This window comes from Manihot esculenta, chromosome 17, assembly GCF_001659605.2.
Source record: "Manihot esculenta cultivar AM560-2 chromosome 17, M.esculenta_v8, whole genome shotgun sequence".
Lineage (NCBI taxonomy): Eukaryota > Viridiplantae > Streptophyta > Magnoliopsida > Malpighiales > Euphorbiaceae > Manihot > Manihot esculenta.
This window is the reverse complement of record NC_035177.2, coordinates 9,306,489-9,378,577: the sequence shown is the minus strand read 5'-3', so window position 1 is coordinate 9,378,577 and position 72,089 is coordinate 9,306,489. Positions and strand designations below refer to the sequence as shown.

The 72,089-nt window shown below is 39.0% G+C and overlaps 2 protein-coding genes across 2 annotated transcripts in view; one reads left to right on the top strand and one right to left on the bottom strand.

Moving 5' to 3' along the window:
* Positions 1-36,327: 36,327 nt before the first annotated feature.
* LOC110605473 lies at positions 36,328-37,518 on the bottom strand. The gene has a single exon (XM_043952404.1). The coding sequence runs from the start codon at positions 37,516-37,518 to the stop codon at positions 36,328-36,330; it is 1,191 nt and encodes a 396-aa protein (XP_043808339.1).
* A 25,185-nt stretch (positions 37,519-62,703) lies between these two features.
* Positions 62,704-72,089, top strand: part of LOC110605311 (uncharacterized protein At1g32220, chloroplastic) — a 16,139-nt gene continuing 6,753 nt past the window's right edge. Inside the window, exons 1-5 of the mRNA XM_021743783.2 lie at positions 62,704-62,916; positions 63,244-63,346; positions 63,432-63,520; positions 63,705-63,760; positions 65,227-65,373. Coding sequence (XP_021599475.1) covers positions 62,813-62,916; positions 63,244-63,346; positions 63,432-63,520; positions 63,705-63,760; positions 65,227-65,373 — 499 coding nt within the window. The 5' untranslated portion in view covers positions 62,704-62,812. The remainder of the gene's footprint in view (positions 62,917-63,243; positions 63,347-63,431; positions 63,521-63,704; positions 63,761-65,226; positions 65,374-72,089) is intronic.

Genomic DNA, 72,089 nt, shown 5'->3' with positions numbered 1-72,089 from the left:
AACTAAAGAGGAAATCAATATGAGAAAAGTCTAGTTGAAGATATGGATCCACTTTGGTTGTTTGGGTTGATAATTGAAACTTAGGTTTTCTTAATTCATTCAATAGATTAGTTATGGGGGTGGAAAACGCTTCTCACCACCATGTCTCTCCTTATGATTAAATCAATTAGGGAACGTCCTCTAATCAATTACTAATTAACAAATTGCCAAGGAACGTCCTTGGGCCTTCGGCATCAAAACAATTGTCAATTGCATAAAGAATAAGAGAGATCCAATCCTAGCTACTCAAGCGCATGAGATGTTGCTAGATCAGGCAATTCCTTAGTTTTTACACCAAGTGTTCTTAGGTCATAATATTTCCAGCAATTACGGACTAACAAATATCCCAACTAACAATCAATTAACTTTGCAATCAAGAATCAAGTGGCCAATTTGATCAAAACAACAAAGCAATCTTAGAATTAAGCACAATTGCATGAGTATTGAATAAATCAAAAGCAAACACTTTATGTTCAGATCTCACAACCCTTTAAACAACCTTAGTTTCAACCAAACTTCAACTAGAATTAGGGTTTCAGCCACTCATGGCTGAACCAAAACAGAAAAATAGAAGAAAAGAAGAAAGATGAAGAACCAAAGGGGAGAGGCCTTGGAGATGGGGCTGCTGAACCTTGGAGGAGTGGAGGTGTATGGAATCTAAATCTGCCTCTTCTTGTCTTCTTGAAGCCTTTAAATTTGTCTTGAGAGGCTGCCTAGGGTTTCATGCATCTTTTGGAGATTGCCCAAAGTGCCCTTGTGTCTTCTATGTGCATGTGTGGAGTTGCAAGGCCCTTTTGGTCTTTTAATTGTTGCCCAAGTGTGTCCAAGAAGATTCATGCACTAAAGAGGAAGGTGGAGCCTTGATTTGAATTTTGAATGTGCATGGCACTAAGTGCGAAACATGTGATCTTCAAGATTTGGCTTCTTGAATAAGGAGGAGGCTGTTCGGGGGCACTTTCGGCCGCCTAAGATGAGTTTCGGAGGCTGGACTTTCGGATCTGGACGTAAGTTTCGGCGGCCGAAGGTGCCGCCGAAGGTGGGTGACTTTCGCCTCTGGACTGGACTTTCGGCTTCTGAAAGTGCTTCCGAAAGTGGGTGCCAGCAATCATCTTTTTCAGCCGGTTTTGTGGTGCCAGCAATCATGTTCTGAGATCGGTCACCTACCTCACTGGGGTCTTCTTCTCCTCAGCCGGTTTTGTGGTGCCAGCGGGTCATATTCTAAGATCGGTCACCTATCTCATTGAGGGCTTCAACTTTCTAGCCTGTTTTATGGTGTCGACGGTGATGTTCCAAGACCGGTCACTACCTCACTGAGGGCTTCATCTTCCCAACTAGTTTTATGGTGTCAGCAGTCATGTTCCAAGACTGGTCACCTACCTCACTAAAGTCTTTTTTTTTAGTACATTTACCCTAGGTCATCATCTTGGACCTTTTTGCATGTCATTTTATTTATTAATAAAAGAGATTTAATTATCATTATTATTTGTTTGCATGCTACATAATAATGATTAACATCCCTAGTTACTTATTATTATGGTGATAATAATAAAATATGACTAGTATGATTATTGATTGATAATCATGAGATGATTATGTATATGTTGATATAAATCAATAATCATAGATACTTGTTAGAGAACAAAGTATTGGATGGACCCACATTGAGATCACAACATGGTTATTGTCATAAGTGAATCTCAAGATAGTTATGTTTTAATCCTTTGACTTGAGATTGTCATAGTTTCTAACATAAGGACTGTTGTGTTTTGACACAACCAAACATTTTATTTAATCGGATAATCATAAAGGTTATGATTGAATATAATAGAAATTATGTAGAGGATATTGAACAATCAAGATAGAATTTATCCCAGAGAGAGATATTTTTGGGCCCGTCGATAAGTGAGACTGGGAAATACATGGTCATGCTCAAATGAATTGATAATGTGATCAATATCATTTGGTTTTATCAGTCTACTTAGAGATCGAGAGATCATAAGTTTGAACATTATAAATTTGACATTGACCATGACTTATGTTCAAACTAGATATCGTGTGATAAAGGGATTAATACATGTTCTGTTTATTACGCTTTATTGGACTATCGATCCTCATATTAATTGGGTAGTCATAATGTCTTGCTAGAGGCCGCTTATGATTTATGGGCCTTGTGGGACTGGACCTATTGCCAATTAATGTGAGCCTATTGGGTCACACACAAAAGAACGTCATTGATGTGTTATGTTATATTAATAGGCTAAGAGGCCGCTTATGATTTATGGGCCTTGTGGGACTGAGCCTATTGCCAATTAATGTGAGCCTATTGGGTCACACACAAAAGAACATCATTGATGTGCTATGTTATATTAATAGGCTAAGAGCCCGTTAGTATAATTAAGAATAATAAAGATGTTATTATAAGATAATAATATTAAAAAGATCTGCAGTCTATCTGTAACTGTTATAAATAAAGGATTTTTCATTTTGTTTTGAAAAGTACTTATCACATAGATATATTAGTATTTGCGATATTGTGATAGTTGGTTATAAACACAACTGTTTTACGAAAAGAAGTGTGGGGAAATGAAAAGACTGAGAAAAATGAATAAAAGACCTTCTTTGAATTACGAGAGCAAGATTTTTTAGTGATCATTTTTTCTGAATTGCAGATTGGGGAGCACATAGCTAATTCATCTGTTGAGAAAGCTAGCGCTCCAGACAAAAAACATTCATGTGGATACCATTGAGGGTGTTCGTTTTAGAAGCAGTACCATCAGTCCGGAACAGTCTCTTTTCGTCAAGTCTAAAAGGTTAATCTCTTATCCTTCCTTTCGAATTAAACGAAGTACTCGGATCCTGAAAGGGGAACAAAGATTTTTCTTTTCTGCTCTGTAATTTTGGATTGCAGTAATCTCTGAGTTTCCTTACATTCTTCTCCTTAGCCGATTTTGTAGTGCCGGCGGTCATGTTCCAAAACTGGTCACCTATCTTGCCGAGGGCTTCATCTTCCCAGCCGATTTTGTGGTGCTGGCGGTCATATTCTGAGACTGGTCACCTACCTCACTAAAGGCTTCATCTTCCTAGCCAGTTTTGTGGTACCAGCGGTCATGTTCCAAGATCGGTCACCTATCTCACTAGGGTCTTCTTCTCCTCAGCTGGTTTTGTGGTGTTGGCGGTCATGTTTTGATATTGGTCACCTACCTGACCGATGACTTTATTTCTTTTTAAGATTTTTCAGCAAAGTAAAAGGTTGTATAGGGTATATTACAAGTGAATGCAAATATTAATTTTGACCAACCCTATCTTTTTATGCCATTCAAAGATTTCACTAAATAATAATTCACACGTGTGATTTATTTTACAGTTTTTTCTTAACAATATACATAAACAAATAATCCTTTTCTTAATGTTTCCCGTGTTAAAATTAATGCCTTTAAACTACTTCAGTATACTATCGTGTTTAGTCTCATACACACAAGGCTTTCATTTATGATCTTAATTTTATAACTAATTATGATAATGAAAATACTTTGAGTTAAAGAAGTGATCGTGCAACTTAGTTATGACGTCTTTCTTCCATGATTTGTGAATCACCCCTGTGTTACTCTTTCTCTTTATGTCAACATCTTTCTCTATCCGACTTTCACCGTGTGGTTTTTTGATGTAGGTAATAATTCTCGGGTCTTTCACCGTCTCGTGGCACCACAGAGCTAGAGAATGAGAACTACGGTTCTTCCCAAGCAAAGCTCAGATTGTTTGGGATGTCTCTGGTTTAATTTTTCACCAGGATTGGTCATGTGGATCTCAGTGGATGTAATGAGGATGAGAACTCCGGTGATGAGAATATCTCCTTCGTTCCCATGGATAGGGCCAATTGATGATCTAAGATCCAGAAGAAGATAAGGTTTTGGTATGTATGAGTGAGTTTTGTCCCCTTGTTTCACCCTTTTTCTTCTCTATATCCCCTCTCTTTTGTCTTCTAGTGATGTGTCATTATCAAGCAGGGCCGTACGTACGGACGTCCCCTTTCTTCCATTGTCAGGCGACTATTTAATTCATTTCCAGTGCCTGTATAGGCCTGGTCCTGGATGTGTAGGGATCTACAGCCCTACTGACCCATCAAATTGGATAAGCTGAATTTTGACTTCTTGGACCTTGACCGTGTTAGGTCAAACCTATTAGTCCGAGGCACAAACCACACCTGGAAAAGTAAACCGGTGTGTTGAATTGTCATGAGATTCTGACTCGACCCTCTCTTATGGGCTCAGTAAAGACCAGGATGTCTGAGATCCAAATATTATCATGATTTAAATAGAATGAATTAATAATTTGTATTTAGTGTAGTAAAAAAAATAATAGTGATTAAGTGCGATAGAAATTCATAATTAATAATTTAATATAGTGATTGAATATTTTTTGTGATTTTGGATAAAATAAATTTAGTGACTTGGGTGAATATTTATACCCATTGCAAAATCGATTCCAATACTATGAGCAACTAGTTTTTTTTTTTTAATAAATTATTAGTTTTAAAATATAAAATAAATAATATCTTTTATTTTTTATTTTTATAAAATATTATTCAATTAATAAAATAATCATATAATATTATAATCAACAGAAGACATTAAAAAAAATTATGATATAAACTTAATAAATAAGAAAATCTCGTGGAACACGATATAATTGTAAAAATTATTTTTAATATCTAAACATAAAAAGTGGAGTTGTTCATTACAGTTGTTCTGGTATTGTGAGATTTCACAATTATTCAACAAAATTGATGAGTGATATCCGAAATTATAAAGGAATATACATTATGAAGAAAAATCACATTATATATATATATATACACACGTGAAAAGAGGAGGACTATAAAAATCACTTAAAATATCTTTAAATCTTTTACTTATTTACAAATATATTTGAATTTAAAAATGGATAATAATATTATTATTTAAATTAATTTTAAGAGTTAATTAAATAAATTTTAAAATATATAAAATTATTAACATTTGAAAACTTTAAATTGAATAATTTTTTTTGTATTTGAATTTAAAATCTATTTTATTTTTATTAAAATTTATTGTTACATCTATTAAAATTATATTATTAGTCGTAAAAGAGTTTACATAGAGATTTGTATAATAAATTAATAAAAAAATTTTAAAATTATATGACTTTTAAATATAAATGATATAATACAATAATCGTCAAAAATAAGTTATAAACAATTATTATAAGATAGGGTCACGTGATAAGAGTCTGATAAGCCGATACGCGGTCTCACCAGTTAACGAAAGACTCGAATATCATAACATCTTATTCTTTATCAAGACTCACCTTCCCCTAAAAAGGATGAGTTTTCACATAAAGTTACCGTTAGCAAGTATAATCCAATATATTCTCATCACGCCTATAATCATGAGATCTTTAATCAATTAGTCGGTAGGTTCCCTTATCAATTAGCTGACACCCGTCAGATTTTAGAAATACTATAGTTAACTCAATCTTCTTATAGTAGAAAAACTAATGATTACAGAAACAAAGATACACAATTCCTACACAACTACTCTTGAATTCTAAACAATTCCTTGCATTTGCTTTTTTATTCAGTTTACTGACTTGAGTATCGGAGTGACTACCGTAGGTGCCAACAACTTAATGTTCTCTTTCTTGTAGATTGACCAATCGCAATACAGCTTTATTTCGACCACATCATTTGGTTCTGCTCTGAGAATTCAATTGAATTCTCTCTATTCATTTGGATTAAAATCAGTCTTTTATCCCCTTTCTCTTAAAAAGAAAATTTTCCTTTCTTTCTCTCGGAATTGTCAGCAAATTCACGAGTTGTTGCTAAGGTTGCTACCAATAAGGGCGTTATCATTTCTTTCGCTCCTGGCAGCAGACAAAACACACTCTTTATGATCAATGAAGCAGATTTTAATAATCTGAACAATGAGCAAATGCTCCAATACATTAAAAGGTTGCAGGCTATTCTTGAGCAATACAAAGAGGATGCATCTTTCATGCCTCCCAGAGGAAGGGAGGAAGGTCCATTGATACCCAAGGACCTGGACAGAGGCAATCCAGATGCGGTCCAAAGGGAAGGCCAAATTTGAAGAAGAAGAGTCATCAAACAATGCTCCGAAGGACGCCGACTAGAAATTGATATAGGTTGTTCAAAGGTACTAGAAAGAGCATGAGGAGGACTATGGCTTGGATGATGTCTCGCCCCTATCAGAAGAGATCTTAGCAAAAACTTTTCCAACCAAGTTTAAGTTGCTAAGGTTAGGCAAATATGATGAAATAGCATATCCAAAAGTCATTTGGCGATCTTTAGGATGACCATGCAACTTTAGGATGTCAACGACTTCGTGTTGTATCGAGTGTTTTTATCAACACTCATAGGTTTGGCTCATAAATAGTACTAACATTTGAGCCCAAGTATAATTCAAAAATTTACACAATTCGCTATGTTATTTAAATCCAGGTTTATTACTTGTATAACTCCTAAAAAGCTCTCCTATGACTTGCGGATGATTCGGCAAGGAGAGGGCGAGTTTTTAAGGAGTTTTATCTTACGATTTAATGCAAAAGCAATACATATAGAGGAATTAAATCATGAGATAGCATGTGAAGCACTGAAGAAAGGGACACGCAATGTCATGTTCATAGATTCCCTAATCAAGAACCAAGCCGCTACGTACTAGCAACTAATAGATAAAGCCTAGAAATATATCAGGTTAGATGACGAAGTCTAAGCATTGAGAGAGAAAAAAAAGGACGAGTCAAAAGCAAAATCGAAAGCCAAAAAGGCGAGGATATGAAGGAGACTACAAAAGTTACCCAGTCTCTCAAATGAGGGATGACTAAAGAGGTCAGGTAGCCTCTCAAGCTCAACCTCGAGAGAGCCAAAAGGTGAGATAGGACCAAGTACTGTCACTTTCATGAAGACCACATATATACAACGGAAGAGTGTCGGCAACTAAAAGATGAGATCGAGAGGTTAATAAGGGATGACACACTTTAAAAGTTTGCCAAAAAGAATAGAGAAGAGAGGAGGTTCGAACCTGACGTAACAACTCCTAAAACTACCCCATACAATGAACTGGTAGGGGTTATATATGTAATTGCAAGAGGACCTAGCAATGACAAAGGGAAAAATAAAAGCATTGCAGAGGACATCCTATCAGTTGAGCAGGAACCATAGGCCAAACAGGAAATAAGGTTCAGACCTGCAGACAAGGCGATAGGATTTTTTCAAAATGACTTGCTAGTCATCAACATACATCTAAAGAAGTATGAGGTGAGGCGAGTCTTGGTGGATACAGGTAGTTCTGTCAATCTCTTCACCTTGAATGTCTTTAATAAATTACGCTTGGATAAAAATAACCTTGCTAAAATCTCCTATCCGTTAGTAGGATTAGGAGATAAGACCATGGCAGTACTTGGCACTATCAACCTCCCCCTTATACTAGGTGATGAGAAGTATAAGCGGGAGCTGTATGCAGAGCTTGTAGTGGTAGATATCCCATTTGTTGCATACAATATAATACTTGATCACTCAGTTCTAAATTGTCACAATATACTTATTAACATGGGTGTTATGTGTCTTTAGTTACCAGCTCCAGAAGGGTTAGCTGTAGTCTAAGGTAATCAAAAGTCGACCCAAGAATGTTAATACACTCTACAAAAAGATTCGACAAAGCAACGATGCCCATCAACTTGCTAAAGAAGCCTAATTTCTATATAAAATTAGAGCCAGCAAACCCAGTAGAAGAAGTCTAGTTAGATAAGGATCAAAAGGTACTATTTGATACTGCATTAACTGGTGAAATAAAGAATCGTTTAACAGAATTACTAAAATACAGAGTGACCACTTTTGCTTGGTCTCTAGAAGATGTGACAGGAGTAGACCCAACTCTTATCACCCATAAGCTGTTTATTGACAAAATAATAAAACCAGTGCAACAAAAGAAGAGAAAGTTTGCACCTAAGAGGCAGCAGGTGATTAAGGAGAAGACTAATAAGTTGTTAAGTGCAAGACTAATAAAGGAGGTCCAGTATCCTATATGGCTCAAGAATCGTTTAACAGAATTACTAAAATACAGAGTGACCACTTTTGCTTGGTCTCTAAAAGATGTGACAGGAGTAGACTCAACTCTTATCACCCATAAGTTTTTTATTGACAAAATAATAAAACCATTGCAGCAAAAGAAGAGAAAGTTTGCACCTTAGAGGCAGCAGGTGATTAAGGAGAAGACTAATAAGTTGTTAAGTGCAGGACTAATAAAGGAGGTTTAGTATCCTACATGGCTCACCAATGTAGTACTAGTAAACAAGGCCAATGAAAAATGGAGGATGTGCATAGATTTTACTGACTTAAACAAATCATTTTCGAAGGACCATTACCCACTCCCATCAATTGACAAGTTAGTGGACTCGACCTCGGGTCATGCAGTGGTTTCCTTTCTTGATGCTATTTTAGGCTACCACAAGATCATGATGGACACCGAAGATGTAGAAAAGATTGCGTTCATTACCGATGTAGGAGTTTTCTACTACAAAGTGATGTCGTTTGTACTAAAGAACACAGGGGTGACTTACTAAAGGCTAGCGTTAGGCATCTTCAAAGACATGGTAAGGTTAACAATGGAGGTGTATGTGAATGACATGGTGGTAAAAATCTAATCCTTAGAAGATCATCCAGATGATATTCAGAAATTTTTTGACGTACTAGATAAGGCAGTTATGAAACTAAATCTTAAAAAATGCACCTTCAAGGTAAAAGCTGGGAAGTTTTTAGGGTATGATAGAGCATATTTTAGACCAATTTATCATGACATTATTGATGTTAATTTACACTTTTTTTATCTAATTTTGTGATTTTGATTTTATTTTGCAGAAAATGGTGTAAAGAGACAATTTGGTGAAAATGCCCCTAAAACTGCCTAAAATGGAGCAAAGGAGAGCAAGCATGCCAAGTACAACTTGAAAGGAGCCAAATAAGGAAAGTATTTTCAAATTCAAATTTCAAATCCTTAAGAGAATTCAAAATTCAAAATCAAGATTCAGCTCATTAAGGAAAGTGCTAAATAAGGAAAGTTGCAAACAAGGAAAGTGCAGAGCAATTTGAAATTCAAGATCTTCAAGAATCCTTTTCCTTATTGAAGAAGCCAAATCTTTAGAAGGTGCACATTCAAATTTGAAATTCAAATTCAGCTTGCCAAAGAAGCCAAAGTCTTGCACATTCAAAATTCAAAAGAGAGGCTCCACCTCATCAATGCAAGATATGGGCGGCATGGGCAGCACTTGAGCAGCCAAGAATTCAACTTGGGCAGCAAGTAAGGACCTAGGACAACACTTTCAACTATAAAAAGACATATAAGGAGCCTTCCCATGCTTTTTCTACACCCCCTTGGACACACCTATGGGATTGCAAGTGGCTACATCTCTTCTTCATCTCTTTCTTTATTTTTGGTTTTTGTTTCAGCCATGAGTGGCTGAAACCTTTATTTCTAGTTGAAGATTGGTTGATACTTTAGTTGTAGATTGGTTGATACTTTAGTTGTTTTATGGATTGGGAGATCTGAACACACATTGTTTTACTTTTGTTTATTCAATATTTATGCAATTTCATGCTTGATTCCATTATTGCTTTGTTATTTTGATCAATATGGCCAATTGATTCTTGATTGCAAAGTGATATATTGTTAGTTTGAATAGTTTTAAGTCCGTAATTGCTTGGATTGTTCAAACACAAGAACGCTTGGTGTAAAAACTAAGGAAATTACATGATCTAGCGATATCACCATGCGTTTGGATAGCTAGAATTAAGTCTCTCTATTTCTTAATGCAATTGACAGTTGTTTTGATGCCTAAGGCCCAAGGACGTTCCTTGGCAACTTGTTGATTAGTAATTAATTAGAGGACGTTCCCTAATTGGTTTATGCTTAAGGAGAGACATGGTGGTGAGAAGCGTCTTCTATCTCCATAACTAATTTATTGAATCAATCAAAAGAATCTAAGTATCGATGATCAATCCCAACAACTGAAGTGGATCCAATTCTTCAACTAGATCTTTTCTCTTTGAATCCCTTTATTTTATTGTTTGCTTTACTTTATTGCTTTCAGTAGTAGTTTAATTGCATCAATCTCAAAACCCCCCCTTTTACTTTACTTGCAGTTTATTTTATTTCGCTTTCAGTTTATTCCGCTTTCAGTTTATTCGCTTTCAGTTTATTTCTTGGTCTTGATAAGGAAGATAGATAAGTTTTCAATTCCTTGTGGATTCGATTCTTTCACCACTATCTACAGTTGTAAGATTGTTGATAATCAGAAAGGTTATTTTTTACCGGCTTCAATAACCGCGAGTCAGGGTATATAGTCTCAAAAAGAGGCATAGATGAAAACCCTGAAAAAATTAGTGCCATCTAAAATATAGAGGCACCTAAAACTATTAATGAAATACAGAAGTTGAATGAGTGGGTCACAACCCTTAGCCAGTTTATATTATACTCGGCCAGAAGGTGTCTCCCGTTCTTTAAAGCCTTAAAAGGCATAAATAAGTTTGTTTGGGAGGAAGAGTGTATAGAAGCATTTAAAAGTTTAAAAACCTTTTTACCATCTCTCTCTTTTCCAAGCTTGCCCATCAAAGGCAAGATTTTGTTTCTATACTCGTTTGTGACGTAGGAAACAGTAAGCTCAGTACTCATTCGTGAGAACAAAGGAGAGCAAAGCGCAGTCTATTATGCCAGCCAAGTCTTAAAGGGAGCAAAAATGAACTATCTTCCTCTAGAAAAGTTCGCATTGGCAGTCTTAATGTTTGCCACAAAGTTACGTCCATACTTCGAGTCACACACTATAGAATTTATGACAGATTATTCTTTGTGAAAGATTTTACATAAGCTAGACCTTTTAAGGTGGCTGTCCATCTGGGCAGTAGTATTGTCAACCTTTGATATCAGGTATATCCCAAGAAAGGCCATGAAAACCCAGGCAGTATCTGATTTTATTACAAAAATGACTTTGCCGTTAGAATCTTCAAAATTTCTTGAATCAACCATCGAGGAGTGAAGGCTTAGACAAATGGAGCTTATGGTGCTGAAGCTTCTGGAATTGGAATCCTTTTGCAGAGTCAAACCGAGATAAAGCTTCACTACGCGACAAAACTGGCTTTTAGCACTACCAAAATTGTAGCCGAGTACGAGGCTGTGATAATGGCCATAATGATCATCAAGGAAATAGATATACAGAAATCTACTATTTTTAGTGACTCACAGTTGGTTGTTAATCAGTTTCAGGGACAGTTTGAAATTCGAGAACCGAACCTCATTAAATTTGAGGAAAAGGTTCTTTCCTTGATGGAGAGGATCAAAGACAGACATGGCAACCGCGAGCTACACCAGGTGGCTAGAGGCGATAACAAAGAGGCCAATTTTCTGGAAAAAATGGCGGTAGCAGGTGACACTACAAAAATTTACCAGATTAGTAACGGAAATTTCCGTTACTAATTATTAAAAATCTGTTAGTAAAACTATTTTGTAACGGATTAGTAACGGAAAATTTCCGTTACAGTGAACCTCGTTGCTAATGCATTAGTAACGGATTTACCAATCCGTTACTAATTTAGTAACGGAAACTCTGTTACTAAATTTGATTTCCTTTTAATTGGTTTTAGTAACGGATTCCGTTAGTAACGGATTTTTCTGTTACAGAAATCCGTTACTAATTATGAAAAATCAGTAACGGATTTTATGTTACTAATCCGTTACTATTCATAAAATTATAATAAAATATATAAAATTATATATTCCAACTAGACAATTTAACCTGTAAATACACTCAATTATTACAAGTCATCTCAATAACAAATGTAAAAACCAAATGTCATACATATCATGAATAAGCTCAAATCCAATATCATATATTATGTAAATCAAATCAAACATATATCCAAAAATTAAGTTGTGCAATTTTAAACTAAAAAATTAACAAATTATTTATTATCCTAGTACATATAAGTAATGAAAAAAACTACAAATGTGTAGTGTTCTTGTCCTCGTCCTCATCATTAGCTTCATCTGGTTGATTAGGAGGCTGTGCAGAAGTTTCCTCACCAGGAGCTGATGGCTGGCTGCTTTGTCTTTGAGTCACGAGCTACATAAGTAAATCCTTCACCTGTGAGAGCTCAGAGGAAATCCGCACGTTTTGCTCACGCAATAAATGTTCATTATCCTCACGCTCCTGTAGCTTACGTCTGAGATCCGCCATTTCATCTTGAAGATCCTGATTTTGTTGAGCTGATGTGAAGGCTGTACTAGCAGAATACTTGTTTGGGAAGAAAACTGAAGCCTGTGATCTAAGACCGTACACTCTTCTTTTTTTCTCTCCACCTACTGCCTCAAAGTATAACTGAGCCTCATCAATGCGAGATGCTGTAGTACTGTCATTATCTGTCTGTGATGCTTGCTCTTTCAAAGTTAGAAAGCGGTCCTTAAAAAAAAAACCCATGTGATATAGAAATATAAACTATAAATCAAATAATTTACTATAAATTTATTTAATTTCTCACATGAATCGATTTTGAGCGTGCATCAACAAACTCTGAGGTACCCTTCTTCTTATGAGTAGCCTCAAATAACTCATGAGGTAAAGGATCTTTGCCTAGCCTTTCACGCTGCAAGTTAAATATAAACAGTAATAACATGTTTGAATATAAATTCACAACAAATTGCATAAAATTTAAAGCATTTGAAAATTTTAACTGAATATTGAATACTACATACCATCTGTTGTTGATGCCTATACTGAGATATGGATCCTCCATAATGTCTTGATGGGCCAGCGCCTTGTCCACCTGTTTCACTCTTTCTGTTATTTGAGAATTTTTTGCATTTGTTTTGATACTCAGTTGCTCCCCAAGCGGATTGCCATGCATCCATTACTCCTTCCGTCAGTGATAGCCTCTTCTCCTTCCCATTCCTTATGCTACACATAAGGCTACGATAGCGCTCAGCAGCTTTCTTTCTCCAACTATCTTCATAAGTTGTTCTATTGCCTCCTTCCATAAGAAGTGTTTCTGTAATTACTCACATTTAGCTACAAATAATGCACAGTAAAAATAATCACATGTATTGTAAAATTTGTATTACCTTAAATTCTTGCCAATAGAATTCTTTAACCTCTTCTGGTATTTTTTTCCAACAAAAGCCATTTGCTACTAACTTTTCCTTGAAGATCAAGGTAATCCGCCTAGCAATCGGATCAGAAGGCTGCATGCTGTAAAAGAATAATTGACAAAAAAATTATTTTGAAATAAGCATAAAAATTAAATGCATAGTTAAAAATACTTATAAATTTTACTCACACTGAGTTTACTAAGGAAATATGTGGACTGAGCCCTGTAGGTCCACAACTACCAGAAGTAGATGCAGATGCAGATGCAGATGTAACCGTAGATGCAATAGGTGGCAAACCTATGGGAGCTGAGGCAGTAGCAGATGTGTGCACTAAAGCAGGAGTGGATGATGCAGCACCCGGTGTGGATCTCTCACCCTGGTCTGGTCTAGGAATCAAAGCAGTGTGTTGTACCAAATCTTGATTGACATTTTCTGATTCAATTGTGTGGATACTACCCCTGCCATGGTCTCCTCGACCCCATGATGAAGAACCACGTCCTCGTCCTCTCATCCTGTACAACATCATCATCATCATCTGTTTCTGTTGCTATTATAGTTTCATCTTCATCATTTTTTTCACCATCATCAATTTCAATAACATCCCCAGTTGGATCATTTAATTGTTGTGTTGAATCATCAATTTCTCTAATTATGGCAGTGTGTTCCATTTCATCTTGTTGAAATGGTTCATCAGCAGGTTGTGTATTTTCTTGTGTTGGAAGTTGAATTACAGAACGTGCTTTGACTTTTATAGCAGCCCACCATTCAATTTTATCTCGCTTTAGGCTAGGATACGGAGTATATATCACTTGTATTGCTTGTACTCCCAGCACAAAAGGCTCATATCTATTAAAAGATCGTTTATGATTTACATCGACAAGTTTATATTTACTATGGATCTTTGTGCCTACATTTGGAGTGGGGTCAAACCAATTGCATTTGAAAAGTACAACTCGCTTGATTGGAAGACCTGGATACTCCAAACGTATAACTTCAAGCAATTGTCCATAGTAATCGCTTTCTTCGCTGCTGTAATTTGACCCCTTAATACACACCCCACACAGTATGACTTCGATTGAAACTTATATCCATTCACCATATATCCATTGTATGATGTCACACTTCGTAATGGACCCATTGTAAGCGATATGATAAACTTGTTGGATATGTTACTGCACGAATCATGAGCAAAATTGTTGAACCATATAGAGAATTCACTCTCCAATTTGATGTAAATCTGAGAATCATTGACCAACGGATCATTTGAGCGCAATTGATCAATGTAAATGCTGGAAAACCCTCAACTCCATTAGAAAAAGTAATTTAAGAACATAATATATAAATTATTTATTTATGATAACTTACTCAATATAGGGTTTCACTTTTGGACAATTTAATAATATGTACACGTATGCTGCTTTATACTCATCCTCCATAAGATATCTGGTTGTCCCTTTTCCTATTGGTCGACAGGACTGCATGAAGATTGATAGATTGCCTTCATAATTTTCAGTACTATATGAAATATCAATATTCCTTGGCACTTTTCGATGTCTAGTTTGGACATACGACTCAAAGTAATGTGCACAAAATGAAGTTGCTTCTTCTACTAAGTACGCATTACATATTGATCCCTCGACTCTAGCTTTATTTCTGACATTATTTTTAAGCCGTCGCAGATATCTATAAAATATATGACCAACATTAGTAAACATTATTAAATAACTTAATTAAAGTGAAGTTAAAAGAACTTACCGTTCAAAAGGATACATCCATCGATATTACACTGGACCTGCCAGCCATGCTTTATATGCTAGATGGACAGGGAGGTGTTTCATACAATCAAAGAAGCTTGGAGGGAAAACACGCTCAAGCTTGCATATGATTAAAGGAATTTCACCATGCAACCGCAACATATCACTCTCACTTATAGCGGTAGATGTTAATTCCTTAAAAAAATTACTCAACTCTGTTAAGGGCTGCCACACATTTGACGGAAGCAACTCACGAAATGCAATTGGCATAATCCGCTGCATGAATACATGACAATCATGACTCTTCATTCCAAACATCTTCAGCTTCTTCATATCAATACATCGCTCCATATTAGAAATATATCCATCGGAAAACTTTAGATTTTTTAGCCAATCACATAACACTTGCTTACTTTGCTTATCTAGAGTATAACAAGCTTTTGGATATCTCCCAGTGACTTGATCCATTTCCAACTCCGGCCGATTGCATATCACATTTAGGTATGCCCTTGACTTAGCATTATCCTTTGTCTTTCCCTCAACACTCATTATAGTGTTGATTATATTTTCAAAGAAATTTTTCTCAATGTGCATTACATCAAGATTGTGCCGAATCAAATTACTTTTCCAATACGGTAAATTCCAAAAGATACTTCTTTTTCTCCAACCGCATTGCTTTGATAGACGGGAATTTATTTCAAATGCATCTTCATCTATAACTCTCTTAAACCCCAATTCGTCAATCTGTTTCAGTACTTCTTCACCAGAAATTGGTGGTTTAGCTTTCTTAGTAACAGATACATTCTTCTTAAAGCTGTTTTATTTCTTCTAAAAGAATGGCTAGTAGGTAAAAATTTACGATGATTATCAAACCATGATTGCTTACCTCCTCTTGTCAATGTGAACGCATCACTATCTTCCATGCAATAAGGACAAGTGGTCCGTCCTGCAGTGCTCCATCCAGATAACATAGCATAAGCAAGAAAATCACTTATAGTCCACAGTAAAGAAGCTCGCAAGTTGAAATTTTCTTTATTGAATGCATCATATGTTTTAACTCCATTATTCCATAAATCTTTCAGCTCAGTTATTAGGGGTTGTAAATATATATCCAACTTATCTTTTGGATTTCTAGGCCCTGGGACAAGTATAGTGAGAAACATATACTCACCTTTCATGCATAACCATGGAGGTAAGTTGTACGGTGTCAGTATGACAGGCCATAATGAATATTGCTGACCAGATTATCCAAAGGGTTGAAAACCATCGGTGCACAGTCCTAGACGGACATTACATTTCTCAGCACTGAAATGAGGCCAATTGTTATCAAAAACCTTCCATGCATGCGAGTCAGATGGATGATGCATTAAATCATCATCGGTCCCATGATTAGCGTGCCAAGTCATATCCTTGGCTGTAGCATTAGATGCGTACAACCTTTGTAGTCTAGGTGTGATTGGCATGTAATACATTTTACTATAAGCAACTTGGGTTTTACTAGAGCTATGACTATCTCGCAATCGTTTATATCTCGGATGATCACACAACTTGCACCTGAGCAATTCATTATCCTCACCCCAATAAATCATACAACCATTTAAGCAACTATGAATCTTCTGAATTGGTAATCCCAAGCCTTCAAGTAATTTCTTTGTAGAGTAGAAATTATCAGTAAACAAATTATCAGTAGATAAAATTTCTTTGATGAATTGGAAAATATTATCAAAGCAACGTTCAGACAAATGATGTTCAGATTTGATATTCAATATCCTTGCCATAGCTGACAATTGTGAATGATTTTCACAACCTGGCCATAATTCCTGATTAACAGCGGCCAACATGTCATACAATCTCTGAGTAGATTGATTTGGAGGCTCATTACTAATTGATGGGGAGAAACTAGGTCCTGCTGCATCTACAACTAGTTGTTCATAAGCATTAGAGAATTCACCATGTTGATATTCCACATTGTAAATGTTGTCAGTCGAATCATTACTTCTCTCATGGACCACATTGTAGTTTTGAAATTCGCCATGCAAATACCATACATAATAGTCTCTAACAAACCCATATTTCATGAGATGAAACCTAACTGTATTCTCATCTTTGAAACTCCGATTTTGGCACTTAAATCGATTACATGGACACCTAATTAATTCTCCATTCAAACAGTCTGGAAACTGTTTGGCAGCTGCTATGAATTCATTTAATCCTTCAAGGAATAAAGGATTTAGTAGACCATCTTTTGGTCTTGCATACATCCAACCTCTATCAGAATGCATATTGTACTTATTGTACCTAGAATATATAAAAGTAAATAAAAAAATTGGTCAGAACGACATCCTAATCTAAAAAAATTGAAATCAAGATATTAGCTCTATTTAATATCTGAATGACATGAGGCGTAAAAAAATCAAATTAAGATCAAGATGTTAGCTCTATTTAACCTAATTACTAAAATCAAAAGTTTGTAGAGTTTCCTTTGCTGATCAACAAGGTAATATTTATACTTAAGGATACGTCTATAGAGATATGTTCAATAGTTGATCCATGCACTCATTATATACAGTTTAATTAGTCATGAAAAAATCTCGATATCAAGCTTATATTAGGCTCACCCTATATTTAATTCCTTGTGAACTTCATTTTCCATCGTATCTAAGTGCTAACATACATCATAGCATAATTAGGACAAGAAATTTGTAAATGTACTCTAGTCTAACTTAATTAACAAAGAAATGCAAACAAATTATTTTCACAACTTAAGTTGTTCAAGAATTGCCTATGTGGGAGTAAATTGCAAATAAAGAGTAAATGAAATGGAGACATGCATGCAAAATGCACAAAAAGAGGGGAATAACCATAGCTAAAAAATGAAATTCCTTAACTTTGCAAATAAGAAAGTAGAAGTACAAGTCTAATATTTCCATATAAATCTAAGAGTCAATAAGCCTTCAAAACTAATCACCATGTTTCTAAACTCTTGCCAGCTATAAGACATGTCATGCTTGTTAGGCTTTTGTAATATTGTATTCTTTTCCAGCTATAAGACATGTCATGCTTGTTAGGCTTTTGTAATATTGTATTCTTTTCGGTGGCATGTCATCTCTTACTTTAATTTCTTTGTCATCTTTATTCATTTAACAAGTTAATGTTCATGTTGGGCCTCTGGAATATAATTTAATTTTAGTTTTATAAGCTGAAAATATATGTAGTTAAATAAAAAAATAATTAAAATTTATTTTATACTAATTATAACAATATTATAAATTAAATTCTAGTTTTTGTAGCAATAAATAAATAAATAAATATATATATATATATATATATATATATATATATATATATATATATATTGCACTAAAAATTATTAGCAAAGAATTAGTATGATTGGCTATTATTTTATGCATCTGTTGACAAAGATATTATGCTTCTTAATTTAGTTTAAAAGAGTCAAAAAAAAATTCTGAAAAAAAATTTTCATTTTATTACTTTTAAAATTTTATTCCAAATTATATTAAAAAATGAAGTTATCCATTGTAAATTTATTTTTTTAAAAAAAGCACATAGCTTTGCCTTATGCTAAAAGATCATGAAACACAATACAAAATAGTTCTCGAGGCAAACAAACCAGCCAATTATGAGCAAATTTGTCTTTGGAACTGAATTTAGCTATAAACTCTGCTGCTTTATTAGCAATGCTATTGATACAAGAGAAACTGATAAAATGAAAGGAGTTAGAAAGGTGTTTTATGGTAAGAACAATGGCCTTAATATCCCAAGGGCAACTTTCTGAACAACCATTCAAAGTAGAAATTAAAATTTCTAAATGAGTTTCTAAGATAATAGATTGAAAGCTCCATTTCATACCCAACTTTAAGTCATGCAATATAGCTAGAGCTTCACTTTAAAGAGAATCGGCAGAAAAAATTAAAATCTTGATCATCAATTAACTCCTTATTATGATTCTTAATAATGGCTGCAGCATATGTCTTCTAAGAGGGATCAGTCCAAGTAATATTAGAATTAACCTTCATAAATCCTTGGGAGGGAGGTCTCCACCTACCAGAATTAACCACATAACTTGCATATTGATGATTAAAAGAATTCACATGATGAGCGTTATCTAACTCTCCCAAACTTTAATTGATTATGCATGGAAATGATCTGTTGTGGGTCTGGTAGCTTATTTTAAAACATAGCTTTACATCTAGCTTTCTAAATATACCAACAAGTTAAAGCTATTATATCCAAAATGTATGGTTTAGTCTGAAAATTCTCAATAATATCATTCCACCATTGAAAAAAGTTTGAGAAGCCTACCAAATTAGACTTGTAATAACTAGAATCAACAAGTCAGACTAGATTTGTATAGGCACACTGTCAGAAAATTCAAAAAGTCATTTAACAACTTAATTCTAAGGTTCATGTTTGGAGCTTTGAAAGAGACTTTACTATAGATTATTTTATGAGATAATTATTGTGCTAATGTGGAAGAATTCTCGATAATATCATTCCACCACAGAATTGGAATGCATATATAAAAACAAGGGTTTCAACTACCAAGGCCAGTGGATCATACTGCATGCATAACTGCCAAGAAGCAAGCTCCGGCGGAAAGACTATAATTAGTATCCTCTAAATATATTAAGAAGACAAAAAATCCTAGAACACTCAAATCAGTCCGTATTTAGGAGGAACCAACACGCTCAAAGTGATTTGTTCAGCAAAGGGTGTCTTTTGTTCAGCAAGCATAATTAAGTAATTTCATTTGTGCTTTCAATTCTATGCATGCACATCTTTGGTGTTGACTCAAATACACAACAACTACATAACCATTTCATTGTCTTCCACAAAATTGTTAACTCAAGAATTATTGTTCAAGAAAATTTTAATTTATCATTTTTGAACTTCAGAACAGCAAAGGCTTAACGCAGACAACAAATCCAGAATAACAAGAATTGCCATTCAGCTCTATTAGGCATCAAGTTAGCAGCAATATCCTAAGCTTGTAAATCTTTTGATATCACTTCTTCCACGTCAATTTTTTTTTTGTCAGTTTGGTTACTGGTTTCCAAATCAAGGGAACAGATAACAATTCTAGAATGGAACAGATAGTCATAAATCCAGAGAAGAACAGAACATACAAATCGTAGGGGAATCAATCCAGAATAACAAATCCAAAACACGAGCAGATCTTTTTTTTTTTTGGGAAATCCAAAATAAAGTAGAATAACAAATCCAAAACACGAGCAGAATAATAAATCCAAAATAACAAAAGTAAATCTTAAAGAATGAAAATAGAGTACCTGGAGAATGGAAAATGCAGATCTTGAAGAAGAGAATTATAAACGAGCAGTAGATGCGATGTACCGACGAGAGGGGAGGGACGACAATAGGGCCTTCAGGAGGGAAGCTGGGATGTACCGACGATGATGGAGGGAAGCTGGGATGTATCGATGACGACGATAAATTTGGGCGATGTACCGACGACGATCAATTTGGGCAACGATGTCAATGGGTCCAAGAGGGAAGCTGAGATTGATGGGGAGAGAATTAGGGATTTTGGAGAGAGAATTAGGGATTTTGTTAATGAAAGCTCAGAAATGTGAATAACGGGAAGGGAGAAAGAGGGAAATCCTCAAATTAGTAATTTTACTTTAGTAACGGATCTAATCCGTTACTAACTGATAAGTTAGCAACGGATATTACTATCCGTTACTAAAATACGTAAACAAATTGCATTTCAGTAACGGATTTGGATATCCGTTACTAAACAATGAAAATCAAAACCATTTGGTAACAGATTAGTATCCGTTATAAAAATTAGTAACAAATTAGTAACAGATTTGGTAATCCGTTACTATTTTATTTCCTACACTAATATCTGTTACTAATCTGTTATTATTTAGAAACCGATATTATCCGTTACTAATTTTCGTTACTGATCCGCTTTTATCTTGTAGTGTGAATAACACATAACTCAACCATTTCAGTTTAAAGAGCTGCACACTCCAACAATTAATGAGAAATAGTCTTTTCCCATAGAACAAGGAGAATCATGGATGATACCTGTGTACAAGTTTTTGACACAGGATAATTTGTCGGCCGATGAATTGTTGGCTAAACAGGTAATAAGAAAGTCATCTAAATATGCACTAATTGATGGATGGTTATACAGGAGATCCTAAACTCAATCATGGCTACATTGTGTTACAAAAAATGAGGGCCAAGAAATCCTAAAGGACATTCATGAAGGTGGTGACGGGAGCCATAAAGGAGCTCAAACGATCACTCGAAAAGCATTCAGACAAGGATACTACTGGCCAACGATAATGCAAGATGCGAAGCAGCTTGTCCAAAAATATCAAAGATGTCAAGTACATGTGAGTATTCCAAGGACCACTGGAGAGATACAGTAAAAAATTGGAAGCCCTTAGCCTTTCTTTCAGTGGGGGCTAGACATCTTTAGTCCGTCCCCAAAGGCAGCCGGGTCAAGAAAATTTGCAATTGTGGCAATGGATCATTTAGTAAGTGGGTTGAGGCAGAGGCAGTTCAGTCCATTACCACCCAACAAGTGATCTCTTTCATCAATAAGAATATCTTCACTCAGTTTGGAATTTCAAAAGTAGTAATCATTGACAACGGAACTCAGTTTGCAAGCTTTAAGTTTAAAGATTTCTACAGAAAATGGGAGATTGACTTAAGGTTCAGTTCAGCCTATCACCCATAGACTAATGGAATGATAGAGGTCACAAACAAAACTATCCTACAAAGGTTGAAAAAAGACTCAATAAAGCTAAGGGCAATTGGCTTGAGAAATTGTCCCTCATACTTTGATCGTACACAACTGTCTCGAGAATAGCTATCGAAGAAATACCTTTCTCTCTTGTGTATGAGGCCGAGACAGCAATCCCCGTGGAAATCCAAGTAAGCACTTTCAGGATATAACACCCTAAGATTTCAGGAAGTCCTGAATAAATACAATTCAATTTGCATCACGTCAAATTTTTGCGAGAAAAGTCTGCAATCAAAATGGTGGTTTACAAGAAAAAAATGTCCAGAATGTTTAACAGTAAAGTTAACCCACATGCTTTTAGTATGGGAGACTTAGTCATTCAAAGAACGAATGTAACTAATGGTAATGCCGAGTCTAGTAAGTTAGGTGAAAGCTGAAAAGGAGCATTCAGGGTTTCGAAGGTTATTCGTCCAGGGTCTTATACGCTGGCCAAGTTAGATGGTCAAGTCATTCCCCACTCTTGGAATATTTATAATCTAAGAAAATTTTATCAATAACAGTTAACAATGTATTGTTTCATGTGCTGTGTTATTCAGTGACAAGGAACGATAGAGTTTCTTTCTTCAAAAAAGATAACAGAGCATTCTTAAAGGCCACAAGGTGGGTTCTGCTAGGCCACAATCTAAGTGTTACTCCCGTTAAACAATGCATCTTATGCCAAGCCACAAGGTGGGTTCCGCCAGACTGCAATCTGGGTGTTAGTCCCGCTAAACAATGCATCTTATGCCAGGCCACAAGGCGGATTCCATTAGGCCATAATTCAGGTGTAAATCTTGCTAAACAAGACATCTTATACTAGGACATAAGGTGAGTGTTAGCCAGGCCGCATGACCGAGTGTTTGCTACGCTTCACAAGAAGTCTCTAAGACATTTTATGTCAAGGCCAAAAGGTGGATATCTGCCAGGCCACATGATCGGGCATTAGACCTAATTCACAAGAAGTCTATAAGGCACTTTATGCCATGATCACAAGGTGAGTATACATTAGGCTCATGTTCGAGTATTAGCAGGTATAATCCAGCGGATCCCCATTGCACCTGTAATCACAAGATGTCCGATCAATTAGCCAGTTTATTCCCTTATGAATTAGCCGACATCCACTGGATTTTTAGGAAATACTATAGTTAATTTCATCTTTTTACAATATAAAAACTAATGATTGCAGAGACAAAAATATGCAATTCCTACACAGCTACTTTTGAATTTAAAATAATTCTTTGCACTCGTCCCTTTTTTTCAGTTTACTGGCTTGACTATCAGAATGGCTGTCGTAGACGCCAACTATCTAACATTCTCTTTCTTGCAAATTGACCAATCATAGTACAATTTCTTTTCGGTCACATCAATAAAATTATTTAAATTTATAATATTAATAAATTTAATATTATTTATTGAGAAATAAATTTCACAATATATAAATTTAAATATAAAAGGTAAATTATTTAATTAAATACTAATGTACAAACTATAATTCTATATATATATAAATGAGAAAAGAAGGAATAATGAGATTTTCGGTTTTACTTTTATATTATTTAAAGTTAAATTTAAATTATATTATTTAAAGTTAACTTTAAATTTAAATTTTAAAGTACATAATGATTTTATAATTTAAAAATTAATAAAATTATGAAATTTAAAATATATACAACTAAAAAATTTAAAAGTTTTGGGATTTTTCATAATAACCATGAGTTTTTAGATTATTTACCATAGTATTTAATTTAAATTTTAAAAAAGATTATCATTTTTCTTTTTAAATTAAATTTATTTAGTTAAAGAAATCATAAAAAATCTATAAAAAATATAAGAAGATTAAATTTTTAAATATTAAAATTATAAGGATATAATTTTATTATAATTCTTAATTCAATTAGAGTTATAAGTTTGAATTTAAAAATATTAAAATTAAAGTTATACTTAAATTGTCTTAGATAATTTTTTTTATTATGATTCAAATTGTTAAAAAATTTAACATTGACTAAAATAAATATTTTACTTTTTTAAACTTCGCATATTAAAATAGCTTCATGTATACGTAGCCATCGTTGATAAAAAAAAAATATATATCATTAAATTTAGTAATATTTGTAATATTTAAAAGTTAAAATTTTGTGATATATTAAATTTATAATTACTATTAAAAGATCAACTTAATCGTATATAACCATAACCTATATAAATGTGATTGAGTTCTCATAAATAAATAATCGGTAATGTTTAATTAGGATTCAAATTCATAATTTTATAGGCATGCACTCGATAATATTAAAATTGTATCGTAGTATATTATTGGAAAAATTACTTCTTAGTCCCTGAGATTTAACGTAATTAACACTTCTGTCCCTCTATTTTGGCGACCCAACACTTGAGTCCCTCACTTTCTCTTCCATTCAAATTCGCAGTCCTTCCGTCCATTTAAACCGTTTGGTCAAAGAGTCAAAAGTGAGAGGTGATAATTTTGGTCAAAGAGTCAAAAGGGATATTTGGGTTTGAGTTTAGTGAGGGTTAATTTTGTCAATTTACGTGTCCCAAACGGCTATTTTGGACGGAAAGACTGCGAATTTGGACGGAAGAGAAAGTGAGGGACTTAAGTATTGGATTGCGAAAATAGAGGGACAGAAGTGTTAATTACGTTAAACCTCAGGGACTAAAAAGTAAATTTTCCTATATTATTTATATCGTAAAATAAAAGAAAAATCAATATTCTGGAGGTGATATTTATTTGAGAGACATTGTATATGTGCATGCAATTATTCATCAAGTTTTTTCAGTCTCTAATCTTATTAAATACGCACCATCCACTCTTCAAGTTTCATGCATACCTTTAATTTCTCATGTTTTAATTGTATTGTCGTCCTCTTAAGTCTTAGAAATAACACATATGGCATTCACTTTAACTCTAATTTGTGTATATCCACACTTAATATAAGTTCGTGTTAGACTCGACTTTATGTAAATTTATTGGGTTCTTTTTAATATTGTACAATTATACATATTTTAAATTGTTATGTATTTGAGACATTTATTTAAATAGAATTTTAAAGTTAACCAATTTTTTTTTTAGTTTTATGATTATTTCTGATTTTAATTTTATTTGTATTTAAATTTATTTTTTTAATATTTTATATGCAAACTGTTATTTAAAAAAATTTACGATTTTTGAGTTCGAAACATATAAATTAACATTAGTTTTACTTAATACTAATTTGAATTTATATTTCAATTCAATCTAATTGAATTTTTATAAGATTAACATTAATGATTAGTTTTTTTATTCATATTAAAATATAATTAACATATGAAATACCTACATTTTAGTTTAGATTATTATTAATATAAAATTTTAAAATTTTAAAAAATTAATTTCTATATTTTAACATATATTTTAGATAATAAATGTTTTGTAAACTAATAATTATTTATCTTCGAGTGTTAAATTAATAATAATAATTTATGTGAAAAATAAAATTTAATTATTAATATGAAACTTTATAAAGTTAATTACATTAAATTAAAATATTAGGATCCAATTGGATTGAAGATAAAATTTAAGGATAAATTATTATTAAATTTCAGTGTTTTGTATTAAAATATTTAACTAACTAGATCTATTTATAATATTTTATTTAAATGTATTCATTTATGATATCACATTCTCTAATATTTTGACTAATGAAGTGCAAATTAATTTATAAAAAAAGTTAATTAATTAATTTTAAATTATTTTGGGTATTAATAGTGATAATCTGAGATCCAAAAAATAGGGTTTACAATGCGTTCTGTAAGCTTAGTCTGAGAGGAGGGTGTTCTTCTCCTTTTATTCCTTTCCTCTGCCTGTCAGTGACGTGTAGCGGCCTTACTTTCATTGGGTCACCTGTCTCTGCCATATTGATACGGACGTACGAGAGTATCAGATCTCTGTCCCATGCGTAACAGCCATTTAATTCTCCTTTGGCACGCATGCTGGGGGACCCACAGGGCGGATGGGTTGGCCACATCCCTTCTTCTGGACTAGGCAGGAAGAGGAATTCAAGACTGAGCCCAGAGAAGATCTGATCGTTGGGCTGAGAAGGTTGGGCCGGTCTAATTGAGAAATCTAGATGGAGCCCGGTCTTAAGGCTGAGCGGGCCGAACCTGATTCATGTGGAAGGCTTAAAGGCTTTCAGGTAATGGGCTGTCACCTTGGGCCTGGCCCCAAACCGGGGTAGAGGAATCCAGCGGTCATCAATTGCCCCTTTACCTTCTCATCAGTTATTGCCCGACTGATGAGGGGGTAAATACCGAGAGTCATTATGACCGCGCCGTCTAAGTACAGTCTGCCTCAAAACATCTTTTCATCTCTCAAGTGTTTCAAATTTCGAATTCCCTCTGCCTTCTCGAAAATTTTGCTCTCTTTAGCTCTCTGTGCGCTCTTGTTATCTTCGCTTTCCTCTGCTCATCCGCACTAACTGCTTTCCAGGTACGCCTCTTCTTCCACCATGGATAGCTCTAGTCACCCCGATGTCGTCAACCTAGAATCTGGCATCACTCCATCTAACATTAGGAACTTCATTCCTAGGGAGTACCTAGATACCCCCCTTTTTCACATCCGGGCTCCGTACCGGAATGAGAGGATCGTTCTTCCCGATCCTTCTCCCTCTAGTCTGATCGACCCTCAGAAGAACATGAGCTTAATATTCTTCGTTAAGCAGAGGGAATATGGTTTGTCCTTTCCTTTCTCTCCCTTCTTCATTGAGGTCTTCCGGTATTTCGAGATTACCCCTCGGATGCTGACCCCCAATTCTATTCTTTTCATGTCTTCCTTTGAATCTGTGTGTCTGAGCTGGGGGTTTACACCCACGGTGCGTCTGTTCGTTACCTTCTTCAAGCTAGTCAAGGTGAGCCAAAAATTTTATTATTTTGCCCCCCGCGGAGGGCTGTCAATCTTTACGGGGTATAAGGACTCCATCAAGGGCTGGGTAGAGGGTTTTGTTGTGGTGGAATTGAAGAAGGAGACTGGATTGGCTTGGGAGTTAGGACTCGACTGGGAGGATGTCTCGTGGGGTTGCAACGACCTGCCCCAGTTGAGCCTTACTGAGCAGATCGGGTTTGTTCGACTGACTTATGTCGAAATGAAGTATGATGTCGAGAAGTGCTTGTATGCGTCCAACCTTCGGGATATCAAGGACGCGAGTACTTTATTCCATTTGCTTATTTTGATCTGGTCTTGATGATTTTTATTGAGTACTGTTCTGACTTGCCCTGATTTTGGATTTTTGCAGCTTCTAAAGTGAAAATGGACCAGATCAAGCCTCCCAAGAACCTTGCGTTGTCCCGGGATAGCATGAATGCCGCGTTGGACGCCCTTCTAGCTGGGCAATCCGTGGGGGAGGCTACTCAAAGGGTGGCCAAAGTCATTTCTTCCAGGTCGGCTACCCGACCTCCTCTTCCTCTGGTCTCCTCTCGGGATCCCAGACCGAGCTCCCGACATAGCAAGTCGTCCCGGCCATCCAGCCGCAGTAGATCGAGCTCGGCTCCTCAGCATTCCCAAGCCCCCCGGTCTCGACGGGCTTCTAATGAGGGGACGGAAGAGGTCTCTAAGCTGGTCGAAGGCATCAAACTGGAGAGGACGGATCCTGTCCTTCCTTCCGAGGAGGTTCCTGAGGTGAGGCTTGAGGCCTCCGCCGCTGAAGAGAGGGCTTCGGAGAAAAGAATGGAGGTTATTCCAGCGGGCGAAGGTGCCCAGGAGGCCTCTCTCAGGGTTGCCCCTGCTTCTGAGGGAATGGGACCCAGTCCTGTTGATGGTGGGGGTGTCGCAGAGAAGGTCGGGGACAAGCATCCTGCCCCCACCAAAGTGCCTACCCCGGTTCCTGTGCCAAAGAAATATCGGGCTTCTAGGAGATCGGCTCCAACTCTCCCTCCTCTCGAAAAGAACAAAGATGCTCCCGTGGTGCCCCTGTTGTCTGCTCCTGATAATGACATGTTGAACGCGGAGGATATTACTCACCAAACTCCGGCGAGCGTTGTAGCGGAGATCTTATGGGAGCGGATGTTCGGTGGGATCACGGAGGCTTCGGACCCTCGTCTGCTTGCTCTGACTGGCTATTTGGCTGGTTTTACTCGAGAGCAGGCAGCATTTCGGTCTCGACCCCGAAGGGAGCTCAGAGATAGAATCAGGGAGATGCTCCTGATGGTAAGTTGTCCCTTTTGTTTTCATTTTAGCTTTCTTGGTTTCTTTGTCTTAACAGTTGTCTTTTTGTACTAGGTGATGGGCCTCTTCATGGAGGTGGATGCTCGTGACCACTCTCTCCGGGAGTCTGTGGATCGCCGGATTGAGGAGGCACGCCTGGAGGAGAACCTATCTGCAACCAGCGATGCCAGGGGCAATCTCGCGGCTGCCCTAGAGCATTCCAGGTCCCTCCAGATAGAGCTACACACTGCGCTGGAGGCCCTCAAAAGGGCTGATTGGAGGAGATCCAGCGAGAAAGGCACGAGGCCCTGAGTCAGAAGGATGAGGCCCGGCACCAGCACGAGCTACTGAAGGCAGATTTTGATGCCGTGCTGGCACAGAGAGAAGAAGCCCTGGCCCGGGTGGTGGTCCTTGAGCAAGAGCTAGCTAAGCGGGCTGATAATGAGAGAGACCTAGCCCTGGCAGTAGAGATGTCTAAGCTTCACAACCAGCATCTCTGCCAAGAGGTCGAGGTTCTTAAGAAAAGGTGTGCGGTCTTGCTCGAGGACGCCAAGCATGCTGAGGACAGAGTCCAGCTGGAGTGCGAGGAGCGCTTAAGGGATTACAAGGAGTCGGCTGAGCTCAAAAGGGAGATCCAGCAGGCCTGTGAAGCTTATCTCCAAGATTATAAGGACTCTTCGGAGTTAAAGACCAAGATAGCTGAGGCCTGCAAGGAGCGACTTGCGGAATTCAAAGGCTCTGGCGCGATGAAGTCTGCTTTATGAAATAAGAGCTTCCGCATGTTCGTCTCTGGATACAATCGAGGCCTAAGGACTGCCAGATATGCCCCCTCCACCCCTTGGCTGAACTCCGAGCTGCTGAGGAGGACTCTAACGGCGAGGAGGTGCTATACGGGGAGGATGACAGACCCTTGCCTAAAGGAGCTTCTCGCACTGCAGCTGGGCCTTCTGAGGCAGCTGCCGAGCCGAGGTAGGAGGACGAAGACGCTGGGCCTCAAAGGGGTAAAGAAGTAGGGCCCCACGGGGGGGAAATGGTACCTTTTGTAAATAGTAGTATAGAAGATAACAATGTAGATATACCTAGGCATGTAAGTCTCTTAAGAACAGTTTTCCCTTCAGTAGAGTAGGTTGTAATTGTAACTTTATTCAATGAAATTTGACTTTTACTTGTATCTATATTTGAATTGTTTCTATTTTTGTTTGCTGTTTAGGCTTTACCGAACTGCTTATGCTATAAAAAGCCCAAAATGTCAAGGATAAAATACTTAAGCCATATATATTAAGAATGAAACACTTAAACCATGTGCTTCATAATTTTTCTAAGGAATTAACTATGCCATTTTTCCTCTTTTGCCCTCAAGCCAATCAGAGCTGAAATTCTGTCAATTGACTAAACTTTTAACTTATAAATTTTTTCAATCTCACCAAGGCATTCCTATCTGCAAGCCTTTTCCGAGTTGGATTTACCTTAAAGATAAAAATCTTTAAGCTACATGTTTATCTAATCTTTTGCAGGATTCAACCATATCAGGTCGTCACCTATGAGTTCGATTTTTAATAGTTGACTGGACGTCCTCATTTTTCTTTTAATTACTGTATTAATATGGGCTCGGATGTATAACCTTCATATAACCAAAGTAAAAAGGATCATGTACCTTTTAAAGTGATGAGTAGGGGCTGGCCTCTTGTTTTTAGTTATGTTCTGATAGGAATCGAGGCCGGAGCCTTGTCTGCTCATGCTTTAAGCTTCCTCTAAGATCATAGGGAGCTTGTAGCTATGGTTTGCCCTTGAGCTTTCTGAGTTCAACTCTTTTCCTGCTTATTTTTCCAAGCTTATATTTGCGTATCGCAGGTCGATACTTTTTGCTTTACGCTACTTATCTTATCAGCTCGGCGTCAGGAGATCTTGGGGATCCTGGTCGCCTTTCTGGCTGAGGTCTTGTCATCTCAGCTCAGTGCCAGGAGATCATGGGGATCCTGATCACCTTTCCGGCTGAGGTCTTGTCATTTCAGCTCGGTGCTAGGAGATCTTGGGGATCCTGGTCACCTTCCTAGCTGAGGTCTTGTCATCTCAGCTCGGTGCTAGGAGATCTTGGGGATCCTGGTTACCTTCCTGGCTGAGGTCTTGTGGTGCCAGAAGATCCTGGGGATCCCGGTCTTGCAGTGCCGAGAGATCTTGGGGATCCCGGTCTTGTGGTGCCGGGAGATCTTGGGGATCCCGGTCTTGTGGTGCCGAGAGATCTTGGGAATCCCGGTCTTATAGTGCCGGGAGATCTTGGGGATCCTGGTCTTGTGCCTTGGTGCCTGTTTTAGTTTTCTCTTTTGTTTCCTTCATGAAAGCAACGTGAGTTATGGCAAATGAAGAATAAAGAATCGGACGATAACAACGTCTATTTCATTACCACGCTTTAAAGTACAATCAATCCTTTTACATTTGATAACATCTCAGGGGAAGTACCTTTTTAAATGCTGGATATTCCAAGCATGAGGCTCAGGGTTTCCTTGCATATCCTCGATTCGATATACCCTCGGTTTGACCACTTTTGCCACTCTAAAGGGACCCTCCCAGGTCGATGCCAACTTTCCTACTGCCGCTCTCTTCCCAGTAGCTTCCAGGTTTCTCAGGGCCAGATATCCTACTTTCAGGCTTCTTTCTCTGACCCTTTGATTGTAATAACGGGCTGCCCTTTGCTGATAAGCGCTAGTTCGGACTTGAGCTTCCTCCCTAACTTCTTCCAGAGCATCCAGGTTACTTCTTAACTTATCGTCGTTTGTGTTCTCGCTATTGAATTGGACTCGATGGGTAGGGACCTGCAGCTCGATTAGAACCACAGCTTCAATGCCAAATGCGAGTGCAAAAGGCGTTTCTTTAGTGGACATCCTAGGGGTAGTTCGGAGTGCCCACAGGATGCTATTGAGCTCTTCTGCCCAATTCGCCTTTGCCCCATCCAGCCGCTTCTTCAATCCCTGGAGGATGGCTCTGTTAGTGACCTCTGTTTGACCGTTGGTCTGAGGGTGGGCCACCGAGGAGAATTTGTGCCATATGCCCATATTTGCTGTAAACGTTCTGAAGGCACTACAGTCGAACTGTCTGCCATTATCTGAGATGAGTATCCTCGGTATTCCGAACCTACAGATGATGTTGCTCCATACAAAGTCTATCATTTTACGGGCTGTGATTGTGGGGATCGCCTCTGCTTCTGGCCATTTCGAGAAGTACTCCACAGCCACCACTACAAATTTCTTCTGCCCCGTGGTCTTGGGAAAGGGTCTCAGGATGTCTATTCCCCACTGTGAGAAAGGCCACGGGCTGGATATGCTGGACTGAAGAGTGGCTGGAACATTGATGGCATTAGCAAACCTCTGGCATACATCGCATCTTCGGACAAATTCCTCTGCCTCTTTTTTGACAGTGGGCCAGTAGTACCCTTGCCTGAATATCTTGTTAGCCAGCGTTCCTGCTCCTTCATGAGCTCCACACATTCCCCTGTGTATTTCTTCCATCACCTTTATTGCCTCCTCCGGGCTCACACATCGGAGCCACGGGCTGGATTTTTCCCTTCTGTATAAAGTCCCCCTTACTGCTTAGTAATTAGCGGCACGAGCTGCTATCTTCTTTGCTTCATCTTTGTCATTAGGGAGCTTTCCCTTCTCCAGGTATTCCAGGTATGGGATCATCCAGCTCTAGTTTTGCTCCACCTGGAATACAGTGGCCGTTTTGTTAAAGGCAGGTGTGCTAATGTATTGGATGTATACCTCGTTAGAAAGTTATTCTAGCTCTTCTTTAGATAATCGGCTGAGCAGGTCTGCCTCTTCATTCTCTTCCCGAGGTATTCTCTGATACCTAACTGCAATTCCCCGACTTTTGAGTTCGGCTTCTATGGCCTTCACCTTTGCTAGGTAGTTCTGCATGGTAGGGTCTCTGGCCTGATATGCCCCTGTTATCTGATTGATCACTAGATGGGAGTCGCTATTTACCTCGAGGTCGGTTGCCCCTACCTCCATTGTAATACCTGGCTAGACCCCGGCATTGGAATTTCAACTTTCCAGCGGGATCTCCGCTGGAATCCGGAAATCTCGGATGTTGGAGCTTTCTAGAAGGGTAAAATAAAGGTTTTCTAAAATGTTTTTAAGTGTTTTGAAGGTTTTTAATGAGAAAGAAATTGAGTTTTGAAAGAAAAGACCAAGGAGGGAAGAACCCAGGTTCGGCCGCCGAACCTCAAGTTCGGTCGCCGAACGTGGTGAAGTTTTGGAAGCAGCTTTGGCCGCCGAAGGAGGTTTGGCCGGCCACCTATAAAAGGCCCTTTGTCCGGAAAATGGGCGAGTTTTCTCTCTTTTCGGGCATAGGTGAGTTCATGCTCTCCTTTGGTTGTTTTTATGCTTTTTCTTCAAATCCCTCAAGTTTTCATGAGTTTTATCTTTGCTTTGAAGAGTTTTAAGCTTGATCAAGGCTTTGAGAGCTTGGAGACTTTTGGAGCTTGGACTCTCCATACCTTCAAGCTTGGGTCGCACCAAACCTCGATCTTCAAGAGGTAAGTGTAGATCTTCATCTTTTATGATGTTTTAAGTGAGTTTTATGAAGGGTTAAGGGCTAGGAATGTATGAGTAGTATGGATGTGCATGTTAGGGTTTTGATACCCTTTATGATAAAAGTATGTTAAGGCATGTTTAATGAGATGTTTGTTGGGGTTTAGGCTAGTTTGAGACCCTTATATGTTTATATACATGTTTATGCATGCTCGTGAGTGTTGTAGTTGAGTTTGGAAAGTTTGGAAGGCTTTTGTGCATGTAAGGGCTGAGTTCTGTCATTTCTGGAAGAACTCAGGTTCGGTAGCCGAAGGCACTTTCGGCCGCCGAACCTGCCTGTGGTGGCTTGTTTTGGCTGCCAAACCCTGCCCCCGAAAGTTGGACTTTCGGATCTGGAGAGGACTTTCGGCCGCCGAAGGTGCCGCCGAACATGCATGAGTTTCGGCTCTAGAACCACTTTCGGCCGCTGAAGGTGCCGCCGAAAGTGGCTGGGTTTCGGCTCTGGAGGGACTTTCGGCCGCCGAACCTGCCTCCGAAAGTGCCCTGTTCAACCTTCTTTTGCATGATTTCTATGATGTTTTAGGGGGTTTTTGGGGAGATGTTTAGAGTCCTATTAGAGTATGTGTGGTCCCTCATTTGAGTCCACCTGTGTAGGATCGGACCTGAGGAACCGAGGTGATCAGCAGTGAGTTAGCTGCTCCAGAGTTAGTAAGCGTCAGCCAAAGGTGAGTAGAACATAACTCTTCTTATATGAAAGAAACCAAATGTTTTAAGCATGTTCATGCATCATGAATACCATGTTATGTAATAGGTTGTTTGCATTAGAATTCACGAATATGTTGCACTGCATAATTTGATGATGATGTGGATGGATATTGGATGATCTTCTAGCCCTCAATATGATACAATATGACATGAGCTGATATGATATGAGATGGAAAGACTAGGTGTGGCCCAATCGCCCCTGGCACAGAGTATGAAAAGACTAGGTGTGGCCTAATCGCCCCTGGCACAGAGTAAGAGAAGACCAGGTGTGGCCTAATCGCCCCTGGCAAGGTTGGACATGTTATGTTATATTAAGAGAAAGTCCTGAGGAGCTCCGTCGAGGGCCGGGCATTTACTGGATATGTAGAGGGCTATTGGTGACAATACTATCTTAAGGTGATTTACTTGTGATGTGATGCATTTCATGATGGCATGTTTTTTATGAATTGTTTTTACTGTTCTGCTCACTGGGCTTTATAGTTCACGCCTTTCCCCTAACTCCAGGTTTGCAGGGTCAGAGATAGTTCAAGAGGTCAGCAGGTTATGGCTATGGTCATGTTTATGTAATAGAATAGTAGTGGACATGATGTAATATAAAGTTATGTAATGATGTAAAAGTATGTATTGTAATGTAAGGATATGTAATGACATGTCATGGTTAGAGTTGTGCTTTGCCCTAGTCATGTATGGATAATCCCTTTTGGCACATGATTTTTATGCATGTTTTATGATGAGATTTATTGAACCAAGCTTAATGTATGACATGTTACCCCATCGGAGCATTTGATGAGGGCTCTAGTGTGGAGTTTATGATTATGAATTTGTGCATGCACAGGTTAAACTTGGAAAATGAAAAGAAAAATTTAAAGTTTTATGTATATGTTTGATCATGTATGGGATTTAACAGGTATACAGGATGTATGTTAGGCTTGCTACATGTCCCGGCGGCCTTATGCCGATCTGGATCCTAACGCCGGTAGCGGTCCGTTTTCCGGGTCGTTACATCCATTGCTACCAGCATTCCGTTTATTAAGGCTTCATACTCCGCCACATTATTAGAGGCCTTGAACTCTAGGCGTAGGGCGTAGCAAACCTTAAATTCTTCAGGTCCTGTCAAAATTATTCCAGCACCACTACCTCCAGCGCCTGATGCTCCGTCCACATACAGCTTCCAGCTGAACTCTTGAGAGGACTGCCCTTCCCTCTCATTCCCCAACTCTTCCAAAGATGACTCGCCCCGTTCCATCTGTTCTTCATTGAACGAGCACTCTGCTATGAAGTCAGCAAGGGCTTGGAATTTTATGGTTGTCCGGGGTCGGTACTCTAAGCAATAGGGGCTAATTTCAATGGACCAGGCGAGCATTCGACCTAATGTTTCCGACCTATGAAGGATCCTCTTTAATGGCTGGTCTGTCATTACTACTCCTTGGTGGCTTTCGAGATAGACCCTGAACTTTCTGACTGCCAGTAACAGGGCATATGCTATTTTTTCGATGTTCAGGTATCTCACCTCGGCATCTTTGAGCACTTTGCTGACATAGAAAATAGGCTTCTGCTCTCCTCCTTCCACCCTTACCAACACAGCACTGACGGCTTGTTCTGAGGCTGACAAATAAATCAAGAGCTCTTCTCCCTCCAGTGGACTGCTAAGTACATGAGGCAAACTGAGATAGCTTTTGAGTTCTTTGAAAGCTTCTCGGCAATCCTCGGTCCATTCGAAGTTCGGCACTTTCCTCAACTTCTTAAAGAATGGCAAGCATCTTTCTGCCGACCTTGACATGAAGCGATTGAGCGCCACCACTCTTCCAGCAAGTCTTTGGACATCTCTCACGCAGGTTGGCTCGGGCATATTCAGGATAGCTTCCACTTTCTCTGGATTGGGCTCAATGCCTTTTCCACTCACCATGTATCCCAGGAATTTTCCTCCCCTGATAAAGAAGGCACACTTCGCTGGGTTCAGCCTCATTCTGTACTGCTCTAGTACCTCGAACACCTCCCTCAGATCCACTAAGTGCTACTGAAAGGTCGGACTCTTCACCACCATATAATCCACATATACTTCGACATTCCTGCCGATCTGATCCTTGAAGATTTTATTCATCAATCTTTGGTATGTTGCTTCGGCATTCTTCAGCCCGAAAGGCATGGCTTTATAGCAGTAGGTCCCATCTTCCGTTATGAACGAGGTTTTTTCTTCATCCGACCTATCCATTAGAATTTAGTGATAACTAGGCATAGCATCCAAAGACGACATGTAATCAAATCCGGCCGTAGAATCGAACATTTTATTAATATCAGGGAGGGGGTAACAATCTTTAGGACATGCTTGATTGAGGTCTGTAAAATCTATACACATCCTATATTTGCCATTAGCTTTTTTGACTAATACAGGATTTGCTAGCCACTGTGGGTACATGACCTCTCTAATAAACCCTGCCTTTTCTAACTTCTGCACCTCCTCCCTGGTGGCTTGCTGCTTCTCCCTTCCTACTACCCTCTTCTTCTGCTTTACTGGCCTGGCCTCTGGGAGGACATTCAACTTGTGTGTCATCACTCTGGGGTCAATCCCTGACATGTCAGAAGGCTTCCAGGCGAAGCTTGACATGTGACCTCGGATCAGGGCCATAACTTCCCTCTTCTGCTCTTCAGTGAGGCCGGCGTTAAGACTGAATACCTTATCTGTCTCTGCTTCTGATAAGGGGAAGGTTTCCAGCTCTCCAACCGGCTATGTTCTGGCCTCTTTTTTCTCGTCTCGGACCTCCAGAACTTCCGAGTCAAGTTTTTCTCCCGCTAAGTTTGGCTCTGATACCGTGGCCAGGTATACTGCCTCTTCCTGGCTTTCTCTGACTACCCCCACTCCTGCTTCTGTTGGGAATTTCATAGCCAGGTACCTGATGCTGGTTACGGCCTCAAAGTCGAACAACGCAGGTCGTCCCAGTATTGCATTGTAGCTCAAGGGGAGTTTGGCTACTAAGAACACCGCATAATGAGTGCGAGTCCTTGGCGCTTCTCCTAGAGTGAGGGCCAGCTTTACTTTCCCCTCCATAGGTACCGGGACTCCGCCGATCCCTTTAATTAGGGCTTGGTCTCAAACCAGTTGCTCCTCAGGGATTCCCATCTGCTGAAAGACCCGGTATGGCAGCAAGTTCACCTTACTCCCGTCATCCACCAAAATCTTCTTAACCCGATAGGTGTGGATGATGGCTTCAATAACAAGGGCGTCGTCATGAGGCATTTGAACACCCTGGGCATCCTCCGGAGAGAAGGTGATAGTTACTGGAGAGTGCTCAACTACCTGCATGACTTCTGCACTGCTGCTTTCCCCATCTCGGCCTCTCTTCTTTCCCCTTCGGCTCATCCGACCTCCGGTCCCCCCAACGATCATGTTGATGGTTCCACTGAAGCCATCATTCACCGACCCTGCTCCCGTCCTCCTGGATGCTTGTGCTGCTGGGTTCGGCTGAGGCCTCTGTCCCTCCGGCTTCTTCACAAAGTTCCTGAGGTGTCCCCTCTTGATCAGCCTTTCGATCTCACTAATTAGCTGGTAGCAATTGTTGGTATCATGGTCGTGGATGCGATGATACTGACAATACTTGTCAGGATTTCGCTGGTCTGCTTCTGCCCTCATAGGCCTGGGCCATTGTAGGAACTCCTTATCCTGAACTGCCATGAGCACCTCAGCTCTGGATGCGTTGAGCGGGGTCAGGTTCTCCGGAATACGTGGAGGGAATGGCTTTTGTTCTGAAACCCGAAGGGGGAAAGGTCTCTGGTCTCTTCGGTCCCAGGGCTGCCTGTAGGGCTCAGGTTTCTTGCCCTGTTTCTTCTCATGCCTCTCCGATCTCCTTTCTTCGGGGGCCTTTCCTCTGTCTTCTGCCCCCTTAGCGAATCTACTCGTCACCAGGGCGTCATCTTGCCTTATGTACTTCTCCGCCCTCTTCATCAGCTCTACCAGCGTAGTGGGAGGCTTTCTACTCAACGAGCCAAAAAACTCAGCGGAGGTCGTCCCCTTCTGCATGGCCTCCATCGCTCTCCCTTCATCCAGCTCGGGGATCTGTAGGGCCTCCGTATTAAAACGGGCAACATACTCCCTCAGCGACTCGTCCCTTTTCTGCCTGACCATCTCCAAATAGCTGGTCTTCCTATCCGCTGGTAATCTGGCTATGAACCGGCTGATGAAGGCATTGGCCAGATCCCCAAAGCTCCTGATACTCCCAGCCTCCAAGCTGTTAAACCACGCCCGTGCCGGCCCCGTAAGCGTCGTTGGGAATACCTTGCACATCAAGGCATCTGATAGAGTCTACAACTCCATGAAAGTCTTGTAGTTCAAGACATGCTCCCTGGGGTTCTCGGCTCCGTCGTATGCTGCCATAGGTGGCATCATAAACTTCTTGGGGATAGTCTCCTACTGCACCCACTTCGAAAAGGGTGAAGAGGTGGGTAATAGAGTCTGGCTATGGTCTTTCGCTTCTAACTCAGCCAGGAGCTGTTCCTTCAGCTTCTGCAATTTTTTATCTACATTTTCTTCTTCTTGTCTGGGCCTCTTTTCCAGACGATACTCCTCTTCCTGCACCTCACTTTTCATCCTCCTGGTTGTTCCGATAGAATAACTGTCTGCCTCGTCATTTTCTATCAACTCCCTCACTCTTCTTCCATGGACTCTAGCTTCAGGTTCATCTTCTCCTCCTATTCTTCGCCCCCTTTCTCCGGTTTCTCGGTTGATAGTTTGGGGGTGGTTGAAAGTGGGCTGGGGTTCATTAGTTCGGGGTTCTTCTACTACCGGCATCACATTCATTGGGGTGCTAAGGCCCCTCTGTTGCATCATCTACCCCAACCAGTGGGCAGTGTTTTGTAGTTGAAAGGCCATGGCTTGGAGGTCTTGGTTGGATAGAACAGCTCCGGATGCGTTCCCTGCCAAGCTTGAGGAGGGGTTGAAAGGGATTGGTGTTTGGTTGTTTGGGGTTTGGTTGTTTGGGGTTGTAGGGCTGGAGAAAGAGAACTGTTGCCCCTCCTGGATAGAGCTCAGGTCATTGGGAGTGTTTGCAAGGTTGTTTTCATTATGGTTAGCCATCGTGGATCTTAGTGGGTTTTGTAAAAGTGGAACTCCGGCGATGAAAAGATCTCCTTCGTTTCCCACAGACGGCGCCAATTGATAATCTGAGATCCAGAAAATAGGGTTTACAATGCGTTCTGTAAGCTTAGTCTGAGAGGAGGGTGTTCTTCTCCTTTTATTCCTTTCCTCTGCCTGTCAGTGACGTGTAGCGGCCTTGCTTTCATTGGGCCACCTTTCTCTGCCATACTGATACGGACGTACGAGAGTATCAGATCTTTGTCCCATGCGTAACGGCAATTTAATTCTCCTTTGGCACGCATGCTGGGGGACCCACTGGGCGGATGGGCTGGCCACATCCCTTCTTCTGGACTGGGCAGGAAGAGGAATTCAAGACTGAGCCTAGAGAAGATCTTATGGGCCGGTCTAATTGAGAAATCTGGATGGAGCCCGGTCTTAAGGCTGAGTGGGCCGAACCTGGTTCATGTGGAAGGCTTAAAGGCCTTCAGGTAATGGGCTATCACCCTGGGCCTGGCCCCAAACCGGGGTAGAGGAATCCAACGGTCATGAAATAGTATAAATATTTAAAATTATTAAATTAAATAATATAAAAATTTAATATTAAGTAACTTAATTTATCTAATTATATCAATCTATATCTATCTATACTTCTATAAAAGGATGTAATGAGATTTTCTATAATACCCTTAAAAATTTAGATTATTTACATAAGTATTTAATTTAATTATTTAAATAGTGATACGATATAATAATCGCCCAAAATAAGTTATGAGCTGTCATTATAGGAATGAGTCACATGGCAAGGGTCTAATAAGCTGACATACGATCGCATAAATCTCACCTATTGGAAGAAAGACCAGGACACTGTAACACTCGGTGCTTCACTAAGACTCTCATCTCTTGAGCAGGTCGAGTATTTATGGAAAGTTATTGTTAGCGGAAATAATCTAGTAGATCCCTACTATATTTATAATTGCGAGATACCTTATCCACTAGCCCGTACCAGTCGGATTTCCAAGAGATTTGATAATTAACTTCATCTTCTTACAGTATAAAAGTAAATATGTACATAGTTTAAGGTACGCATTCTTACACACTCATTCTAAACTCAAATCAATCTATCACATTTACCCATTCTAGCAATTTATTGACTTGAGCGTCGGAGTGACTGTCCATAGGCATCAACCACCTCACTCTTTCTCTTTTGTAATTGATTAATCGTAGTTCAATTTTATTTCTAGTTATATCATTTGATTTCACTGTCAGAAAATCCATTAAATTGTTCATGTTCACTTGGATTAAATCCAACTTCCTAAATCACTTTCTTCTAAAAAAATACTTTTTCTTTATTCTTCAAATGGCTGGCACTGTACGAGTTGCTACTAAATCTACTGCCAAAAAGGGGACTATCATATCTTCCACCCTTAGCAATGGATAGAATACTCCTTCCACAGTCAATGAGGCGGAGCTTAACAACCTGAATAATGAGCAGATGCTCCAATATATTAAAAAGCTGCAAGTAACTCTAGAGCAATACAAAACTCGAGAAGATGCCTCATTTATGACTTCTAGAATAAGGAAGGAGGCTTCCATCGAGATCCCGAGGACTCAGACGGAAGTGATTCAAACTCAGTCCAATGAGAAGGCCAAGCTGGAGGTTGAGGAGTCATCGAATGAGGCTCTAAAAGGCGTTGATTGGAAGCTAGTCCATGCTATGCAAAGATACTAGAAGGAGCAAGAGGAGGACTATGGTCTGGACAATGCCTTGCTCCTATCAAAGGAAATCCTTATAAAAACCTTTCATACAAAATTCAAACTGTCTAGTTTGGATAAATATGACGGGATAGCAGACCCTAGAAACCACTTTGGTATCTTCAGAACCACAATATAGCTTCAAGACATCAATGATTTTGTGCTGTGCCGAGTGTTCCCGTCCACACTCACAGGTTTGGCTCAGAAATGGTACCAACATCTAACCCCATGTTCTATTCAAAATTTTACTCAATTGCTATAATGTTTAAATATAGATTTATTACTTGCATACTTTCTAAAAGCTCTCATCTGACTTGTGGAAGATCCGCTAAGGAGAGAGTGAGTCTTTAAAGAGCTTCATCTCATGTTTCAATGCTGAAGCTATACAGGTGGAAGAGCTAAATCATAAAATAGTGTGCGAGACATTAAAAAAGAGAACTCGCAACATCAAATTCATGGACTCCTTTATCAAGAATCCTGCTGCTACCTATCAATAGCTGATGGATATCTTGTCCGTAGAGTAGGAGCCATGGGTAAAGCAAGAGATAAATTTTGGACTTGAAGATAAGGTGACAGGGTTTTTTCACAATTACCCATTAGTCATCAGTGTCCGCTTAAACAGGTATGACGTAAGGCGAGTCTTGGTCGACACAGGTAGCTCCATCAACCTCATTACTCTAGATGTTTTTAATAAGTTAGGTTTAGACAAGAATAACCTTGCTAAGGTCTCCTACCTACTAGTGGGATTAGGGGATAAGATAGTGGCAATATTGGGCACCATTAATCTCCCTCTTGTGTTGGATGATGAGAAGCACAAGCCAGAGCTGTATGCAGAGTTTGCAATGGTAGACATTCTACTCAAAGAGAATATAATACTCGATCGCCCTGTCTTGAACTGCCATGAAATAGTTATTAATATAGGTGCTATATAGTTAAAGTTGCCAACTCTAGGAGGATTAACTGTTGATCAAGGTAGCCAGAAATCAGTACAAGAATGTTACAAGCACTCAACAAAAAGCCTCAAAAGGCAACAATGCTCACCGATCTACTAGAAAAACTAGATTTCCATATGAAGCCAGAGCCGGTAGACCTAATAGAAGAAATCTAGCTAGAAATCGATAAAAAGGTACATTTTGAAACTATATTAAGCAACTAAGTAAAAGATAATTTAATTGAATTGATAAAATGCAGAATGACTACTTTTGCTTGGTCTCCATAAGATATAACAGGTGTTGACCCAACTTTAATTACCCATAAGTTATTCATTGATGAGACAATAAAACCGTTATAGTAAAAGAAAAGAAAATTTGCACTGGAGAGACAATAGGTGACTAATGAGGAAGTTAACAAATTTTTATGTGTAGGACTAATAAAAGAGGTCCAGTATCCTACATGGCTCGCGAATGTAGTACTAGTTAAGAAGGAAAATGGGAAGTGGAGGATATGCATGTATTTCATTGACCTGAACAAGGCATGTCCAAAAGATCATATCCACTCCTGTCCATTGACAGGTTAATAGACTCTACCTCGGGCTATGCAATTGTCTCTTTCCTTGATACCATTCAGGTTATCACCAGATCTTGAAGGACCCTAAAGATATAGAAAAAAACTGCTTTTATCACCGATGAAGGTTATTTTTTTAATTACAAGGTGATGTCATTCAGGTTAAAGAACGTAGGGGCTACCAATCAAAGACTGGTATCGGGCATCTTCAAAGACTTGGTAGGAATAACAATTGAAGTATACATGGATGACATGGTCATGAAAATTCAAGCCTTAGAGGATCACCTATATGACATCCAAATGGTTTTCGACTTACTAGATAAGGCATGTATGAAACTTAACCTTGAAACGTGTACTTTTGGGGTAAAGGCTGGAAAATTTTTTAGGGTATATAGTTTGAAAGAGGCATAAAAGCAAACCTGAAAAAAATTAAAGCCATCCAAGACATGGAGGCACCCAGGTGCATAAATGGCATACAAAAATTAAATGGACGGGTCACCGCTCTTGGCCGATTTATATCATACTCGGCCAGGAGGTGCCTCCTGTTCTTTAAAATCTTAAAAGGCAAAAATATGTTTGTGTGGGGGGAAAAGTGCGTGGAAGCATTTGAAAACTTAAAAACTTTTTTATCATCCCCTCCTTTGCTAAGCTCGCCAATCGAAGGCAAAGTGTTGTTTTTGTATCTATCTATTACATAGAAAACAGTGAGCTCTGTGCTCGTGTGAGAGGACAAGGGAGAGCAAAGCTTCATCTACTACGCCAACTAGGTTTTGAAGGAGACAGAATTGAATTATCGCCTTCTCGAGAAGTTGGCCTTCGCAGTCCTAATGTTAGCCACGAAACCACGTCCCTACTTTAAGTCACATACCATAGAGGTAAGGACAAACTATCCTCTATGGAAAGTACTTCACAAGTCAGAATTATCGAGGCAGTTGTCCACCTGGGCAATGATGCTATCAATATACGACATCATGTGTGTCCCAAGAAATGCAATGACAGCCTAAGTTATAACTGATTTTATTGTAGAAATGACTCTACCTCTGGAGACTTCAAAATCACCGGTTGAGAAATGGAAGGTTTGGGCAGATAGTGCATGTGGAGCCAGAGGTTCTAGAATCAGAATACTTCTACAAATTCAGACAGGAATAAAGCTCCGTTACACAGTAAAGCTCGCCTTCAATACCACGAACAGCATAGCTGAGTATGAGGCCGTGGTTATGGCACTAAAGATTGTCGCGAAAATAGGTATATAAAAGTCTATTGTTTTTAGCAACTCACAATTAGTTATTAATCAATGTCAGAGATATTTCAAAGTCTAAGATAAGAGGTCATCAACATAATCGTGGCTACGGTGTGTAAAAGAGGATGATGGTCAGAGTATCCATAAAGATATCCATGAAAGAGATTGCGAAAGCCATGAAGGAGCTCGAACGATCACCCTGAAGGCATTCAAGCAAAGACATTACTAGCCAATGGTAATGCAGGATGCAAAGGAACTCGTACAGAAGTGCTATCAATGTCAGGTGCATGCAAGCATTTCATGAACCTCCAATGAGATGCAAGCAGCAATTGGAAGCCACTGGTCATTTTTTCAATGGGAGATAGACAACCTTGGCCTATTCTCAAAAGCAATCAGGTCAAGGAAGTTCATAATTGTAGTAGTGGACCATTTCAACAAGTGGGTCGAGGCAGAGACTGTCTAGTCCATCATCACACAGCAGGAAATTTCCTTCATCAGCAAAAACATATTTACCTTATTTGGAATCCCTAAGGTCGTTATCATTGATAATGGGACTCAGTTTGCGGGTTTCAAGTTTAAAGAGTACTGCAGGTGGGAAATTGACTTAAGATTTAGCTCGGCGTACAATCCTCAAACCAATGGCATGACTGAGGTGACAAATAGGAAAATCCTACAAGATTTGAAGAAAAGGCTCAATAAAGCCAAAGGCTACTGGTCCAAAGAGCTACCCCACATCCTCTAGGCATACAAAATAAATCCCAGAACTAGGGGTGAGCAGTATTCGGTTCAAACCGAAAAAACCGACCGAACCGAATTAATTTAAAAATTCAATTTGATTTTTTATTCATTTCGGTTCGATTTGGTTTTTAATTTCAAAAATTTTGATTATTTCGATTCGATTTTGATCAGAAAAAAATTAAAAAAATCAAACCGAACTGATTTAGTGATAATAGTATATTATTTTCAATAATATAAAGAGATTAAATCATATTAAGGTTAAAATATTCCAATTAAATTTTAAAATACTAAAAATAAAGTATAAAAAATAAAAAATTTATTAAAAATTCAAACCGATCAAATCAAACTAAATCAAATCGATTCGATTCAATTCAGTTTCTGACAAAAATCAATTCGGTTCGATTTTCATGAATACTAAAATTTTGATTTTCGATTTATTCGGTTCGATTCGATTTTGAACCGAACCGACCGAATGCTCACCCCTAACCAAAACAGCCATAAGGGAAACCTCATTTTCCCTTGTATATGGGGTCGAGGCAATACTCCGTGGAGGTCTAAGTAAGCATTTTCAGAATTCAACATCTTGAGTCCTCAGGGAATCCCAAGGAAATGCTATTCAACCTAGACCAAGCTGAATTTTTATGAGAGCAAGTGGCAATCAAAATGGTGGTCTACAGGAGCAAGATGTCTCGAATTCACAATAGAGTCAAACCGAGAGTCTTTAATGTAGGAGATTTAGTCCTTAAAAGAACGGATGTAACAAGCGGTAGTGTCGGATCTGGTAAGTTGAATGAAAATTGAAAGGGATTGTTTAGGGTCTCAAAGGCTATCCGCCTTGGGCTTTATAAGTTGGCCAAGTTAGATAGTGGATCATTCTCCATTCTTAGAATATTTGTAATATACACAAATTTTATTAATAACATTTAATGAGGTAATTTTCATGTGATGTATTATTCAGTTATGAGGAACAGTGATTTGCTAAAATTAAGTATTGACGTTCAAAACATTTTTCTCAAGCATAGGTGATAAGGAGGGTATTTTCCAGGCTGATGATCGAGCGTTAGTCCCACTTATTAAAATTTTCTTAGGCATTTTTATGCCAAGGCTACAAGAAGGGTATCCACCAGGCCGATGACCGAGTGTTAGTCCCACTTATTAAAATTTTCTAAGCCATCTTTATGCCAAGGCCACAAAGCGGGTATCGGCTAGGCTTATGACCGGGTGTTAGTCCCACTTATTAAAGTTATTCAAGGCTTTTTTATGTCAAGGCCACAAGGGGTATCTGCTAGGCTCATGACTGGGTGTTAGTCCCACTTATTAAAGTTATTCAAGGCATTTTTATGCCAAGGCCACAAGGTGGGTATCCGGCAGGCTCATGACCAGGTGTTAGTCCCACTTAGTAATTTTTTCAAGACATTTTTATGTCGAAACCACAAGGTGAGTATCCGCCAAGTATTTGGCCGGGTGTTTGTCCCACTTAACAATTTTTTCCAAGTTATTTCAGTCTTATTTGCCGATTATTAGACGAGAGTTCTGGTCCAATACCGATCCTATGATACTTGGTAAAAATGAAGACAAGATGAAAAAAAAAATGTTTTTTCACTAGAAAGAAATATTACAAGATAGGAGGGACATTATCAGTCGCTTCCTCCCGAGCTTCTGTTACATTTTCTTCCATAGCTATTATATTAGAAGTCGGGTCTAAGGGATTATCTTCGGTTGGCCTCTCCTCATCCTGCCCATCCTCTTCATCTTCCTCCATCTCATCCTAGAATATGTCATCAATCCAAAAGAAGTTCTCTATAGGAATTGTCTGGTAAGCTCCTTCTTTACAGAGTCTTGAACTTGGACGAACATCTCCCCACTTTGGGCCACCGTATCTTGAAGCTCAACTTCTAATTCAGCCACCCTGTCTGTGGCGGCCCAAGTCTCCTATGACTGAAATTGTAGCTCCTGGACTTGGCGTTAAAGTATAGCCACTTGGTCCTCAGTAGTTTTAGCCCAATTCTCAAGGGCAAGCTTTAAAGTGTTGCCTCATCTAGGTCCGCTTTGAGTTTCTCAATGGAATCCAACGTCTCCTTCATGGTGTTCTCCACCTCTTCAACCTGAGCCTTCAGCCTCGAGCAGTCCTCCTGCAAGAGATTTTTATCCGTCTCCTGTGCCCTGAACTCTTGCTTCAAAGCCTTGTCCTGCTCTTTGGCCATGAAAGCAAAGATAGCACTCTCCATTACATAGTGGATAATGTTGTCATAGAGGCCATTTCTCTTGACCTTGTTCAATCGATGACGATCCCTAGGCCTAAGGGCACTCTTTGTGATGAGGACAAAGAGCCAAGGTTCCTCAAGAAGTGAGGTCGACTAGGTTAGCACCAACGCTAGATGTTGAATGCCTAGAGGCCATAATAGATAGATGGATGTTCAGGAGAGCTTATCTCCAACCATTATTGAAATGAATATCCTAGGAGGAAGGCATACGAGTCCTCCAGAAATCCATGAAGTGGTATGCGGCAGTCATGAGGGGGCTCGGACTATCGCAAAAAAGGCATTCATGCAGGGCTTATTCCAGCCCATAGTAGTAGAAGATGCAAAGAAACTGGTAAAGTAGTGTGTCCCATGCTAGAAACATGACTTCATCCCACACACCCCCATTGAAAGGTTAACTACAATTGGCAGCCCATGGGACTTATTCCAGATTCTAGGCCCATTTCTAAGAGCAAAGTACCAGAAAATGTATGTAATCGTTGCAATTGACTATTTCACAAAATGGGTAGAGGCGAAGGCAACCCCGAAGATTACCATAGAAAGAGCAATTGTATTCTATATAAAAAAAAAAAAAACATATTCACCAGATTCAGGATACCTGCAGTTTTGATTACGGATAATGGCAAACAGTTCAAAGTTTAAAGAATTTTGTACAACCTGGAGAATTGATTTAAGGCTAACCTCAGTCTATCATTCATAATCTAATGGAATGACAGAAGTCACGAACATAACTATCTTATAGGGTTTGAAGAAACACTTAGATGAAGCTAAGGGGAATTGGGTAAATAAGCTACCAAGTGTACTATGGGCATATCGTACCATCCCCAGGACAGCAACGGGGAAGACACCTTTCTCCCTTACTTACGGGGGCTGAAGCAATGATCCCGATATAGTTTCAAATCCTCAGCACTCAAACCTCTATGCCAGAGCTTGCCAACCAAGATGACATAATCTAGTTCTCACTTGACTAGTTAGAAGAAAAGCAGGATAAAGCCTTCATAAGCATGGCAACTTACCGAACTAGAATGGTACAACTCTTCAACTCCAGAGTTAAAGGAAGATCTTCCATGGTAAGAGATATGGTCCTTCGCAGAGCTAATTTAAAGAAAGGGAATGTCGGTCCAGGCAAACTCATGAGTAACTGGAAAGGACCATTTCGGGTTACTAAGGTAATCAGTCCATAAGCTTACAAGTTAGCATATTTGAATGGAAAGACTCTCCCAAGATCATGGAATGTGGCCAATCTCAAGAAATTCTACCAATAGTCAGTTTTTCTTTATTAGGGTTTTTACTATTATCAGTCAAATTTTGATCAAGCTTGTACATGCTTCATTACTGAATAAAAAAGCAAGTTTTTCAGGCATAAACTCTTGAGTTATACTCTACCCACTTAGGCGATGTAAGAGTGCCCTTTTAGGTAACCCTTTGCCCACTTAGGCGATGTACGAGCACACTAGGCGATGTAAAAGCACCCTCTCAGGCAACCCTTTGTCCACTTAGGCGATGCAAGAGTGCCCTAAGCGATATAAGAGGGCCTTTTTAGGCAAACCTTTGCCCACTTAGGTGACGTAAGAGTGCCCTAGGCGATGTAAGAGCCACCTCTCAGGCAATCCTTTGCCCATTTAGGCGATTTAAGAGTGCCCTCTAAAGCAACCCTTTGCCCACTTAGGTGCTGTAAGAGTGCCTTCTCAGGCAAACCTTTGCCCACTTAGGTGATATAAGAGCGCCCTCTCAGGCAATATTTTGCCCACTTAGGCGACGTAAGAGCGCCCTCTCAGGTAAACCTTTTCTCACTTAAGCGATGTAAGAGCGCCTTCTTAGGCAAACCTTTTCCCACTTAGGCAACGTAAGAGCGCCCTAGGCGAAATAAGAGCTCCCTCTCAAGCAAAACCTTTTCCCACTTGACGACGTAAGAGCACCCTAGGCAATGTAAGAGCGCCCTCACTGGCAACTCTTTGCCCACTTAAGCGATGCAAGAGCACACCTTCAGGCAACCAATTGCCCATTCATAGATATCAAGTAGTAGAAGGTCTCAAGGTAGTAGGATAACAACACCAAACAACCCTTGACCAACCCGTCCAAGTCATTACATTTTTGAAGTTACATAAGTCAGGTAACATTTAATGTTTACACTTATGAAGGCGTATCGAGGCAGGTCTTTATAGAATCATGTGCATACTTTTGCATCTTTTAGTATTTTGGCCCGAAGCACCCATACAACAATATCACAGAGATCATGCAAGTAGGGAATTAAGTAACCTTTTTTTCAATTACACACAAAGTTTCGATATAATGTAAAGTGAACACTAGGTTAGAAACACAGGAAAATAAAACAAAACATCTAGAAAGGGCCCAAAAAGCCAAAATATAAAATTCTGAAAACCTAGTTATAACGATCCAGAAACCGGACCGCTACCGGCGCTAGGATTCAGATGGACTTAAGGTCGCCGGAACCCGTAGCAAGCCTAACATACAACCTATCATACTTGATAGAATCCCATACATGATCATACATTTTCATAAAAACTTAAAACTTTTTCATATACCAAGCTTGACCTGTGTATGCATCGTAACTGTATACATAAAACCCCTTACTGGAGCCCTCATCAAATACTCCAGTTGGGTCAACATCTCATATGTCAAGCCTGGTTCAACATATCTCATCATTAAAACATTTATATAAATATCATGTACAACAGGAATTAACCATACATTAGGGCCAAGCACAATACTAATCCTCATTACATCATTGTACAATACCTTACATTACATTATTTTACATTTCATGTCCACTACTAGACTATTACATAACATAGCCATAGCCATTACCCTTGCTGACTCCCTGAGCTATCTTTGATCCTGCAAACCTGGGGGTTAGGGGAAAAGGGTGAGCTACTAAAGCCCAGTGATCAGAACAGTAAAAACAGTTCATTTAAACATATGCCATCATGAAATGCATCACATCACAAACAATTCACATCACGGATGGACTTGTCACCAATAACCCTCTACATATCCAACCGTGCCAGGGGCGTCGAATGGGCCTTGACCTGGACTTTCTCTTACCATAACATAACATAACATAACCAATCGTGCCAGGGGCGTAGCATGGGCCTCGACCTGGACTTTCTCTTACATCATGCCAGGGGCGTAGCATGGGCCTCGACCTGGACTACATATCATATCATATCACATCATATCGAGGGCTAGTGGGTCATCCAATATCCATCCACGTCAACAGCAAATTATGCAATGCGTCATATTCGTGAATTCTAATGCAATACAACCTATTACATACATGGCATTCATGATGCATGAACATGCTTAAAAGTTTAATTGCTTTGAAATAAAAAGAGTTGTGTTCTACTCACCTCTAGCTGACTCTGAAACAGCTAACACTGCTGGCCTCCTCGGTTCCTCGGGTCCAATCCTACACAAGTGGACTCAAATGAGGAACCAAACATACTCTAACATGACTATAAATATCTCCCCAAAAACCCCCTAAAACATGCATAGAAAACATGCAAAGGAAGGCTGGGCAGGGGACTTTCGGCTGCAGGTTCGGCGGCCGAAGGTCCCTCCAGAATCGAAAGTCAGGCACATTCAGGGGCAAGGTTCTGCGGCCGAAAGTCCAAACCTTCGGGGGCAGGTTCGGCGGCCGAAACTCCCCTCCAGAGCCGAAAGTCCAAACCTTCGGGGGCGAGCTTAGGCGGCCAAAACTGCCTCCACAGGCAGGTTCGACGGCCGAAACTGGCTTCGGCGACCGAACCTGGGCTCTCCCAAAGGGCAGAACCCGATTTCGCCTCGCACATCCAGCCACCCATAACTTTCCAAACACACATTCCTCTATTCTAAAACATGCATACAGACTTATTCAAGCATATAGGGGCACAAAATTAGTCTAAACCCCAACAAACATCAACATAGCATCACATAAACATACATTTATCATTTAACTAACATAAACCCTAACATTTTACATCTACTCTAAACATGCATTAAACACCCTTAAAACCCCTTAAAACTTACTTAAAACATAAAAGAAGGTGAGGATCTACGCTCTTCAAGAGGAGAGGTGATCCCAACTTGGAGATTGGGAGAAATCGAGCTCCGGGGGTCTCTAAGCTTCAAAACTTTGATCTTAGCTCAAAAATCTTCAAAATAAAGTAAAACTCATAAAAAACTTGAAGGGATTGAAGGAAAACACAAAATCAACCACGGAGGGGCGAAATCTCACCTATGCCCGAAAATAGAGAGAGAAAACTCGCCCATTTTCGGACATGGGGCCTTTTATAGGTGGCTGGCCAGACCACCTTCGGGGGCCAAAGGTGCTTCCGCAAGAGCCCAATGTTCGGCGGCCGAACCTGGCTTTTCCCTCCTTGGTCTTTTCTTTCAAAACTCAATTTCTTTCTTCATTAAAACCATAAAAACATATAAAAACATTTTAGAAAACCTTTATTTTACCCTTCTAGAAGGCTCTGACATCCGAGAATTTCGGATTCCAACGGAGATTCAGCCGAAAGGTAGGAATTCCGATGCCGGGGTCTAGTCGGGTATTACATTCTTCCTCTCTTAAGAACATTCGTCCTCGAATGTTCAACACACAAGCATAGCATGGCATAACACACATACCAACAAGGAAGCACACATATAAATATAAAACACTAACCTTAGAAGAGATAAGGGTATTGCTGGAGCATGGACTCCCGTGTCTCCCAGGTACACTCTTCTATGTTGTGGTGATTCCAAAGGACTTTCACCATCGGAATTTCCTTGTTCCTCAGCTTTCTGATCTGCGTGTCTAGGATCCGCACTAGCTGTTCAACATAGGTGAGATCTCCTAGGATCTCCACATTAGGCTCATTAAGAACCTTGCCCACATCTGCCACGAACTTCCGTAACATGGAAACATGGAAAACCGGATGGATTCTCTCCATTGAAGCAGGTAGGTCCAGCTTGTACGATACATTCCCAATCTTCTGCAAGATTTTAAAGGGTCCGATGTACCGTGGAGCTAGCTTACCTTTCTTCCCAAAATGAATCATCCCTTTCATAGGAGACACCTTGAGCAATACCATATCTCCCTCCTGAAACTCTACATGCTTCCTGCGGACATCTACATAGCTTTTCTACCGACTCATAGCAGTTCTGATTCTTTCTCTGATAATGGGCACTACTCTGCTGGTGATCTCTACTAGCTCAGGCCCTGCCAAGGCCCTTTCTCCCACTTCTTCCCAGCAAACAGGTGACCTGCACTTCCTCCCATAAAGAGCTTCATAAGGAGCCATCCCTATGCTAGCATGATAGCAGTTATTGTAGGCAAACTCCACCAAGGGTAGATGCTGCCTCCAAGAACCGCCAAAATCTAGCACACACATTCTGCGTATATCTTCAATTGTCTGGATGGTCCTCTCTGACTGTCCGTCAGTTTGTGGATGGAAAGCAGTGCTACAATCCAGCCTGGTACCCATAGCATTCTGTAGACTCTGCCAAAACCTGGAGGTAAACTGGAGTCCCCTATCTGACACTATTGAAACGGGAGCCCCATGTAACCTAACAACTTCATCCACATACACCTGCGCTAATTTGTCCACAGAATAGCCACTCCTGACAGGGATGAAGTGAGCAAATTTGGTCAGTCTGTCCACAATCACCCATATGGAGTCTAGTCTGTTGGACGTTGCCGGTAACCCCACCATGAAATCCATAGCTATATTCTCCCATTTCCACTCTGGAATCGGGTAGTGGGTTAAGCATTCCAGTCGGCTTCTGATGTTCTACCTTCACCCTCTGACATACTTCACAGGTGGACACGAACTGTGCCACTTCTCTTTTCATAGCTGGCCACCAATAGACTCTTTTCAGATCCTGATACATTTTGGTGGCTCCAGGGTGAACACTGTATCTAGCATTATGAGCTTCCCTCATAATGTCTCCCTTCAGACTCACGTCATCTAGTACACATAACCTGCTCCCATAGCGGAGGATCCCCTTGTTGTCAAATCTGAACTCTTCATTCTTGCCTGCCTGGACTGCTGACTCGCGGTTGTCGAAGCCGGTCAAAAATAACCTTTCTGGTTATCAACACTTTACAACTGCAGATAGTGGTGAAAGGATCGAATCCACAGAGAATTGAGAACTCACCTATTTCTCTTTTTATGACCAAGAAAATAAACTGAAACGATAATAAATTAAAAATGAGATAAAAGACTGAAAGTGGGATCAAATGAGATAAACTGAAAATTGGGATCAGAACTGTCAACAAAATAACAGGGGGGGTTTGAGATTGATTGTGGTAAACTAATAATGAGAATAATAATGGAAAGCAAATAATTAAATAAAAAGTAATTAATAATGAGAAAGCTCTAGTTGAAGTATTGGATCCACTTTAGTTGTTGGGATTGATCACAGACACTTTGTTCTTTTGGGTTGATTCAATAGATTAGTTATGGAGATGGAAGAAGCTTCTCACCACCATGTCTCTCCTTATTATTAAATTAATTAGGAACGTCCTCTAATCAATTACTAATCAACAAGTTGCCAAGGAACATCCTTGGGCCTCAGGCAACAAACAACTGTTAATTGCATTAAGAAATAGAGAGATCCAATCCTAGCTACCCAAACGTATGGAGATAAGGCTAGATCATGCAACTTCCTTGATTTTTATGCCAAGTGTTCTTATGTAAGAATAATCTAAGCAATTACGGACTTAAATCATTCAAACTAATAAATAATTATTTTGCAATAAAAAATCAACGTAGATCTCAATAACAAAATAATATGAAAATTAAGTATGAAATTGCATGAATATTGAACTCCCAAAAGTTAAACAATATTTGCTCAAGTCTCACAACCCCTTAAACAACTAAAGCTTCAACCAATATCCAACTAGATTAAAGAAATCAGCCACTCATTGGCTGAATTAAAAATAGAAAAATAAAAGGGAAGAAGAAAGAAAGGAACCGAAGATGGAGGTGGAGAGCTCCTTGCGCCGAGCTTGCGGAAACTGCCGAGAGATGAAATTGTGTCTTGGTCGTCCACTGAAGAGCCTTTAAATAGGATGAGAGGAGTGCATGACCTAGTTTTCAATCGTGGGCCATGTGCGTGTGAATTGTTGAAGAGCATTGGTTCGCAATTTGGGCCGAACGGTGAAGTGCTGGTGGGTCCATGTGCTGGAGTTGAAGTGCTGGCCACATGTGTTTGAGTGATGTTGAGGCGTTTTGGCCCATAGTGAAGGTGCGGTCCATGTACTGGAGTTGAAGTGCTGGCCACATGTGTTTGAGTGATGTTGAGGCGCTTTGGCCCACGGTGAAGGTGCGGTCCATGTGCATGAGAATGCGCTTGGTTCATGTGCGCGTTGGACGTGCGGGTCTTCTTTGCAAGGATGGGCCGTCCATGTGGAGCGTGAATGTGCGGGTGTGAGTGCGTGCTGCTTGGCCCATGTGCGTTGGCGGGTCCTTATGCGAGAACTTGGTTCTCGTGAGAGAATGGGCTTGGTCCATGTTCGTTGGCGGGTCCGTTGCGTGAGCTTGGGCTGTCCAAGTGCGTGGGCCCAAGTGCTTGAATATTTAAGCTTCAAAATATTTTCCTCATTTAGCTTGACTTGAATCCAACTTTGTAACGACCCGAAAATCGGACCACTACCGGCGCTAGGATCCGGGTCGACATAAGGCCGCCGGGACCCGTAGCAAGCCTAACATGCATCCTGAAAACCTGCTTAATCCCATACATGATCAACAACATACATAAAAAAAATTAAAACTTTTCTTTCCATATACATCAACCAAACTCAACCTATGCATGCACTGTACATAACATAAACATAACATTGATCCCCCTGTGGGATCTCATCAGTGTCCCCCCAAATGGGTGACATAACATATGCTGAGTTGGTTTACATAAACATCATAAAAATCTCTAAGATCATGTAATAAAAGGGATAACAACACTCTATGGTCAAGCACACCTCTAACATCCATAAACATTATCTCATTACATAACTATACTGATTAAGACTTTACATTACAATTTGATCATGTCCATTGCTAGCTATTACATAAACAAAACTTCATTACTCTATCCGGACTCCTGCTCTATCCTGTACCTGCAAGCCTGGGGGTAAAGGGAGAGGGGTGAGCTAAAAGCCCAGTGAGTAGGACTATAAAACATATTAACACTATGCTCTATGAAATGCATCATAACACAAACAATTCACATAAGGGTTGGGTGAACTTGTCACCAATTAGTCCAAGCTAACTCTGTGCCAGGCCGTAGCATGGGGTCCTGGTCTTCCTGTCATAACATACATTACTTACCATTGCCCCAGGGCCTTCTCTGGGCTCCTGGTCTTCGAGTCCCATAACCGTGCCAGGCCGTAGAATGGGGTCCTGGTCTTTCCTTACTCTGTGCCAGGCCGTAGAATGGGGTCCTGGTCTTCCTGTCATGGACTAATTGGGTCATCCAACATTCACCCACATCAACAACAATCGATGCAATGCAGCATATTCGTGAAAACTAATGCAATCATCCTATTGCATAATCATGATGCATGAAACATGATAAAACATTCAATTTCTCAATTTAAAAGATTAAGTTTAGTTCCACTCACCTCTGGCTGACTCTGACAACACCGAAGCAGTTGAACTCACTGCTGGGGTCCTCGGTTCCTCGGGTCCGAACCTACATAGGTGGACTCAAATGAGGGACCAAACATACTAGAACATATCTCTAAACTACTCCCCAAAAACCCCCTAAAACATCATGAAACAACCATAGAAAAACATGCAAAGGAGGCCTGGACAGGGCACTTTCGGCGGCAGGTTCGGCGGCCGAAAGTCCCTCCAGAGCCGAAAGTCAGGCAGGTTCGGCGGCACCTTCGGCGGCCGAAACTCCCAGACAGAGACGAAACTCATGCATGTTCGGCGGCACCTTCGGCGGCCGAAACTGCCAGACAGAGACGAAAGTCTCCTTTCGGGGGCAAGCTTCGGCAGCCGAAAGGCTGCCTCCCCAACCATGTTCGGCAGCCGAAAGTTCCTTCAGCTGCCGAACCTGGTTTCTGCCAAAGGGCAGAAACTTGGCTCCCTTTGCACATTTCGCCTCCAAACTTATCAAACATGCATCAAACCTATTCTACAACACACAAACACAAGCATACATGTTCCTAGGGGCCTCAAACCATCATAAACCCCATCTACAACACATCAAGCATCCACATTGTTCATGAATATACATTTATACCCATAAACATAACCATAACCTAAACATGCATTCTACCCCATAGATCTACTTAAAACTTACTTTAAACATGCAATGAGCTTAAGATCGGCTCTTACCTCTTGAAGATCGAGAGAGAGACGACCTAAACTCGAAGTTGGGAGAGCTTGAGTTCTTGAACCTCCAAGCTCCAAAACTTTGCTCAAATGCTCAAATCTTCAAAATAAAGTTAAAACAAATGAAAATCTTGAAAGATCTAGAGGAAAGACGCCAAAGATGGGTGAGGGGCGGCGGAGACTCACCTTGGCCGAAAATGGGGAAAAAGCTCGCCCGTTTTCGGCTAAGGGACCCTTTTATAGTGGCTGGCCAGACCACGTTCGGGGGCCGAATGTGCCTCCGCATGCATGCCATGTTCGGCGGCCGAACTTGAGGTTCGGCGGCCGAACCTGGACTTCCCTCACTTAGCTTTCGGGGGCCTAAAGCACACCCGCAACGCATGCATGTTCGGCGGCCGAACTTGAGGTTCGGCGGCCGAACCTGAGTTTTCCTCCAATGCTATTTTCATGCAAAAACTCATTTTCTTTCATACTTAAAACATAAAACACATTAAAACATTTTATAAAAACATGGTTTTACCCTACTAGAGGCTTCCGACATCCGAGATTCCACCGGACGGTAGGAATTCCGATACCGGAGTCTAGCCGGGTATTACAAACTTGGTAGGCTTGCTCTCTTTTGCTCCAAATAAGGCAGTTTTAGGGGGATTTTCTCCAAATTGTCCTTTTACACTATTTTCTGCAAAATAATATTAAAAGCAATAAATTAAGCAAAAATTATGTAAATATTCATCAATAATATTAATATAAATTGGACTAAATTATGCTCTATCAACTGCTCTTGCTATCTTTACCAACTCGGGGTCCTCATGATGTTTCTGAGCCACCTGCTCTAGAAACATGGGTGTCACTCTCATCTGGGCTATCAAAACACCTATACCAGACAACTCCAACTGCAACCCTTCATCAATGAGCGTATAGAATTCCCTCACCACCGGTCTTCTCTTTGCTGTAATATGGGATAGACTGCCAAGTGATTTCCGGCTTAGGGCATCTGCCACAACATTTGCCTTACCCGGATGGTACTGAATTTTGCAATCATAGTCACTAAGCAGTTCTACCCATCTCTTCTGCCTCAAGTTCAATTCTCTCTGACTCAAGATGTATTGCAAACTCTTATGATCTGTAAAGATCTCACATCTTACCCCATATAGGTAATGCCTCCACATCTTGAGTGCAAAGATCACAGCTGTCATCTCTAGATCATGTGTAGGATAATTCAACTCATGCTTCTTTAGCTGCCTAGAAGTATAAGCAATTACCCTCTCATTTTGCATCAACACACAATCTAGTCCCACTCGGGATGCATCACAAAACACTGTGAAGTCTTCATTACTGATAGGCAGAGCTAACACCAGTGCTGACGTCAACCTTTTCTTTAGCTCTTCAAAGCTTTCCTCACACCGATCTGACCAAACAAACCTCTGATTCTTTTTTGTCAGCCTGGTCATAGGAGCGGCAATTTTGGAGAAGTCCTGGACGAACCTCCTGTAGTAACCTGCCAAACCCAGAAAGCTCTTAATCTCTATAACTGTAGTGGGTCTGGGCCAGTTAGCTACAGCTTCAACCTTCTTGGGGTCCACTTCAATTCCCTTTTCTGACATAATATGGCCCAAGAAGGAAATGCTCATCAACCAGAATTCACATTTGGAGAACTTAGCATATAAGCCATGCTCCCTCAGGGTCTGCAAAACTATCCTCAGATGATGGGCATGCTCCTCTGCGTTTCTGGAATACACTAAGATATCATCAATGAAGACAATAACAAAGTGATCCAGATACTAGCTAAAAACTCTGTTCATGAGATCCATGAATGCTGCAGGGGCATTGGTTAGCCCAAACGACATTACTAGGAACTCATAATGCCCATATATAGTCCTGAATGCCGTCTTCGGCACATCTTCCTCTCTGATTCTTAGCTGGTGGTACCCAGATCTATCTTGGAAAAACAACCTGCTCCTGCTAGCTGGTCAAATAGATCGTCGATCCTGGGTAGAGGATACTTGTTCTTGGTAGTGACTTTGTTCAACTGTCTGTAGTCGATACAAAGTCTCAAGGATCCATCCTTCTTCTTTACAAACAGTACTGGAGCACCCCAAGGTGAGGTACTCGGTCGGATGAAACCCTTGTCTACCAACTCTTGCAACTGCTCCTTTAGCTCCTTCATTCTCAGGTGGAGCTCCTGTCAATCTAGCGGATCGACGTGAGCCTCTCATCCTGCTTCTGAAAAAACAACATTCAACACATAGCATTAGTATCATATAGTTCATGTGAAAGCACATGAACCCACATCATACATAGCATATCATTAATGCACACGCATATCTTCATGGCATTACACATCATCATCAAGACATGACTCTACATCCTATCCTAGTGGACATGATTTTTCCTATTGTGCTTGCCCTTCTATAACATCTATGAGCCCGACACTCTCTAGGTCCGACCATATAAACCTAGGGCTTTGATACCACTCTGTAACGACTCGGAAACCGGACCGCTACCGGCGCTAGGATTCAGATCGACTTAAGGTGGCCGGAACCCGTAGCAAGCCTAACATACAACCTGTCATACCTGATAGAATCCCATACATGATCACACATTTTCATAAAAACTTAAACTTTTTCATATACCAAGCTTGACCTGTGCATGCATCGTAACTGTATACATAAAACCCCTTACTGGAGCCCTCATCAAATGCTCCAGTTGGGTCAACATTTCATATGTCAAGCCTGGTTCAACATATCTCATCATTAAAACATTTACATAAAGATCATGTACAATAGGGATTAACCATACATTAGGGCCAAGCACAATACTAATCCTCATTACATCACTTTACAATACCTTACATTACATTATTTTACATTTCATGTCCACTACTAGACTATTACATAACATAGCCATAGCCATTAACCTTGCTAACTCCTTGAGCTATCTCTGATCCTGCAAACCTAGGGGTTAGAGGAAAGGGGTGAGCTACTAAAGCCCATTGAGCTGAACAGTAAAAACAGTTCATTTAAACATATGCCATCATGAAATGCATCACATCACAAACAATTCACATCACGGATGGACTTGTCACCAATAATCCTCTACATATCCAACCGTACCAGGGGCGTCGAATGGGCCTCGACCTGGACTTTCTCTTACCATAACATAACATAACATAACCAATCGTGCCAGGGGCGTAGCATGGGTCTCGACCTAGACTTTCTCTTACATTGTGCCAGGGGCATAGCATGGGCCTCGACCTGGACTTACATATCATATCATATCACATCATATCGAGGGCTAGTGGGTCATCCAATATCCATCCATGTCAACAGCAAATTATGCAATGCGTCATATTCGTGAATTCTAATGCAATATAACCTATTACATACATGGCATTCATGATGCATGAACATGCTTAAAAGTTTAATTGCTTTGAAATAAAAAGAGTTGTGTTCTACTCACCTCTGGCTGACTCTGAAACAGCTAACACTGCTGGCCTCCTCGGTTCCTCGGATCCGATCCTACACAGGTGGACTCAAATGAGGAACCAAACATATTCTAACATGACTCTAAACATCTCCCCAAAAACCCCCTAAAACATCATAAAACATGCATAGAAAACATGAAAAGGAAGGCTAGGCAGGGGACTTTCGGCGGCAGGTTCGGCGGCCGAAGGTCCCTCCAGATCCGAAAGTCAGGCACTTTCGATGGTAAGGTTCGGCGGTCGAAAGTCCTCCACAGATCCGAAAGTCCAAACCTTCGGGGGCTGGTTCGGCGGCCGAAACTCCCCTTTAGAGCCGAAAGTCCAAACCTTTGGGGGTGAGCTTAGGCGGCCAAAACTGCCTCCACAAGCAGGTTTGGCGGCCGAAACTGGCTTTGGCGGCCGAACATGGGCTCTCCCAAAGGGCAGAACCCGATTCCGCCTCGCACATCCAGCCACCCACAACTTTCCAAACACACATTCCTCTATTCTAAAACATGCATACACACTTATTCAAGCATATAGGGGCACAAAACTAGCATAAACCCCAACAAACATCAACATAGCATCACATAAACATACATTTATCATTTAACTAATATAAACCCTAATATTTTACATCTACTCTAAACATGCATCAAACACCCTTAAAACCCCTCAAAACTTACTTAAAACATAAACGAGGTGAGGATCTACGCTTACCTCTTGAAGATCGAGAGGAGAGGTGATCCCAACTTGGAGATTGGGAGAAATCGAGCTCCGGGGGTCTCCAAGGTTCAAAACTTTTATCTTAGCTCAAAAATCTTCAAAACAAAGTAAAACTCATAAAAAACTTAAAGGGATTGAAGAAAAACACAAAATCAACCACGGAGGGGCGAAATCTCACCTATGCCCGAAAATAGAGAGAGAAAACTTGCCCATTTTCGGACATGGGGCCTTTTATAGGTGGCTGGCCAGACCACCTTCGGGGGGCAAAGGTGCTTCCACAAGAGCCCAATGTTCGGCAGCCGAACATGAGGTTCGGCGACCGAACATGAGGTTCGGCGGCCGAACCTGGCTTTTCTCTCCTTGGTCTTTTCTTTCAAAACTCAATTTCTTTCTTCATTAAAACCATAAAAACATATAAAAACATTTTAGAAAACCTTTATTTTACCCTTCTAGAAGGCTCCGACATCCGAGAATTTCAGATTCCAACGGAGATTCCGTCGGAAGGTAGAAATTCCGATGTCGGGGTCTAGCCGGGTATTACACTAGTAATCTACTCTTCATTCCCGCTCCCATCATGGTGAGACTCTTCATTTTCAAGCATAGTCACCTCAGGAGTCACGTCTAGAATCCAACTGTAATTCCAGTAGGGTCCCGATGATGTAACTCAGACATAATTGAACCTTGCAAACCCATGTACATGTCTGCAATCCTATCATCAGTAGCATCCAATTTCTTCTCTGCCTCCTCATAGAGGGCTCTCTTAGCATCCCTGGCAAGGGTCATCTCCCTAACCTGGGATTGAACTATCACTAGCTCCTCCTCTATGCTCCAGTGAGAAGTCTGTAGGTTGCCCATTTTGGTGCTAAAGAGAATATTCTGTGCTTGAAGCTCGCTATAAGCTCCTCGCATCCGATAGAATCTCTCTTTCCCCATCTGGACAACAGTCTCTAAATTCGCAGCCAGAGCATGATGATAAATGTCATCATCATCCTCCGTGTCAAGTCTCTCCCAATCTCCAGGAAGCACGATCTTCCTCCCTATATGACCAGTGAGTAGGTAGTTTTTGACAACCATAGAATGGCCCCTCAACAATCCATCAAAAGTAGAAGAAGAAGGCATAGGAGGAGCCCCAGTACTACCCAAATGAGAAGGAGAATCAGGTGTGTTTTGAATCAGAGGAGTGGGGTTAGGATTCAAAGACTCCCCCACAATCTTCACTCTCTTAAAAGGGTCCATTTGACTCGCTTCTTTTTCTCCTTTTCTCCGTAACCTTCCTCATCCATGAAGTGTTATCCCCAACCATCTCCATAAAAGAAAAGAAAATCATTAAGTTAAAAAAGTGAATAAGAAGAAAAAAAATATAGAATAAGTACTATCATCAGCCTCCTCAGGAGATAGACTAATAACATTATTAGATGTGCCCTCTTTTTAGCACAAATAAAAGGTTGATAGGGTTGTTTCCCTTGGGATGAGGCAAGGGCCATAAGATGTGAATAAACAACAAATTCATCCTTTATCATTTGAAGTGCCCCTTTGAACTTATGTGGATGAAAATTCCAACTCTCAGGGAAGATAGCCCAACTCTCTTGTGAAGGATGCCTCAACATGAAGAATTTCGACTTCCAGTTCTTAATAGATTGAGGGAAACCATCAAAGAGATCACTTCCCTTCTTAGAAACAAAGTAGTAAAAAGATGAGAAGTCCATATACTGAAGAAAATTTCCAAATGGCTGAAAACTAAAGAGAAAAAAATTGAAAATAAAAATCCGTTGGCCAAGAATTAGAGGCCAAAAACCAAACACTATCAGTTGAAAACCGAAAACTGTTGATAGAAAACCAGAAGCTAGAAATCATTGTCGAAAACCAGAAGCCGAAAATAAAAAATCGCTGGCCAAAAACTAGAAGCCACAATCTAGAAACTATCGGCTAAAAATTAGATGTTGAAAACTGAAAACTTTCGGCCAAAAATCAGAAGCCGAAAATCAAAAACTGCTAGCCGAAAACTAGAAGTCGAAAATCGTCAGCAAAAAACTAGAAGCCAAAAATCAAAAAACCGTTGGCCGAAAACTAGTAACCAAAAACCAAAAACCACTGGTTGAAAACTGCCTGCTAGAAAATGGAGGCCGAAGACCAAAAAAGATTGTCGGAGGATAGAAAATTGTCACCGGAGGACCAAAAATTGTCACCAGAAAACCGAAAATTGAGGATCGAATATTTTCACCAAAAGACCAAAAACTGTTGCCGGAGGACAGAAAACTGTCATTGGAAGATAGAAAATGGGATTAAAAATTGTCACTGGATAATCCAAAACTGTTGCAGGAGAACTGAAAAATGTCGTTGGAAAACTAAAATTGTCGCCAGAGGATCGAAAACCGAAAATTTTCAATTAACACTAAACTCCAAAGATCAAAATAACACCCAAACAAAAAACTACAAGAAAAACTTAGAAATAAATATAAGAAGAATACCTTTAGCAAAGGAGCACAAAAACACGAAGAATAAGATCTTAAAATTGACAATCGAGAGAAAACACAAAAAGAGGAAGAAGATTTGAAGGTTGGTGTGCAACAAATGAGCTCCACACACCCATTTGCCCCCGCACACCCATTTATACAGAAAATGAACAAAGGGAGCAGGGGAAACAACCCCTCATTTTTCCAACGCAGTATTCTTCAAAACTAATGTAATAACACGATACAAAAAGAAAAAGAGAGAAAGAGAAGAAAGAAAACATATTTCTTGAACCTAAAGATTCAGAGACAGATGGTGGACTAATGATATATTACAAGAACCACTAAAGGTTCAGAAGCTTAAATGGTTCTCCTTACGACTTAGTCCATACTAAAAAAGACCCTCAAAATCTATTCCAAACTAAAGTCTTATTAGGATTCAGTTTTTCTTATCTTATTGAGACTCAGTCACAGAATTTAAATCCTATCAGGATAAAACTACTAACAAGTTGTTTAAAGGGACAATCTTTAGGTATGTGATCTATCGAATTTTTTTTCTAAATTTACCTTGAATTTTTATTATTTTATAGATTCATTACATCGAAAGAAGATTCAAAGCAGCATCAATTAGATATTTATTTCAAAAAAATATTTTATTAATTATTTTTATATAAAAATTTATAAATTTATTTTTATATAAATAATTTCTAAAAAACAGTTTTAAGAAATAAATTACAAAATAAAAAAAAACTAATTTTAATTTAAAAAACTAAAAAATTGAAATTTTACGCCGTTACCAAACACCTTCTAAGTGTGTAAGACTAGGGACTAAACAACCTAATTTCTAAGATGCGTTGGTTAAATTTTTATTAATGATAAAATTTAGGAATAACAGTAAGTAAAATTTCCTTTTCATAATAACCTCACATATTTTTATTATGTTTTGCGAGTACAAATATCGCCTCCTTAGGCTACGGCCGGGTGCCTGAGTGGCTCTCCACTTAAACCGGAAAAAGCGAAGGAACCTGCTCATTTTCAGTCCTAAAATGACGACGTTTGCAGCGTGCTCTCCGATTTCCTTGCTAGGCTCTTTTTCCTCCATCTCTCGAGTTTCCTCTCCAATTCGGCTAAACTCACATTTTCATAACAGGTAGTCTCTCTTCATTTAATTTTTTTTATATAATTTAATTTATAAATTTGTTTGGAAATAAAATTTAATTAATTTTGTAGGTGAAATTTAATTTAAGTTGTAAAATTTAATTGAAATTTAATTCGGTTTACAAATTTGATTGGAATTGGAAATTTTGCTTGAGGTTGAAACCAATGTGTAACTTGCATGTGAAATTCAATCTAATGTAATTTAATTTGCAAATTTAATTGAAATTTATTTCGATTAATAAATTTGATTGAAATTGGAATTGAACTTTGATTGAGATTGAATCCAAGGATTTGACATGCTCATTTAATCTGGTTTCAGCCACTGTAAGTTTCAAATCAAGTGCAGTTATGCAGATGCAAATGTAAATGTTGATTACGGATCTTCTACAATTGATGTTGTCGCTGATGTAAAGACTGAAAGGGTACATACTGTCTTCTATTTGCTTGTGCTGAACTTATTTCATCTGGGCACTTGAGCTGAAAGCATCTTATGAGCATACCTTATAGGTTGTAGTCTTAGGAGGAAATGGGTTTGTTGGTTCTGCAATATGCAAGGCTGCTGTGTCTAAAGGCATAGAAGTTATAAGCCTAAACAGGTACAGGACATGTTTCAAAAAACTGCCATACATGTTTATTTATATCTCAATTGTTTTCTTGCTATCAATTATTTTCCATTCTTATGAGTGTACGTATCGGACATCTTAATTATTAGGAATCTTGTTAAAATTTTTGTTTATGTTTTCTTCATTATTGGAAGCTGAACTTGCCATCATTCTTCAGGTCAGGACGCCCGACTTACCCTGGTTCATGGGTAGATCAGGTTACTTGGATATCAGGCATGTTATATTCTTTATGTACTCTTGAATACTGTGCTACTGTTGTCCTTAAACCAACTGTAGTACTAATAAGGTTGTTTCTGTGTAACACTTGTAGTGAGAAGTTGTCTAGAAAATTGATACGATGGCAATGTGCATATGGAATGTCTAGATGTGATCCTAGCCTAGTTTGGCAATCTTTCTGACATAGAAGTTCTCAATAAAATAAATGTCCATGTTCTTGCTATGGTCATTCTCAAAACACAATTCTTGTAGATTTTTACACTCCACATCAGGCGAAAATTTTTCTTCAATTGTTCACTTGCAAATGGAGAGCATCAACAGCTGTACTGATGTTTTAATTTTATTCAAGTGCTGATAAACCTCACCATCTCTCTGAACATTAAGAAGGTGTTGCACGCTATTGAGTACTTGTTATGTGATCTTACATGTATAGGATCCATGAAGTTAGTTCACAATCCATTGAATTCCTTGTGAAAAGCATGTAGTTATGTGAAATTGAATTCCTTGTGAAAAGCATGTAATTATGTGAATGGATGTTAAATTGCACCTGATTTTTCCTTAAGTTTGTAAATCCTTGTGTTGGAAGTGCACAAAAGGAAAAAGGTCTTGAAAATGCATAACTATATTAATGTTATTGAAGCAGTGGTGTAGTATGACACCCGCTGCGGGCTGCCTCTTCTATGCCAGAAGAGTCACTAGCATCATCTGTGTTCCACTATGATATTCCAATATAAAGTTAATGCCTTGGTGCCACACCTCTTCTACCATTTGATCAGTTTGTGGCAATTACTGATTTAAACTTCCTTGTCTTCAAAATTCATCTGTAACTACTCAATTTCATCAATGCAGCCTCTGGTGTTCTGTCCTGTACATTTTCTTCCATTCCTCTCTTAGCATGAGCCTCAACTGCTTGTAATTAGAGGATTCTGTAGATGCATATTTACTATAGGAAAATACGGCCTCACAACTACCACCAACATCAACCATCTGCATTATGAATCTTGTACAAACACGAGAATTGAAGAGATTTTCTATATATTGATCTTTGAATAAGGGCATATATATACAACATACAAATCCCTGATTGTGAAAATAATCTACAATTAATTCTATAGTTACTCCTATAATTAATCCTAAGTTTAAGCTTCTATACATGGTAAGACAATCAACTACCAGCTGTATTCTAATAAATCTGAACATCACCACTGTGCTGCAAACTGGAAAGAATAAGGAACACTGAAATCCAATAGTTCTAATTAGTTAAATGTGTCTTATCCTGCATACTGTGCTCACAATTAAAGTTTAAGCTTGGTGACAACCTTTGAACACTAATGAAGCCTTCAGAGAATCAGAGTGTCTTGGTAGAGTTCTAAAAATGCAACATGCATCATCAGTTTGCTTAATTTTAGCTTTGGAATGAACAACTTCTCTGTTGGTGTTGAAATTGTCTTCCTATCATGCAGGTGATGTTTTCTACGCAAACTGGGATGAAGTTCTAGTTGGGGCCACTGCTGTGGTTTCAACCCTTGGAGGTGTTGGTAGTGAAGAACAGATGCTAAGGATTAATGGGGAGGCAAACATTACTGCAGTGAATGCTGCAAAGAATTTTGGTAAGAATTCTCAATTGGCAAGTGAATTAAAACTTAGATCATTAATCATTTTCCTTATAGGCAATGCTCATATCTACAATGTGGTAATATTTCTTGCAACTCTGCATTGCTCGTTAGCTTTGTGGCTAAAACCTTTTGGAAGGATGTTATGTATCAGATCTACAATGCCCTTGAAAACATAAAAATAGGGAGAGAAAGAGATAGAAATAGACTAGGTTGAGAGAAAAAAAAAAAGAAAGCGGAGAATATTTAGAGAGAAGTAGAAAAAAAAGAAAGATAATCCTTTGGTGTTGATTCTTGCAATGAATGATTACAGGTACTGATTCTGTTTTTATACTTCCTTCCAGCTTGTAACTACTACTAACAGCTATAACTATTCTTCTAAAATGGTCACTTACTATATTAGTCATAATATTGGAACAAGGAGGCCACTGCAAAAGTTCAGTAGAAGACTGAGTTGCTATTTGATACACACATAAACATCATTTTGTTTATAGAGGAAGCCTTGTTCAAATGGCACGCAATTATTTTCAATATCACAGTGAAATATATGCTTGAATGAATCTTACAGAAATTTAACCTACTCCTTTTGAGTTTTAATAACAATGAAAAGGTTAGTCTTTTGACCAGCATTAATGGAGTAAACTAAAAGATATATAATGGTTGACTAGTACATGCTTATTCAAAACCAAAGTATAAAACAAATATTTGTAATGTTACCATAAGTTGTTATGAATGGCACTTCCATCATAATAGAACTTTATTGTTTTTGTATCATTCTACACAAAGCCTACCCCTCGTCTCTCCCTCTTCCTTTTTTTTTTTTTTTTTCAATGCTAAGTCATGTTATTCAATTGTGTAATTAAGATATAGTGGCTTCACATATATTTGACATTGGGAAGATAAATACTGAAGAGAATTTGAAACTTTGTACTGCACGATTGTTTCACATTTTCACTTATGCTTTCGGGCATAGTTGTCAAATCAAGATAAGAATTGAGAATCAAAATCTTCATTTTATGAATCAAGAATTGAGTCAAATCATAAGATTCGATAAAAGTTCTAAAAATTAATTAAAAGTAATACATGTTTTTAAAATAAGTAAAAGAAAATCTTATAATGGCATGTTTTGATAAATTTATAATTGTCATTTATATAATTAGAAATATTCTTTATAATAGACTACCATGTGTTTTCTATGTTATGTAGTTTTATGTTATAAATTATAAACTTTGGAATTGTAGATAATAATTATCATTATGCATATGCTGAAATTCTCATTTAAATTTGATCAAACAATTAAATAGTAAAAAAAGCTAGCAGATTTTAATATTATTAATATAAATTGTTATAACTTAACAGCTATAATTAGTTAAGTAAATTAACTAAAAGGAAAAAAAGAAGAGGGAGAGGGAAAAGAATGGTAGTGGAAGAAAATTAGTTAAGGAAGGCTTTATGTGCATTTTTCATGGCAAAAATTAATTAGATCTTAAATTTTAAAAATATAAGGTCTGACAAACTTTTTATAAATAATTGGTTGAATCAGGCGAAGCCTTGGTTGATTCATATCATCCACTTGATTTACTATTAATTCTTGCAATTTAGTCTCAATTCACGTGCATTTTCAATTTGTCCTATATATTTGAATCGCTAGGATGTAGAATCGAATGGAGAATTGTAAGATTCATATACACTTAATGTTCGCCCTATAGATTTGAATCGAGAATCGTAAGAGTCTGGTACTTGTGCTTTTGGGTAGTCAAACTGGAGTAAAAACCAATAAGGTACGATGATTTAATGTTTTAGGGAAAATTTTCCTGAAAACTTTTGATATTTGAAAGACAGTATGTTATGTTACATATAGAAGGAAAAAGGTATAGGAATAGAGCTGGGGCAGAAGTAGTTGATTTGAGAAGTTAAAGAGGGGAGACTAGTAGTTTAGGGAATTGAAGTGAGAGTTTATTATTCTGTTGTATATCTCATGTTAGGAATAACTAAAAGAGTTAAGAGCAGTTAGGAATTTTGTTTTCTAACTGGTGACTGGTCCACAACTGGGAAAGTTAGCTACTGATGTAAATGTACTATGAGCCATTTTAGAGGGAAGCTAATACAAGAAATTAATACAATTTCCTTTTCCTGTCCCCCAAAATCTTTTATTTGTCTCCTCTCTTTCCCTTTCCCTTCTCTTTATTCTCTTTGTAATATCTGCCTTTTTATTTTCCCTTCCTTTCTCCCCTTCTCTTTTCTTTCTCACTACCCAAACACTCTTGTTCATTTTGCTATTTATAAACTCTCTCTATTTCTCTTTGTTAGAAGCATACTAGATTTCCAGAAAGTTTACTAGAAAAATGGATGACTTCCAAAAGATAATTCAGAAATACAAAAAGATATTTCATTAGCTATTTGATTAAATTAAGGAATCAATAAGACCTTATGCTAAAGAACTGGAGCTTGCATTGTCATGGATTGCACACCAATCTGGAAGAATCTTGCCAATCTCCACTTTGATGATGGAGAGTTATCTAGATTCTTATTGCAATGATTATCAAGATTTTCAAATAATATAAAGTCATCCATTCAAGATCATGGTTTTAAATTGCAGTTGTGGATAAAGGAAAGAGGCTTGTTACGACCATTACATAACTTTAATGGCTAGGTGCTACAATTTTTTTTTTTTTTTTTTTTTTTTATAAATTGAAAGTTCATGAAATGAGTAGATATTGGTAGATTTAAGTAAAACTAAGATAAACAATTGTATAATAAGTATAAGCATATTAAAGAAAGACATTAAATAGATTCATTACTATATGATAAGCGTAAGATGCATCAAACAATGAAAATAAATAGTAAAAAAAAGATAATAAGACTCTACATTTTGCATGAGTTAGCTATGGAAATAGAGATATTTATGATAATCTAAGCTTAGGGAGAGATTTGTAGAAATAACGTGTTAGAAGCAATAGATTTAAAAGGCTGGAAAATACTGCCTCCATGTGATTTTTAGCAGCTGCAAAATTGTGTGTGTTGCAGGTAACAGCTGTACCTATAATTAACAGTAAAAATTAGTTGTTACTGTTAATAAAGGGTGTAGCAATCGTTGCCCATGCATCCTATAAGATGCCTATAAATAATGGGGTAATGGATAATGAATCCATGAACAACCTATAAATATCATCATGGCCATTATTTAAAACCATGTTTAAGATGGGTGCCTTGAAGAACCTCTAAAAATGGAAATCAGGGCTTTTTTCTGTTTGTAGTGTGAGTTTGGGCAAAATTAGCCTCTTATTTATTTTAAGATGGGGAAAAAGAATCTAGAATCTAAACTTAATTCAGAATTTTCAACTTGAGATCCTTACTGCAATTTGTAAAGAGAGAACCATTGTATAAAACCATGATTCATCTTGGAGGTTTTTCTTCTTAGTAATGCAATTACAACAATCAGAGTGGTTTGGGATTTTGTTTTGTAATTGATTCACACTTTGGACTCTTGGGAGAATTGGCTATGGATATAAATGTACTATGAGCAATTGGAAATGGAAGCTAATACAAGAATTCAATACAGGTTTAAAAAGAAATAAAAGAAGAGGTGCAAGTGGCTGTGTGAATTTTTTTTTAAAAAAAAAATAAAAGAAGGAAAAGGGACAAATTGTGTACCATCATTAACTTGTCCCTTTTCCCTTTTTTGTTTGTAAGTTTGGGACTTTGGTGCAAGAAGCATAGTGAGTAAGGAGAGAAAGAGCAATGGTAAATTGGTAATTACTCAGGAAAAATAAAGCTCTAGTTGAGAGTAGTTACTCTGGAGATATCAATCCCAATGGGTTCAAAGCTATTTTTCACTTCAGTGGAGGTGGCTTAAACACTAAGCTGTTGTTTTAGTGGGATTGGGTTACATACTGGGTGGAAATAGCAAGGCATTTATTTTTCTGTGAGGGGTATGAGTGTGTGTTTATACATATATATGTATATATACGCACACATATATGTATATCATGTGAGGAATACTCAAAGGTCATTACAATGTTTTCGTGTACGATTATTCTCACATAGCAGAAAAAACAATATTGCTAGTGGACGTAGGCGGGTATTGGTTCGAACGATGTTAAATTGTGTTTTTCTTTTAATTTTCTATTGCAGGATTTATTTTAAGGCCAATCGGTATTTTCCTAACAAGTGGTATCAAAGTCGAAGGTTCAGTAGGAATTAGTTTAGAGACCAAGGTTTAGGAGACACAAGTTCAAAGCTCATTTTGTAGCTGTACTCTGTGCACCATTTTTATATGGGTGTTTGTTGGTTTTAGGACAAAGAAGTGAAGAGAAAAAATCTAATTCATTGCTGTAATGTTACAGATATTTAAACAAAAGCAAAAAGCTGCCAGTCACAAGTTAAAATACTATAGCAGCAGTAACTTTCCCATACTTAGCTGGTATACTTTCACCTAAACAACACTTAGGCCATGCTTCACCATGCCATGCTAAGATTACAAGTAAAGCAAAGATAATAAACAAAAAAAAGGACATAATTTTCTGATACTTGCAGCAGCAAAAATGTCACTGTCATCTTCACTCCTCCTTGACATTTTTGCTGGAAACACCAAGGCTCCTCCTCAATGTTTCAAATCTGATTTTAGGCAATCCTTTGGTTAAGAGATCAGCAACTTGAACTTCAGAATCACAATGAATGAGCTTCACTTCTTCTTCTTTCTCTGCTTCTCTAATAAAATGAAATTTGATCTTGATATGTTTGGTTCTACTATGAAAAACTGGATTTTTTGCCATTGCTATAGCTGACTGATTGTCACAGAAGATCACAGTAGCTTCCCTTTGTTCCTGCTTCAAATCTTTCATAATCTTTCTAAGCCAAATGGCCTGATTCACAGCAGCAGCAGCAGAAATGTATTATGCTTCTGCTGTAGACTGAGCTACCACTTCCTGCTTTCTTGAACTCCAGCTAACAGCTCCTGAACCAATAGAGAACATGAATCCTGAGGTGCTCTTCATGTCATCAACTGAGCCTCCCCAATCACTGTCTGTATACCCAATAAGCTTCACTTCTTGACCAGCCTTGAACCAAATGCCCAAATTACTGGTTCCCTTCACATACCTGAGAACCCTTTTTGCAGCCTTGAAGTGCCTTTGGCTAGGATTATGCATGAACCTAGATAATAGGCTGGTTACAAACATAATATCAGGTCTGGAAGCTGCTAAATACAATAGACATCCAATTACACTTCTGTAAATTCCAGAATCTATTTTTTCTGAATCATCTTCCTTGCTCAATTTCTCATTTTGGGCTAAAGGAGTGTTGATACTACTGCAATTTTCCATCCCAAACTTCTTAAGTACTTCATTTGCATATTTTTCTTGACAAATGAAGGTTCCATGACTTGTTTGATGAACCTCCAATCCAAGGAAGAAGGTCATTTCTCCAAGATCAGTCATCTCAAATACAGACTGCATTTCATTCTTGAATTGTTGTACCAACTCATTGCTACTTCCTGTGATCAAAAGGTCATCCACATACAAGGAAACAATTAGCAAATCTTCATTCTCAGCTTTAAAATACAATGTAGCTTCACTAGGACTTCTTGTAAAACCCAATTTCAACAAATGATCATCCATTCTGCTGTACCAGGCTCTAGGGGCCTGTTTCAACCCATATAAAGCTTTCTTGAGGAAGAAAACTTTATCTTCTTGTCCCTTCTTAATGAAACCAGGTGGTTGCTCTTCAAAAATCTCCTCTTGTAAATGACCATTTAGAAATGCAGATTTCACATCAAGTTGATAAATCTTCCAACATTTTTTAGCAGCCAAGGCAATGAGAAGTCTTATTGTATCATACCTTGCTACTGGAGCAAAGGTATCTGTGTAATCCACTCCAAACTGTTGTGAATAGCCTTTCACAACTAATCTTGCTTTGTGCTTATTTATAGAACCATCTGAGTTGAGTTTGGTTCTATAAACCCACTTTACACCAATTACCTTCTTGTTTCTTGGTCTGTCAACCAAGTTCCACGTTTCATTTTTATTGATCATTTTCAGCTCTTCTTGCATTGCATTCATCCAATTTGGAGATTGCATTGCCTCTTCTAGACTTGTTGGCTCCAACAAGGCTATATTAGACCTCTCGTAAATTTCTTCTAGAGACCTGGTACCTCTGACTGCAAAATCTGAATCTGTGTCACTTTCATAATCTGCATCTTCTTGTTCATGAGCTGGTTCTTGATTGAGAGAATCAACTCTCTGAATTTGATTATTGTTCATAAGTTCCACTTGTGCCTTTTCCCAATCCCAGTAAGCTTCTTCATCCACTTTCAGATCTCTGCAAACTATTACACTCTTTGTCTCCATGTTGAACACCCTATATCCTTTTACATTGCTGCCATAGCCCAGAAAAATCCCAACCTGAGACTTGTGATCCAACTTATCTCTTTTCACAGCTGGAATATGAGCATAGCATATGCTCCCAAAGACTTTTAAATGTTCAATGCAAGGTTTAACTCCAAACCAGGCTTCAAAAGGAGTTTGTTCTTTTAAAGCCTTCGTTGGTAGTCTATTCAATAGATAGACTGATGTATTTACTGCCTCAGCCCAGAATTTTTTTGGTAATTTTTTTTCAAACATTAAGCATCTAGCCATCTCCATAACAGTTCTGTTTTTTCTCACTTACTCCATTCTGCTGTGGAGTGTAATTAGTTGTAAATTGAAGCTGAATTC

Excerpts from the sequence above, each read along its gene's own strand:
- LOC110605473 (XM_043952404.1), bottom strand. The coding sequence starts at position 37,518 with ATGTGCAAGGTATTCCCAACGACGCTTACGGGGCCGGCACGGGCGTGG.